This window comes from Phaseolus vulgaris, chromosome 1 (assembly GCF_000499845.2).
Source record: "Phaseolus vulgaris cultivar G19833 chromosome 1, P. vulgaris v2.0, whole genome shotgun sequence".
In the NCBI taxonomy this organism is placed as follows: Eukaryota; Viridiplantae; Streptophyta; class Magnoliopsida; order Fabales; family Fabaceae; genus Phaseolus; species Phaseolus vulgaris.
This window is the reverse complement of record NC_023759.2, coordinates 39004054-39076142: the sequence shown is the minus strand read 5'-3', so window position 1 is coordinate 39076142 and position 72089 is coordinate 39004054. Positions and strand designations below refer to the sequence as shown.

At 34.2% G+C, this 72089-nt stretch overlaps 5 protein-coding genes and 1 long non-coding RNA gene across 6 annotated transcripts; 4 read left to right on the top strand and 2 right to left on the bottom strand.

Moving 5' to 3' along the window:
• The first annotated feature begins 12602 nt into the window (after positions 1–12602).
• LOC137814163 (pterocarpan synthase 1-like) lies at positions 12603–13416 on the top strand. The gene has a single exon (XM_068616754.1). It carries the CDS (start codon positions 12679–12681, stop codon positions 13234–13236), a length of 558 nt encoding a protein of 185 aa, XP_068472855.1. The 5' UTR covers positions 12603–12678; the 3' UTR covers positions 13237–13416.
• A 430-nt stretch (positions 13417–13846) lies between these two features.
• On the top strand, positions 13847–15455 carry LOC137814162 (pterocarpan synthase 1-like). The gene has a single exon (XM_068616753.1). The coding sequence runs from the start codon at positions 14696–14698 to the stop codon at positions 15257–15259; it is 564 nt and encodes a 187-aa protein (XP_068472854.1). The 5' UTR covers positions 13847–14695; the 3' UTR covers positions 15260–15455.
• A 1420-nt stretch (positions 15456–16875) lies between these two features.
• LOC137816024 (uncharacterized) lies at positions 16876–18455 on the bottom strand. Its single transcript, XM_068619126.1, has 5 exons — positions 18331–18455; positions 17916–18042; positions 17551–17829; positions 17396–17470; positions 16876–17292 (listed from the first exon to the last, which is right to left on the bottom strand). The coding sequence occupies exons 1-5, from the start codon at positions 18453–18455 to the stop codon at positions 16876–16878; spliced, it is 1023 nt and encodes a 340-aa protein (XP_068475227.1).
• A 31879-nt stretch (positions 18456–50334) lies between these two features.
• On the bottom strand, positions 50335–51130 carry LOC137816023 (uncharacterized). The gene is made up of 2 exons (XM_068619125.1): positions 50582–51130; positions 50335–50517 (listed from the first exon to the last, which is right to left on the bottom strand). The coding sequence occupies exons 1-2, from the start codon at positions 51128–51130 to the stop codon at positions 50335–50337; spliced, it is 732 nt and encodes a 243-aa protein (XP_068475226.1).
• Positions 51131–55700: 4570 nt separating this feature from the next.
• On the top strand, positions 55701–57482 carry LOC137814161 (uncharacterized). Its single transcript, XR_011081609.1, has 4 exons — positions 55701–56285; positions 56376–56583; positions 56694–57146; positions 57288–57482. It is a non-coding gene; the product is annotated as an uncharacterized lncRNA (long non-coding RNA).
• Positions 57483–66112: 8630 nt separating this feature from the next.
• Positions 66113–67142, top strand: LOC137814160 (dirigent protein 22-like). The gene has a single exon (XM_068616751.1). It carries the CDS (start codon positions 66391–66393, stop codon positions 66958–66960), a length of 570 nt encoding a protein of 189 aa, XP_068472852.1. The 5' UTR covers positions 66113–66390; the 3' UTR covers positions 66961–67142.
• The last annotated feature ends 4947 nt before the right edge of the window (positions 67143–72089 follow it).

Sequence of the window (72089 nt, the reverse complement as noted above, 5' to 3'; positions counted from 1 at the left end):
TACAAGGATTATTAATTCCTTTTACTTAAATGACAGTGTGTCCTTATCTAATCATGCATTTGAAAAATGGAGAAGAAAAGGATAAAACCTAGGTAAGGTTAAATATACTCACCAAAACTAATTTTTGATCGATTGAAAATGTTCTAAACTTTACCAACTTCACATGATCTTACTTTGGTAGAAAATTTACAATCAAAATCTCTTATTTTCTTAGAGAAAATGTAAAGAACGAGAGGTTTGAAAATGTTCTAAACTTTATCAACTTTACAAGACCTTACTTTGGTACAAAATTTACAATCAAAATCTCTTATTTGCTTAGAGAAAATATAAAGAACGAAAGTTTCTAAAATTTGAAGATTTTAGAATAAATTAAGAAATCAACGCCTAACTTCTATTAATAAACTTGATTTCCTATTAACTTTAAAATCTATATAATATTATTTAACCTTATAGATAGAATATGGATATATAGTAATATTCAACTTTCTAGATTGGGTACAATTGTTTTAGCAAGGGTATGACTTGTTGAAAAAAACCAAAATAATAGAGATGACAAAAAAGTTAAAATAATTCTCATCCAACTAAGAAAATGTGGCTCCTCCATCATCTCATACTCAACATGACAAGTGTAAGATGATTCATACTAAACCATTAGTGCAAATTGTTGAAAATGGTTGTTGCCCCTTCAAGACATGTGTTTGATGAAGACTTCTATGTACATTTCAAGTGTATTTTGCTTTGCTTTAAGTGTGTCTTAGGTAGTGTTTAGAGGTTGTTTAAGAGTGGACTTTTTGCTGAGTAACTCACCTCCTAACCACTGGCCATGTGATAAGAACAAGCATAAGGTTTCTTAAACTGTTTTTCACATGTTTTACAAAAAACACGTTTACTGCATAAAAATAAATCTGTTCTTTTCTAAATAAACAGATTCATTTTTAAACTGATGCCTTGGCTAAGTCTTGTGAAAATTAGATTTTGTGCATCATGTATTTTGACTAAGTCTTCTACCTTTCAAAACGACTATGTTTCAAATAGTTAAGCTTTTTCTGTTTTCGTTTTGAAAAATAAATCTGTTCATCTGTAAATGAATAGATTCGGTTTTGACTCTGGTGCCATGGCTATCTTAAACGGTTTTCAGTTTTGTCCCTGCACCAGAATGACTGACTAAGTCTCCTCACATAACAAATTCTCTAACTGCTTTTGAAAATAAATTTGTTCATTTTATTTTCAATCTGTTCATTTTTAAGAGCTTTAACTATTTTTCAAAAATCTGTTATAAGTTGGTTTTCTATAAAATGAAAACTTGTTTTTGAGTTTAAAAATCGATCATACATTTGTAAAAACAAGTTTTGCATCAGAGAATTGAGGATTTACAAGGAATTAGCATCTGTTCTTAGAAGATTTCGAAAATCACAAAGTGCTGGTTCTTGTTTGGTTCCAAAAGCTTGGTGTGAGGTGCTGCTACTGTTCTAGCAATTTGTTCTACTGGTTTAAGGCAGATTTATGCATCCTCAATCAGGTGTAGTCGTTTCACTTTTCATTTCTTGTAAAATTTTGGTTGTACACTCTTCTTGATAGGGTTTCTTGAAGAGTGTGTGTGCTGAAATAGGTTTTTTCAGCAAGTGTACCTAAGTTCTTGTAGGTTTCAAGAACAGTGGGATTTGTGTTTGTTTGAATTATGATTTAGTGAATTTCACCTTGGTTTAGGTGAAGACTGGATGTAGCTCAGTTGAGTGAACCAGTATAATTGTCTTGTGTTCATTCTACCTTAATCTCTGCACTTAAATTTCTGCATAACTGTTAAACTGTTAAGAAATAAATCTGTTCAATCAATAATAAATCTGTTCTTTCTGGGCTCGGTTCATATTGTTCTTAATTTTTGGAAAAACTGGTTAATTCTGAAAAGAACATTTATAATCTGTTAAAAGCCACTGGAACAGGTTGATTGTAATAGGTTACTCAATTAATTGTCAAGCTATCAATTGAACCTTAATCACTTGCTTGAAATTGAAGTTTGTTGTTTTGTGATTCACTGGTTTTTCGTTCTAATATCAGTTTGTGTGTATCTGGAAAATCCATCTGCATAATCTTGTGATTAACCTTGCTGTATAAACGTTTTTTCCAACACAAACAGTGCCAAAATAAATCTGTTCATTTCCAAATAAATCGATTTATTTTGTGTACACTGTGTTAAACACTGTTTCTGCGAGAAGCTTTTAAAAGGTCAGTTCATCCCCCCCCCCCCCCCCCCTTCTTGAACTTTGGCACTATTAAACCCAACAATTGGTATCAAGAGCTAGGACTTGTATTTTAATCAAGTTTGTTTGTAATAATGTCTGAGTTTAAAGTGCTTTTTGCTCAGGGATCTGCTGTTAATAGACCACCTATGTTCAATGGAATGAATTATGCGTTTTGGAAAATTAGAATGCGAATTTTCATGGAATCTATTGATGCATTAATCTGGGAAGCTGTTGTCCATGAACCCTATGTGCCAATGCAGGTTGTCAAGGATGAAGAAGTGGTAAAGCCAAGATCTGAATGGAATGAGACTGAAAGGAGGAAGGCTCAACATGATCTTGTGTCCAAGAACATCATAACCTCTGCATTAACAATGGATGAGTTCTTTAGGATATCCCAATGTAAGTCAGCTAAGGAGATGTGGGAAGTCTTAGAAGTCACTCATGAGGGTACTGAAGATGTGAAGAGGTCAAGAAAACATGCTCTCATAGAAGAATATGAACTGTTCAGAATGCAACCCGAGGAGAGCATTGCTGATGTGCAGAAAAGGTTCACTCATATTGTGAATCACCTTACTGGTTTGGGAAAAGAATTTGACAGAGAGGAACTCAACATAAAGATATTGAAGTGCCTCGACAGAAGCTGGCAACCAAAGGTGACTGCCATATCTGAAAGTCGTGATCTGGCAAAGCTGGGAACTGCTGCACTCTTTGGAAAGCTAATGGAGCATGAGCTAGAGCTCCAGAGACTCAAAGAGTAGGAAACAACAGAGAGAAAACCCAAAGGTCTTGCACTGAAAGCAAGTGAACAGAATGAGATCAAGGAGGAAAAAGAATATCCTGAAGATGATGAAATAATCAGTCTTCTTACAAAAAGATTCAACAAATTCCTGAAGAAGAAAAGCAGAGATAGGAACCAGCAGAAAAGAAGGTATCCTAAACCCAATGATTCAAATTCCTCTAAATATACTTGCTTTGGCTGTGGCAAAACAGGGCACATCAAAACGGATTGTCCAGACAATCAAGCAAAGGACAAATCTGCCAGCAAGAGAGTTTAAAGGAGCAAGGGAAGAAGAGCTTACATTTCATGGAAGGAAAATGAAGTATCTTCAACCAGCAGCTCTTCAACTGAAGATGAGGAAAACAATCTATGCTTCATGATGAAGGATGAGGACTCAATCTCTGATTCAGTAAGTGATTTTTCTGTGGATTCAGATAACTATGATCAATTGCTTGCTGCTTTCAAAGAAACACATGATGAAGCAAATAGGCTAGCTGTAATATGCAATGGCTGCACAATCTCAAGTGACTCATCTGGTAAAGTGTTGTTTACTGGTAAGAGAGTGAATAACATCTATTTGTTGAATATCATGGAAACTAACTCTTCAAATGAGTGTTTGCTGTCTAGAAGTGATGAGTCTTGACTGTGGCACAGGAGTTTAGCTCACATACATACTAATCACTTAAATAAGCTGAAATCTAAAGATTTAGTTTCTGGTTTACCTAACATTAAGTTTCAGGATAACAGGCTTTGTGATGCTTGCGTGAAAGGTAAACAAATCCATTGGATGTGTTACATATGGACTTATTTGGACCATCTAGAGTTGCTAGCTTGGATGGAAATTTGTATGCTTTAGTTGTTGTGGATGATTACTCTAGATTTACATGGACTTTATTTCTTGCACATAAACATTATGCTTACATTACCTTTAAGAAATTAGCATAGATTCTGCAAAATGAAAATGGTTGCTGCATTAAATCAATTCGAAGTGATCATGGGGGAGAGTTTCAGAATGCTAGATTTGAGAGGTTCTGTGAGAAGCATGGGATATCACACACCTTTTCAGCCCCTAGGACACCCCAACAAAATGGTGTAGTTGAAAGGAAAAACAGATCTTTAGAGGAACTAGCTAGAACTATGTTAAATGAATCTAAGCTTCCTAAGTATTTTTGGGCTGATGTAGTCTATACTGCAACTTATGTGTTAAATAGAACCTTAATTAGACTAATTCTTAAGAAAACCCCATATGAATTGTATAAGGGCAGAAAACCTAGTGTGAGCCACCTTAGGGTATTTGGGTGTAAATGCTTTGTATTGAATAATGGCAAAGAAAATCTTGGTAAGTTTGATGCTAAATCTGATGAAGGTGTGCACATTGGTTATGCTTTGAATGGTCATGCATATAGAGTCTTCAATAAAAAGTTGCTCATAGTAGAAGAATCAATGCATGTTGTTTTTGATGAAACTGATCATAGCATATCTCAAACTGCTGTTGATGACCTTGACAGTAATGAATTTAAATATGTTTTAAATGAAAATGAATTGATTCATTTTGATACTGTTGATACACATGCTATGCAAGAATCTACTGTGCCTGCAGGTTTGCCAAAAGAGTGGAAAACCCCTAGAGACCTAACCCTTGATAATGTCATTGGGAACATTGAGAAAGGAGTATCAACTAGGAAATCCTTGAACAACTTCTGTGAAGCAATGGCCTTTGTATCTCAAGTGGAACCCAAGAATCTGAATGAAGCTCTCAAGGACAACAACTGGATTTTAGCCATGCAAGAGGAACTGAATCAATTTGCTCTTAATGAGGTCTGGACTCTTGTTCCTAGAATACCTGAGATGAATATAATTGGAACAAAATGGGTATTTAGAAATAAGATGGATGAGCATGGAGTGATCACCAGAAACAAGGCTAGGCTAGTAGCTAAAGGGTACAATCAAGAAGAAGGAATAGACTATGATGAGACCTATGCACTAGTGGCTCAGTTAGAAGCTGTTAGATTGCTACTTGCCTTCTCCTGCATCAAAGGGTTCAAGCTGTTTCAAATGGATGTGAAGAGTGCCTTTCTAAATGGTTATATAAATGAAGAGGTATTTGTTTCACAGCCACCAGGTTTTGAAGACCATCAACATCCAAAATATGTGTTCAAACTCAAAAGGCTCTCTATGGGCTCAAACAAGCTCCTAGGCAATAGTATGAGAGGCTAAGTGATTTTCTCACCTCTCAAGGCTATGACAGAGGCACATCAGATAAGACCTTGTTCATTAAGAAGAAAGGAGATGACACAATCCTAGTACAAGTATATGTGGATGACATCATTTTTGGATCAAACAATGGAGAATTGTGTGAAACTTTCGTGAAAGTCATGAAGAGTGAGTTTGAAATGTCAATGATGGGTGAGTTAAACTATTTTCTAGGCTTGCAGGTCAAACAACTCAAAGATGGCATTTTCTTAAGTCAAGCTAAGTATTGCAAGGACCTGCTGAAGAAATTTGAAATGGACAAGTGTAAACCAATCAGCACACCCTTCTCAACAAGCTGTCATTTGGATCATGATGAAGCTGGAATTTCTGTTGATGAAACCAAATACAGAGGACTCATAGGATCACTACTGTGTCTCACTGCCAGCAGGCCAGACATAATGTTTGCAGTGTGCATGTGTGTTCGATTTCAATCTGCTCCTAAAGAATCACACTACAATGCTGCCAAAAGGATTTTGAAGTATTTGCAAGGAACTAAAGAAGTTGGCTTGTGGTATCCAGGTAATATTTCACTAAGTTTAACTGGATATTCTAATTCAGATTTTGCAGGTTGCAAAATTGATAGGAAGAGCACAAGTGGAACCTGTCATGTGCTTGGATCAAGCTTGATCTCATGGCAATGCAAAAAACAGGCTTGTGTAGCTCTCTCCACTGCTGAAGCAGAGTACATTGCAGCAGGGAGTTGCTGTGCTCAAACCATATGGCTAAGACAACAATTGAATGATTTTGGTATCTTACTTAACCATATACCTCTGCTGTGTGATAATACAAGTGCAATCAACTTAACCAAAAATCCTGTCATGCATTCAAGAACCAAACACATTGAAATTAGGCATCATTTCCTAAGAGAACACATTTCAAATGGAACATGTGAGATTAAGTTCATTGGTACTGATTTACAACTTGTTGATTTGTTCACAAAACCATTGGCTAAAGATAGGTTTAATTTTCTGCTTAATGAATTGGGAATTATAAATGTCAATTGTGCCTAGCAGTGAAAATTAAATCTGTTTATTCGTAATTGAATGTGTTTATGTTCTGTACTAATATGCATTGATGACTAGGAAAGAGAAATTCTGATCTTTGACTGCTTGACTGACCTAGTGGGTATTAACCTTTGTACCTTTGACGGTTTTGGTCATGGTTATGTAACCGATTTGATGGTTTGGGTGCTCAATGAAGGTATGAGTTGTGTGCATCGTGACCCTAAATATTTGCTACATATTTTCAAAGATTCTCTGCACAAATTCAGAGCATAAAATCTTCATGCATATCCATTCATAACTGTCATATCAACCTATTCATTTCTCAATATAAATCTGTGTGAATATCTGTTACCCACATTGGCTACCCATTTTCTGTTCTCACCATTTGAAACCAAGAGAAAGTTCTGGTTCAACCATGGCTTCTTCTTCAAGACAGAAACAGAAAAATAAGGGCAAGCAAAGCACCTTTCAAGGTGTGCTAGAAGGTTGGTTCGCTGGAAATGAAGAAGCAATCAATGCCTACATCCACGAGACAAGCAGAAAGCAGATTAATATACCCAAGGTGCTGGATTTCAACTGGCTGAAATTAGAAAAATTGGCAGAAACAAGGGCTGTGTTGAAGCACCAGAAACTGAAAAAGCTGCTGGAATTAACGGGTAATGTATATCCTGATTTGCTTAAAGTGTTTTACACTAACCTAACATTGGATGGAAAGAACATTGTCTCTTATGTGAAAGGGATCAAAATGAAGATCACAAGTGATGTTTGGAATTCTGTGGCTGGAATCAAGTATGCTGGACTGAAAGTGGGAAAAGGAAACACCTATGGGATCCAAGAATTCAACAAGCTGCAGTATTATAAAAGCTGTATGAGGAATCCTACAGAGAGCATAAGCAGGTTCCATGCAGGACATTTGAACCTTACACCACATCTTGTTGCCTACATTATAGCATGACAACTCATCCCAAGAGGTACAAATCATGTTGTTCTACATGAAGAGGATTTAATCCTTCTATATTGCATCATGAACCAGATTAAGGTAAACTGAATTTTCATTATCAATGAACACATGCTGAAATCCAAAAGATTGGCTGATTATCGCTTTCCTTATGCTATACTCATTTCAAAATTAATTGATTTCTTTGGTGTTGATGCTACAAGTGAGAGAAACGACCTCATCAAGGCTGTATGTGAGATTGACAATTCAACTCTCACAAAGATGGGATTTCACAAAGTAGAGGACAATTGGGTGGTTCTCAAAGGCAAGAACCCTCAAGCAGAACATGGAGCCTCAAACCTCAACAATGAGGAAGAGGATGAAGCTGTTCCCATGGAGGATGACATAGTTCAAGCTGCAGAACGTCCGCGTTATGTTATCCATCACTCCTATGGACAGGAACAATTTGCTGAACACGCTGAAAATCAAAGCACAAGTTCTCCATCTGCAGAAGCCAGAGGAGACTCACCTGCTCCTCAATCTGTGCATGATGAAGCTGCTGCAACCCATCAGAATGCCATTGTTGCTTATCACACTCCAGAATACCGAGGTGAACCATTATCAATGTTTGAAAGGCAAGTTCTGTATCGCCTTGATGTCCTGAATGCAGAACAGAGGGCATACTTTGAGACTACTCAAGCAAGGTTTCAACACCTTGATGATCAAATTGAAGGGGTTCAAGCGCAGCTTGCAGAGTTATATTACAAATATCAGTAGTATCTTGCTTTTCATGCTTTCTTTATCATTTTCAAATTTCTATAATGCTGAACAATTTGTCTTTATTTTCTGAACTATTATGGTTATGGTTCTGTTTTTTTTCTATGCTTAAATGTTGTTTGATGAATCCAAAGGGGGAGAAAAATAGCTCACCATACTAGGTGAAGCTAGCTGAAATAGGAGTTAAATTCTGCACCTTAAAACCATTTCACATGTTATGCAATGTTTATGTTTTTCTGGTTTAGTATTTGGTGCAGTACAGGTTCTTAAAGCAACAGAACTATGGGGATTTTTCTCCATCAAACAGGGGGAGATTGTTGAAAATGGTTGCTGCCCCTTCAAGACATGTGTTTGATGAAGACTTCTATGTACATTTCATGTGTATTTTGCTTTGCTTTAAGTGTGTCTTAGGTAGTGTTTAGAGGTTTTTAAGAGTGGGCTTTTTGCTGAGTAACTCACCTCCTAACCACTGGCCATGTGATAAGAACAAGCATAAGGTTTCTTAAACTGTTTTTCACATGTTTTACAAAAAACACGTTTACTGCATAAAAATAAATCTGTTCTTTTCTAAATAAACAGATTCATTTTTAAACTGATGCCTTGGCTAAGTCTTGTGAAAATTAGATTTTGTGCATCATGTATTTTGACTAAGTCTTCTACCTTTCAAAACGATTGTGTTTCGAATAGTTAAGCTTTTTCTGTTTTCGTTTTGAAAAATAAGTTTGTTCATCTGTAAATGAATAGATTCGTTTTTGACTCTGGTGCCATGGCTACCTTAAACGGTTTCCAGTTTTGTCCCTGCACCAGAATGGCTGACTAAGTCTCCTCACATAACAAATTCTCTAACTACTTTTGAAAATAAATCTGTTCATTTTATTTTCAATCTGTTCATTTTCTAACAGCTTTAACTGTTTTTCAAAAATCTGTTATAAGTTGGTTTTCTAAAAAATAAAAACTTGTTTCTGAGTTTAAAAATCGATCATACATTTGTAAAAACAAGTTTTGCATCAGAGAATTGAGGATTTACAAGGAATTAGCATCTGTTCTTAGAAGATTTCAAAAATCACAAAGTGCTGGTTCTTGTTTGGTTCCAAAAGCTTGGTGTGAGGTGCTGCTACTGTTCTAGCAATCTGTTCTACTGGTTTAAGGCAGATTTCTACATCCTCAATCAAGTGTAGTCGTTTCACTTTTCATTTCTTGTAAAATTTTGGTTGTACACTCTTCTTGATAGGGTTTCTTGAAGAGTGTGTGTGCTGAAATAGGTTTTTTCAGCAAGTGTACCTAAGTTCTTGTAGGTTTCAAGAACAGTGGGATTTGTGTTTGTTTGAATTGTGATTTAGTGAATTTCACCTTGGTTTAGGTGAAGACTGGATGTAGCTCAGTTGAGTGAACCAGTATAATTGTCTTGTGTTCATTCTACCTTAATCTCTGCACTTAAATTTTTGCATAACTGTTAAACTGTCAAGAAATAAATCTGTTCAATCAATAATAAATCTGTTCTTTCTGGGCTCGATTCATACTGTTCTTAATTTCTGGAAAAACTGGTTAATTCTGAAAAGAACATTTATAATCTGTTAAAAGCCACTGGAACAGGTTGATTGTAATAGGTTACTCAATTAATTGTCAAGCTATCAATTGAACCTTAATCACTTGCTTGAAATTGAAGTTTGTTGTTTTGTGATTCACTGGTTTTTCGTTCTAATATCAGTGTGTGTGTATCTGGAAAATCCATCTGCATAATCTTGTGATTAACCTTGCTGTATAAACGTTTTTTCCAACACAAACAGTGCCAAAATAAATCTGTTCATTTCCAAATAAATCGATTTATTTTCTGTACACTGTGTTAAACACTGTTTCTGCGAGAAGATTAAGGTCAATTCAACCCCCCCCCCCCCTCTTGAACTTTGGCACTATTAAACCCAACACAAATGACATATGAGAAATCAAGAGAAAATATAGATTGTATTGTAAGTTTGTTATCAATTTATTTTTCCAAGTTATATAGCTTTTATTATAGCATTATCACTAATTTCAAACTTTTTTTTTACAAGACACCATCCTTGAGGAGAGCTTGCATGACACTTTTGTTTCTTCTAGTTCTCATGGTATACTTTCCATGACTATTGCATTCCATGTCACCTTAGTCATGTGTCACTACAATGAAAAATAGTTTTAGCAGGGGTTTATTTTTACATTATCCAGGGTTAAAACTTATATTAAGTTATTTACCCAGGGTTGCAGTCTTCCCCGCTAAACCTTCGTTAAATACATTGGGATTCAAAACCTTTATTAAATACCATGGATTTCAAAACCTCCGTTAAATACCATGAGTTTCAAAATTTCCATAAAATGGTTTGCCATTTGAAATAACCTTCAACCCCATTTTCCACCATCTCTAACAATCCTCTTGATTTCTTTCTTCCACCGTAGGCACACTACTCTCCGGCACAAGCTCAATGATCGCAAATAGCAGTCCTAGCAGGGAATCACAATTCAACTTATGTCTATTATATCTAAGGAGAAGAAATACTAAATAAGACATTATCTTCTTCTTACTCCAATATTGCTTCTTCCATCACCTTACTGCTCCAACTTGGGTCACAAGCCATTGATACCTAGCTCGACAACAATTGGTGTTTATCATTACTTTATATATCCTAAATAATTGCATTATCCATCAGATGTGAGCTTCAAAACCATGTGTGTTTTTTGCTAAAGATTGCAAGAACATATTGCGTGGAGAAATAAGTCAGGTTTTGTCAAGTATGAGCTCATAACAAAAAAACTAGGAATTATATAAACCAACTACCATCAATCATAAAAATATGCAAATACTGTTGAAATATTTATTATCAAAGATTAGTTGTTGAAATACTTATTATCCATTATTATTTTGTTGAGTTTTTAAAATAAATTTTTGAAACTTTAGAAAAAATTATTTGTAAATTAAAGTTACACTTTCAAAATTTTAGAGAATTTAGTTATAAAATATATTAAAACTATGTAGTTTTTAATTATTTATTTATAAATAGATTCAATTATATTTATTTATTGAACTTTAAAAAATTTGAAATGTTTTATTGAGATTCTGCAATAAATTTTTGGAATTTAACGAAGATTAAAAATACCTCTCTTATTTTTGTTGATATATTAGAATAACTTTTGAAACTTAATTTGTTGAGATATTGGAATAACCTTCGAAACTTAAGGAAGATTAAAAAAAACTTTATTAATGTTAGTATGCTGAGTTTATAATTTATTCTTGTATATATTATGTTGTGCATGGTAATCTGGTTGGAAAAGGTATCTAGTGTGATGTTTGCAGGTGTAACGCAATAACTCAAGGTGAGAAAACAAGGATGTGATATTGAAGCATGCAGCAATAACTAGTGGTTGGAGTACACTGCTCCATGTTGCTACAGTTACGCCCACTAGGTCAACTTGAATTAGTTTATGAAGCAACATTACAAATGTGTCTCGAGATAATATGTAGTGTTCTCCTCTACAATTAACATACCATGTCGAGTAAGTGATAAAAAAAAACCAAATTACTTGGACAAAACTACATTCCTGGTATTTGCAATATCAGATGCAGCTGCATTCATCTCATTTGCAACTGCAATATGGTTATTCTTGTATATTTTTATCTAACATTATGCTCAATAAAATTATGCTTCTTTATACTGCTATTCTTGTTTTGTGCTTATTGGCTGGAATGGAAAGGTATTATGGTTAGTTATGCAGGGATATATAGTTGTGGAGGCATAGATATGCATATATACTAGTGTAAGATGTGCAATGGAGCAGGGAAGAGGGAGATGCAGGGGCTGTTAGGAGCATGGGAGATGTGCATACTGCTGCCAAAACTTTGAACTGGATCATGTAAACAAGGTTAAGAGGATTGTTGCTTCTTTGTTCTTCTGAAGTGCAGTGGCATAATTCTTTGGAGATTTTAGTAGTGACACACAGGGCATTATCATTTAGTAGGAGTGTTGCTGTTCTTTTTATGTGTAATAGCTTAGTGGGAGTTTTGGAGTAGTGGCAGGGGGGTAATACAAATTTATATTCAGTGTTTTGCATTGGGTTGAAAATTTTGAATAGTAGTTGGTTGGAATGCTGTTATGATGGGTTATATCATTTTGTTAAAACAAAATAGTATCTTAGTGTAAGATTATGTTAGTAGATTTAACATTATTAGGTGAAACTGCTGTATGGTTTCTTTCCATTCGGACTAGGTATGTTATTTAACTTTTTGTTGATAAAAAAATTAATATTATTAATACTAACAAAATATACATATAACATTTAAAATCTTAGTAATTAATTTATAAATCAGTCTATAAATTTTTATTAATAAAAAAATTACTTTACATATTAATAATATTTTTAACATATAAAATAATATCTAATTTAATATATAAATAATTTATTTTTTATTTTTAAAATTAATTTTTAATTAATAATTTTTTTTAATGTTTATCCGATGGCTTCATAATTAAAAAAATTTTAATTAGACGTATAAGATAAGTGTTGTACTTATTAAATTTGGTGACTAGGTCTTTCGTTAATCGTTTTCCTGAAGCGTATGGAAACTATAAATAGCTTATCATAATACATCAAGTGTATGTGTATGTAGCTATTATCTTTTTCCATAGTTTTTATATTTCTGAATCATTACGTGTCCCTGCAATGGCTATTTGGTTCATCACCCTCACCCTACTCTTCTCCTCAGTCGCTGCAGCAGAAAATCCCGATTTCTATGAATACATATCTCCAAGTTCTCTGGGTCTCAAGAAGGAGAAGCTGCTCCACCTTCACTTCTTCTTCCATGACGTTTCGAGCGGGCCCAAACCCACCGCAGTCACGATCGCACAGGCACAGACCACGGCCAACTCATCCTCGTTTTTCGGGCTCCTGATGATAGCGGACGACCCATTGACCGTTGGGCCCGACCCTGGTTCCAAACTCGTGGGAAGGGGACAAGGACTTTACGGGTTTGCAGACCAGAAGGAAGTTGCCCTGGCGATGCTCTTTAACTTTGTGTTCACGGAAGGGAAATTCAATGGGAGCACTCTGAGCTTGTTGGGTAGGAACTTGATATTCCACGACGAGAGGGAATTGCCAATTGTTGGTGGAAGTGGGGTTTTCAAGTTTGCTCGTGGCTTTGCTCATGCCAAGAAGTATAGTCTTGATACCAAGACAGGTGACACTGTTGTGGAGTACAACTTTTACGTATTCCATTATTAGCTTCTGCTGCTTCCTTTTGCACTCTCAAAATAGGAAAATGATACTTTCTACCACACATTTTGAGAGTTATGATAAAAGCAAATGATTTGTGTATCCCTTTCTTGTCTAGTGTGTGTGTCTCCTTTTCTCATTCGCTGTTGATGCTCTATTTGGAATAAAAGAAGTTAGCTATTGTTTTTACATTATTTATATCCTGTAGTTGAATTGATGATAACGACATGGAAACAATAATGACTCGAATAGTTACATTGAGAGTTAATATGATTAACGTCTTGGACATGAAACACTTAAATAGAAGAGCATAAAAAGCCTTCAAGTGAAAACTAAACATGTGAAATGCATAAAGAAACCATAGTACATATTATGAATTACAAGCAACTCCAAGTTCCATCTAGTGACCTTCTACATGTTCAACTTGTAAAATAGCAACTTGAAGGAATGGATATTTTAGTAGGTAGTTTAAGAATGAATCCCCAGTAATTCTTATTATATTTCTAATGATTTCACTCTAACTAGAGGCTTCTAAGAACTATACCTGAACTCCATTCCAATTCCCAACTGTTACTCATTCTCACTGCTATTTCATCATTATTTTACTTAATTATACTTTAAGTAATGATTTATGGACTTTCAATCAACAACTTGTTGATAGGAGTGGAAGGTTAAATCTCCTTAAACAAAGTTATCAATTTAAACTTTGCAAAATAAATAAAAATGTTATTGAGAAGGAAATCTTAATGGGATTATTTTATAAATGCTTTATACAACTAACATAACTAAAAAATATCCTTTTATGACATCCTTTCTTTTAAACATCATTATTTTTTTTTATCTCTTCATCTCTCATCATATTACCTATAATATTTTCTCTCATTATTCCTCTCACTGAGTTGAGTTAAAAGTATGAAATAATCTTATAATTTTATGTAACAATTCAGGTACAAGCTACATGGCAGAAATTCCCCTCCCTTGTGAAAATAGCCTTCTTTTTAGGCACATCAACAAAACTGACAGTCAATCGATATAGCCGGCAACGACTACGATCCTTAAACAACTGAGGTTGAATTCCGTTATCTTAATAATATTTTCATGAACATGACGTTAATATTACTACTAATTTATATTTGATTACGATCGAGTTTAGTACCATTTTCATGCGAAATTTGTTATTTCCATTGTTGCGATTCGCTGTCACCTTCTTCCAAGTCCTATTAGCACCAAGTCAATCCTTCTAACACTTCCTCCACCATAAGAAAATTATCACTAAAATTGTTGTGACGCGTGTTAGACTATTAGTAACAGAAAAATGTTTTTTTTTCCTTAAATTCGACGCTATGTTTTTGGTAGCGTTTCCGTATTTTTTATTTATAGCGTGCCAGTATCTATATATGTTGAGGGCATCTTGAATTCTGCTTTCTCGTAGCTTTTGGATTTCTCAATTATTACGTGTCCACCTTCAATGGCAATGTGGTTCATCACCATCACCCTCACCCTCCTCTTCTCCTCACTCACAGCAGCAGAAAACTCCGATTTCTTTGAATACGTATCTCCGAATTCTCTGGGTCTGAAAAAGGAGAAGCTGCTCCACCTTCACTTCTTCTTGCACGACGTTACAAGCGGGTCCAAGCCCACAGCAGTGCAAATTGCAGAGGCCCAAACGACCAACACTTCCTCCACGTTTTTCGGATTCCTGGCAATAGCCGACGACCCGTTGACCGTTGGGCCGGATCCCGGGTCCAAAGTTGTCGGAAAGGGACAAGGACTGTACGGGTTTTCAGACCAGAACGAGGTTGCCCTGGTGATGCTCTTCAACTTGGTGTTCACGGAAGGGAAGTTCAATGGCAGCACTCTGAGCTTGTTGGGTCGGAACTTGATATTCGAGAACGAAAGAGAATTGACGATTGTTGGCGGAAGTGGGGTTTTCAAGTTGGCACGTGGCTTTGCTGATCTGAAGAAGTATAGTCTCGATAACAAGACAGGGAACGCTATTGTGGAGTACAATATTTACGTCTTCCATTATTGATCACTCCTATGAGTTTGTGCAGCATGCATTTGCATGATTTTTACATTGTATTCACTGTCTATCCTTTCGGCTTCGTTCTTCATGCTTTCCGAAGAAAAAGGTCGTTGTTTTTTATATGATTTATATATCCTGTACTTGGAATTCAAGATAATGACGTGGAAAAATAAAAGAAAGTCAATCCATTTCTTCTAAACAATATATATTTTTAGATATAATATTTTTATTTTAATTAATAATTAAATATAGATTATAAATAAATTAATATCCATATATATATATATATATATATTATTTTTCAATTTGTTAAATTACTTGTCAATAATCATGTGTATTTTTAACGTTATTATGTAAACTATAATTTACCTAACATAATATTTCATTTAAATAAGTTACAACATATATTTCATGAATAACAGGTATTATTTTTTAAATTATTATGTAAAACCACTAGATGGAAATTGAACTAATTATTGTAATATAGTTATTGAGTGAATCTAATTAAATTTAAAATTAAATAAGAATTAATATGTTCACATTACTCTTTACATCAATGTATTTAAAAATTATTCGCAATATTTATTTTAATTAATTTTTAAGGATGAAAAATAAAAATTAGATTCACTCTCGCATATATATATATATATATATATATATATATATATATAAGTTTATTTTATATTTGATTACTTTAAAATATATTTTATGAACAATAATATTTAAAATACAAATATTAATAAAAAATGATAATTATTACTGATTAAAAAATTATAATATATTTATAAAAATTTATCGTATCTTTATTCTAGATTTTACTATCTTACATATTTCATTTTTGTTTATTGTTGTACTTCTTTGCTTTTAGACTGAATTTATTCAATAAAAATTTTATCCAAATTATGTTAATTTTAATTATAGTATTTGAAGAATCTTTTCACCTGTAATTTGCAGTCATTACAAGAAAACAACTATTTTGCGTGGATCAAAAACGGACGCAAAAGTTAAAAAACATATGTTTATGCGTCGGATTATCGTCTGCTCCAGTTTCGACGAAAAAAAACTTGGAAGCAAATGGAAACTAGTGTGGGCCAAAAAGTTGGACGCATCTTGTGTGGGTCAAGCCCACGCAAAATGAACGTAACACGCAGAATCTGGGTGACGCATATTAAAAAAAAAAAAGCTAGCGTGGACTAGTGGCCGACGCATAAAGGGAAGAAAAAAAAATTATTTTGTTTTCTAGCCATTTTACCTATAAATAGCGAGGATACCTGTAAAGAATAAATACCAACCAAATCACATTCAGACAAATTACTATCATTCACAATACATCCACAAACACATCCAAATCCACAAACACATCCAAAGTACAAAAGTAATACAAATAGTTTAACAAAATCTTTGATCAATTCAAATATTCAAAATGATATGAATACTTAAAAAAAATATTACAATTAAAATTGTACTTTACAAATTTAACTAAAAGTACCAAAATGAATCCCATAGTGATGTGATAAACCTGTAAAAAAATATAAACAATATAAATAAATAAATGAAATAATTAAAATACTTAATATATAATAAAAATGTCAAATAGTTAAACTTACAATATAAGATACACTTTAAGGAACAGGTTGATCATCCAGCTCTGGATCATACTCATGATCGAATTGTGTTGTGCTATTGGAAGCAGTTTTGTCACGTTCCATTGAGATAAGTTTATCTTTTATAACCTTCAACTCATCCTCCAAGTGTGCATACTTCTGACTCCACATACTAAGTTCAGCACGAAGCATTTCATTTTCATTCACATGCCCAAATTGTGAAGTGTCGGAAGCAAAGGCTTGAGTGAGAGGAGAAACTCCTTTGCGGAAGTTAGCAGCCAAGTTTGTCGTACCATACACCCGACCTCTACTCTTTCCTCCGGCGGCTTCCTTCCATGTTTGAAGCTTAGTTGTAGGATCAAGTTGGTGGACATCAGTGTTAGAGTCCTGAGAACTATTTGCTTGAAGGATTTTCAAGCGCTCATGATAGTTTTCCTACGCAGATCATTACGAAATGAAAATGTTAGAAAATTAAAATATAAATATAAAAAAAGTTAAAAGAATAACTTACATAAGTTTCTCAAGCATGATTATCAACCCATTCACCCTTCTTATTTGTGTGGGTGGCCATAAATAGTTCATCAGGTTCTGGAGGACGACCATATTGACGTTCCTAATAATGTTGTACAATTAAAAACATTATAGGTTGCAAATGTAAAATGATTTTCATGTAAGGCAGTGACAAGTACTTACCAAGGTAACTGCAATATCTGAATGTGATTTTCGACCTGTGGAGTGCAGTGCTCCACCACGAGATGAACCCCTATTGGCTTTATTTTGAGTTGATTTATCTTTGAATTGTTGTGAATCCCAATAGTTTAGAAGTTCAGCCCATGCTTGCTCACCTATCCAAATAGGTCGGACAACCTTTGCCCTAGCTTTGGTCAACATATCACAAAATCTTTTTTTGACTTTAGACTCGTAGACCTTTTTAATTTGGCATTCATCATGGCGTGCCCAAGTGACTCTAGTCTGTTAAAAAGAAGAAAATAGTTACTTTGAGTCCACAAGAAAAACAAGAAAACAAGTGACTGTAGTTTGTTAAAAATTAAAATTACCTGAAAGTCAGTCCACCATTTCAGTTTGTCCTCCTCAAGCATGGCATCATAATGATGATATGGACCTCTAATTTGAGATCGAATGTAATGTCCAATGGCCTCACTAGCAAAATGATTTGACGTCCAACTACAAATACAAACAAATAAAATTACAAACATAGTAATATAAAGATAAAATTAAATATACATTTAGGATCACTACAAAAAAACGTGTATGTGGTGGCGGTTATAATATGGCGGTTATTAAAAACCGCCACAATTAGCTGTATAATACGACAGTTTCGTAGACGCCATAATGTTCCTTCGAAATGTGGCATTTATAACTGCCATAATTAGCTTCCGAAATAAAATATTCTCCCACTTTTCGTTCCCTCCGTATAATTCCCAAATAATTCCCAAATTTATTTCCTAAAACCTTTGAACTCCCTCTTCTTTTCGAAACCATCTCTTATTCTCTCTGCTACTCACTGTCTTCTCCCTACTGCTCTCTGCCTCCTTTCTTCTCTCTGCCTTCTCTCTTCTCTCTACCACATCCACCATCTTCTCTCTGCAGTTCACCGTCTTCTCTCCACCACTCACCGCATGTGGATCCAAGCCTCTTCTATTTTCTCTTTTGTAACTGCGTTGTTTTTATTTTCGCTTTTTTTTTTCTTCTTCGTCTAATTGAAGTTTTGTTTGTGGATCTTTTTTACAGCGAGTGCTTTTCTAAATCGAAAGGATTTGATTGTTAGGGTATGGTATGGGGAGAGGAAAGATCGTGATAAGGAGGATCACGTTCTCGAAGCCGGAGTTATGATTTTCTCCAGCACCAGAAAACTCTACGATTTCGTCAGGTCCAAGTACACGATTCGTCTATCGATCTATTTTTCTTTCTCTTTTTTTTGTGGATGTTGAATGCTACGCTCTACAATTTCACTGTCAAGTTTATTGCATCGATGTTGAATGTTGCTGAAGATTATAATTAATATTATTATAGTAATAAAAGCGCTTACATAGTTGTGTGTAGTTAAGTAGAGTGGTGTTTTCTTCAAAGATGCAGTGGGTTTTGAAGATTAGAATAGTTGAGTTGGATGAAAAAAATAGGGGTGCCGAGTAATCTTATCAAGTACTGCAAAAGGGGTCCACCGGAAACCTAATTTGTGCTACAAGAAGACTATAAGTTGTTTATCAGTGAGATAAAGAAACCACTTGGATCGTATTGGGAGTTGAATGAGCTCGTGTGTTTTGTAGATTTGAGGTTAGAGTCATTTTGTGTTGTTGAACTTGAGGTAAATGGTGTGATTCTTTCCTCAGAAATTGTCATTCTTATTTTAATCTCCAATGCGTTATTTGGTAAGAGTGATTTATTATTTGTGTGAATTTCTGGGATTGATTTAAGAGAATTTGGGATGATCGTCTGTTAAAAAAAAAGTAGTTAGTTACTAATTATTACTGATTGTTCTTTGCTTCAGTGGCTCTAGTGTAATTGTTTCGATTTCCAAATTTTTATCTTGTGTTTGTTAGATCATGATTCTGTGTGTTGTGGTGGCAGTGTGAAAAATTGAAGGTGAGGTTGGATATGTATTATTCCAGCTTAAAGAAGACCTTTGGGATGATTCGGTGCGCGCAAGTAAAATATATCTTTATTATACGTATGTAGATTGTAATTTTAGGTATGCATCATTTTTTTGTTTTTTTCCTCAACATGGAGTCTGATTTTCATAAACAAATATCTTGGAATAATACTCTGTTTTGTTTGAATATTTTTTTTCTAAAAAAATATGCAGATTTTTACTTGTTTTATATATATGTGTCTAATCTGTTTTATTTTAAAAATAAATAGTTTCATTTTCCTTTTGAACCACTATATACATACGAAGTTTTTAGAGTCCAACAAACTGCAGTATGTTTAATATGGCTTGCTTATTATATGCCATAAATCTATATTTAAATAAAAAAATTACTCTAGAAAAGTTGTCTTTATCCTTTAGATTATTCCAACTTGTTAACTGGAAGGTAATTCTTTTATTTACCATTTCATAGTTCAATATCCAGATTATAATTCAAAGGAAACAGTTATCTAATTAATTTATTTACTAAGAAGTTCATTTACATTAAGATGTACTAAAGTGTGACACAATTTATATCATGGGAAATGGGAGTGTACTTCTTAAAATTAGGAGAGGAAAATATAATTCAAGCATCTCTTAAGGAAGAATGGATGTGTTTGTCGGTTCCTAATCTTTGGTGTTTGTCGGTTCCTAATCTTGTCCAAAATTTCTTGGTTAATGATCAATTTATCTCTGTAACTTGTCGTCTGGAGGATAAGAGTTTTAGCTTTGCAAGTGTTTATGGTGCTACCACATACTTGTCTAGACGATTTTTATGGAGGGATCTTAGTTTCTTCACAGGGCCTTGGTGTATTCTGGGAGATTTTAATGCTGTGCTCTCGGCGGATGACTATAAAGGGGGGGTGGCTCTTAATCAGGTTTCTTGTAATGAATTCCTGGACTGGATTAATACTAATAATCTTTCTTGTATGCCTTTTACTGGATCTTGTTATACTTGGTGTAACGGAAGGAGAGGGTTGCATAGAATTCACAGAAGACTGGATAGGGCTTTATGCAATGGAGTGTGTCTGGATGAATGGGAATCTTGTTCTTATCAGGTTCTTGTTAAAAATTGTTCTGATCATTCCCCTATTCTTGCTAGTCTTGCTAGTAATTCTTTGCGGAAGGTTAGCAATTTTCGTTTCTTTTCGATGTGGCTTCAGGACACTTCGTGTCTAAAGCTTATTCATGATTCTTGGGCTAATCAGGTTGTTGGTTGTCCTATGTTTATCTTGGAACATAAGTTAAAAAGGTTGAAACTTGAGCTCCGAGACTGGAATAAAATTGGTAATGTTCATAATGGAGTTCTTCTTAAGCAAGACATCCTTCTTGGTATTCAAAAAAGCTTAGAGACTGCTAGTTTGTCTGATAGTGACGGACTTCTCTGTCAAGAAAAGATTGCTAAGGAGGAGCTTGATCATGCTCTTCACTGTCAATATTTGTTTTGGAAAGAAAGGACTAGGATGTTATGGTTCAAGGATGGAGATCGAAATACTGCTTTTTTCCATGCGGTGGTCAAAAGGAGATATAATTCTAGTGGGATTCATCGTCTACTGATTGATAATGAGGTTACGGAGGATCCTAAAATCATTGAGGATCATATTTTGGACTTTTATAAAAATCTTTATGCTGAGTCTATTTCTAATGTTCTGGATACTGATAATATGGAAGATTTTATTGGTACTTATATTCCTGCGATGGTTTCCTCTGAGGAGAATATGATGTTGATTAAGTGTCCAGATTTCTCTGAAATTAAAAACGTTGTTTTTAATCTTAACGGTAATAGTGCTCCTGGTCCTGATGGTTTTGGTGGTGTTTTCTATCATTCTTGCTGGGAAATTATTGGGACAGATGTTTGCAATGTTGTTCAACAGTTTTTTAAACAAAACTGGGTTCTCCCTGGAATGAATAGTAATGTGGTATCTCTTATTCCAAAGGTTCAGGGTGCTGATTCCATTAAAGATTATAGGCCAATTGTTGTTGCTAATTTCAAGTTTAAGATTATTTCCAAGATACTGGCAGATAGGCTTGCACTTGTGGCTGCTAGAATCATTTCTCCTAATCAATATGGATTTGTGCAGGGTAGACAGATTCAGGATTGCATTGGTATTGCTTCTGAAGCTATTAACCTGCTTTCTAAAAAGGTTAGAGGAGGTAATGTGGCTTACAAAGTTGATATTCATAAAGCTTTTGACACTCTAAGTTGGAAGTTCTTATTATTAGTTTTAAAACGCTTTGGTTTTCACCCCTCATTTGTCGGTTGGATTAGTACAATTCTCCGTTCAGCTATGCTTTCTATAAGAATAAGTGGTAGTTTGGTGGGTTTTTTTCCTTGCAGTCGAGGGGTAAGACAAGGTGATCCATTGTCTCCTTTACTTTTCTGTCTTGCAGAGGAAGTTCTTAGTAGAGGTCTCTCTAAGCTTGTGAATGATAAGAAGATTTTAAATATGGCCAGTCCGCACGGTTATCTCACTCCCTCTCATATTTTGTATGCTGATGACATATTTATTTTTTGTAGGGGGGATATTAAGTCTCTTAGAAATTTGAGTTCTTTTCTTAAAACATATGGTGATTTTTCTGGTCAATATATTAATAACTCTAAAAGTACTTTCTTCACCATGGATAATTCTCCAAGATTTGTCACCAAAATTCAAAATATTCTTTCCTGTAGTGATGGTTGTTTGCCTTTCCATTATTTAGGAGTGCCTATCTTTGTTGGTGCTCCAAAGTGTCGGTTTCTTCAACCTTTGGCTGATAAAGTTAAATTAAAGCTAGCATCTTGGAAAGGTAAATCTCTTAGCATGATGGGTTGAATTCAGCTGGTCAATACAGTGATTACTGGATCTCTAGCTTATAGTTTTAATATGTATAAGTGGCCTGTTTCACTTATTAAGCAAGTTGAGCAGTGGTGTCGGAATTTTATTTGGACTGGTGATATTCTGAAAAAAGGTATTGCTACCGTTAATTGGGGGAAAATTTGTTCACCTCTTGAGGATGGAGGCTTGAATATCATTAATCTTCATCATGAAAATAATGCATATCTTCTTAAGCTTGCTTGGAACTTTGCTTATAGCGACAAACCTTGGTCTTTACTCTTGAAAGCCAGGGTTCTTAAATCAAAATATGAATTTCGAACGGTTTATAGATCTTCCTCTCTTTGGCCTGGAATTAAGCAATTTTATTCTACCATACTTGACTATACTTATTGGACTGTTGGTACAGGTTCTTTTATTAATTTCTGGAATGATAAATGGTGCTCTACTACTTCAACGTGATTAAGTTTTTCGGTATTAAGACTCGTAGTGATAAAGTTCTTCGTCCTCTTCCTATTAGATGGGAATTTCCTTCACCAGGCTGGGTCAAAATTAATACTGATGGGGCTGCTAGGGGGTATCCTGGTCTTGCTACTTGTGGAGGTATTTTTCATGGGAGTATGGGAGAATTTATTGGTGCTTTTTCAGCGTTTCTTGAAGTTCAAACTGCTTTGGTTGCTGAGTTTTATGGAGTTATACATGCTATGGAGGAAGCTCAAAAAATGGGACTTACTAATGTCTGTCTTGAATGTGATTCTGCCTTGGTTTGTGCTGCGTTTACTGCTAGGACTAATGTTCCGTGGATGCTTTAGAATCGATGGAATACTTGTCTTAATTTTTGTGGGACAATCAGGTTTAGGGTAACTCATATTTTTCGTGAAGGGAATGCGTGTGCTGATAAGTTGGCTAATTTAGGATTTATTCATAGAGAATCTTTTCATTGGTATAATAGACTCCCAGCTAGTCTGTTCTTAGAATTCTTTATGAATAGGTATAATCTACCTATGTATCGTTTGTGTTAACATATGGGTTTTGGTCTAGTCCCCCCATATTTTTGTATTTTCTTTCTTTTTTCTTTTTTTAATAATATTTTTTTTTCATGTGATGGCAGATGATTGTTGTTTCTTGAGGTGTCAGCTTAGTTGAGATGTCAAGTTGCATAGTGATGCCTAACACGAAAACTTTATAAAAAAAAAAGGAAGAATGGATGTGTATTCTCACTCGTTTTTCTCTCTTTTTAAGTTAAGTCATTACTAAATAATGGATACTCTGTTTTACAAAATGACATGAGTTAAGTCATAGTAATAAACTCTATGTTGACTTGATTGTTACATAAATGCACATCTCAATGTCTACTAATGTTTTTAAAATAAGTATTATACAATAGTGGATATGCCTTTCACATGTTTCCTCTTTTTAGCTTCTTTTTTAATTCCTACTCTAAAACTATTAACATTGCTAATTTTTTGTCATTGGTGAATATTACAATTTATTATTCATAAAGTATTTTAGGAGTTGAATCATGATTTGATACATTAATTGTTTCTTCCATGGCATACAAGATTTAGTTTCAGGAACAAAATTAAAAGTGTGGTGTTAAAAGTGTGATGTTCAAACTCTTTCTATTTAAATATCTATATTATTGATCTATTAATTTGGTTATTGTTTTATTATTTAGACAGTTGCAATTCTCATGAATCTAAAGATAAATCCTAAAATTATAATTAATTTATAATTGTTGATTTTTATTAGTTGCCTTAATTTAATTTTATTGCCTTCATATAATTTTTTCTCTCATATTATATCTTGAATTTCATAATATAATATTGTTTTCATTTATTTTTCAAAAATTATTAATTAACTCTAAGCATATTTTAATTTATTCCAGGCACCAGATGTTGGAAGTGCTGCTGCATCATCAAGTCAGAATATTATGGGATCAAGTGGAGGCAATAAGAAAAATTAGGATTGAGAGTTTAGTTGTAATATGTTTAGAAAGTGAAAGAATTTATATTTTGACAATTTAATTTATTTGTTGTTTGGATTAGTTTGACATTATTAACTTTGTTATCAATGAATAAATGAAGTCATCTTTTGATTATTATGCTTAGCAATTTTAATTATATTATGAAATTAGTTTATGTTACAATTTAATTATATTATGAAATTTAATTATAATATGAAATTAAATAATATTATGAAATCAAATTATAAAATAGAATTAAATAAATTATTATAAATATTAAAAATAAAATTAAATATTTAATATTCAAATTATGACAGTTATAAAGTATATTATAAATGTCATACTATATTGTATTAAGTGGCGGTTAAAACTACCACTATTTACGTTAGAATTGGTTTACCCAGTTTTAAAATTACGACATTTATAACTGACATCAATTACACGCTTAAAACCGCCACTTTATACAATGCATAATATGGCGTATGCTACAACGGTTCTCAATTGACCACCACAAACGTATAATGCGGCGGTTAAAAACGCCAGTTTTTGCGAAAATAACTGCCGCATTATACACGCTTTTTTGTAGTGGATGACTTACCCTCTACCAAGAAGTTGGATGATGACCCTACCAATAGGGTCACACTGGACCTCCTTAGGGGGGAGGTCATGCTCTGAAGCAGCAATGGCACCATGGTCAACATGGTCAGAGAGGTCTTGCACAGAGTCAGCCGTAGTCAGGACAGATGGAGAAGATGTGGTGTGGAGAATGGGATAAGGAGTAGTCTACACAAATGTACCAGGTGTTTTCTGTGTCTTTTTTTATTTTGTTTTATTACTTAATGTAATGGGTTGTTCAATTATATATTTTATGGGCAACCAACACTCAATAATCCAAACTAGTAACATATACCAGCAACCACAGCTCAATAATCCAAATAAAAAATCGTTAAAATCTGAACCTGGGGAGGAGGCTACGCAGGCGGAGGCGCAGTGACGGTCGCAGAGGCAGGGCTGAAGAACGCGGAGGCACAGCTGAAGAACACGGAGGCACAGCTAGACACGGAGGTAGAGCTGGACGCGGAGGGAGCTGAAGAATTAGGAAAATTAGGTTTTGTAATTTGAGGGTTTTGAAATTAATTTAATTTCTACAACATAAAATTAATTTAAATTGTAAAAAAAACTTTATTTAATTTATACAACAATAAACAAATTTAATTTATACAAAAACTAAATTAAGTATAATTTCTATGTGACATAACATCTACTACCACAAATATCAATGAACCCTATTATTGAAATTGCTCATGATACCCTCACCATCCCTTCTAACTTATAATCCAAAATCTAATAATCAACTATATTCCATGATTCTAAGTTAATTCTATAACTATCACGAAATGACTCATATTTCTCAAATTGCTTATGATACTCTCTTTCAGCCTTTATAATGCACTTCTTAGTTCAACTCTTACCTTGACAATGGACTAGGGTTATTAAATTGTTCCTGGTAGGGAGATGAGACCTAGAGAACTATTGAAGCCTTCGTCTTCTTCCCTCAGTCGGGCAGGTTGTTGGATGCTTAACTGGAGTCCTTCTCGTCTTCGTGCTTCTCCCTCGGCTCTCAGTCTCGGGCGAAAACCGAATGGGGGGTACCTGCGAAGGAACTCTGACGCTCAAGTCAATGAAGCAGGTGATCAGTATTCTGGTAGGTGAACAATAATAAATGACGTACCTTTCTCCTTGGGATGTGTGCTATTTATATTATTTTAATGGGCTTACCTTATTGGGCATGATTAGCGAAGTGGATCTCGCTTAGGGTTGTATTACCTAATCCTTAATGATGGATTAGTTTCACTGACCTTGGTTTGAGCGTTAACGGTAGTATGGGTCGGCTGGCCAGGCCGACCGTGATGATTCCACTCGTCTCGGTCAAGCTTCCATGGTCTCGGCCAAGTCTCTCAGGTCTCGGCCAGGTTCCCCCTGGTCTCGGTCAGGTACACTAGGTCTCGGACAGCCAAGTGGGTCTCGGTCAAGGAGACCAAGTGTCGGTCTCACCCATACCGGTACATAACTTATAATCCAAAATGTAATCATGAACTCTATTCCATGATTTTAAGTTCATTCTATATCACACCCAGTCGAAACTTACTTATTTATGTTACATTTATTAAGAACTAAGTCTACTAAAATTACTATGTCAAAGACCTATTATTTAGTACATTGGGAAACTATATTAACACACTTGTAAGGAATATTGCATATGTGTCATCTCGTTACTTAAAACTTACTACATTATTATGTGTTTCAGTTGGAAAACATTAATTTCTTTTCGAAATCATACTCAGTAACTATAACAATGACATTTATAGAGTATGTAGTCAACTTTGGAACACTTTGGATATTGTATCAATCTAACAATTAAGAATAAGTTACTTACTCACGTCCTTAGTCTTAATATGTTTGTATCATATACATTTTCGCTAATTCTTTAAAATGATCTTATGCTTCATTTATGAGAAATAACATATTTAAAAATTATAATGGATATCAAAACAAAAATCCTAGTTCATTCATCCAATGCACACATATAACATTTAAATTTATTTAAGTTACTAATCAAAAGTTTTATCTAACTTTTTTTTTCTTAAACCAAATAAAACATTTTTAGATAAAATTTATTCTCTATTTTTAAATACATCCATTACCATTTGCATTAATTAATTACTTCATCTTGAATTTATATTCTTAAATTTATGTATATTTTATATAATATTTACAAAATTTAAATAAGCATTTTTTTTTTTACATTTTTTGTTACTATTTTTTAATTAATTATTATTTTTCTACATGTTTTCAAATCTTTATAAACTTTTTAAGATAACTTCTTTTAAATAATTTCAAAATTAAACACTTCATCAATTTAATAAATTTAATTTAAATAATTTATATCATAATTTCAAAAATAAAATATTTATGAACATAAATAAATAAAATAAATTTAAAATAAATAATCTTTAAAATAATAAAATATTTTATATAACATTTAAATAATTTAAATACATCTTTTCTTTTACTCAATTAATTTTAAATCAAACACTTAATTAATTTAATAAATTTAATTGAACTAATTTATATTAAAAATTGATAAATTAAATAATTTATTATAATATTAAACAAATAATTTTAAAATACAATAAAGAATTAAATAATAAAATATTTGTTATACATTAAATAAATAATTTTAAAATCCTAAAATATAAACATGCGTGGGCCATGGCCGACGCAAGCCGATGCATATGCGTGGGCCGCGGTCGACGCAGGCCGACGCAAACTGGATTTTTTTAAAAAAATAAATAAATCCATAAGTGCATCCGTTTTGCGTCGAATGCCATTTTTGCATGGGTTTTTTGCCATTTTGACCGACGATAGTAGCGTCCGTAAATGGCTCACGCAAGAATTTGGAAGCTAATTGTTTGTTTTCTTGTAGTGAGTAATTCACCTAACAAAATCATAATTGGGTCCCTATGCATATAATCCTTCAATTTGGTACAGTAGGTGTACATCTTCAAGAAAACAATGTAGATCAATGGTTGGATGCTTCAGCGGTTAATCAAAGATAGAGTCACTATCTTGTTAACTAGCATAAACACTACCATGGACAATGGTACGATATGGATATAGAAAAAAATATATATAATTTCTAAGATGTAAGACAGGAGACATGAATCTATATATTATATAATTATGAATTATATAAATTAACAATAAAAAGTTACATGCACAAGTATGTTTCAATTTTTTTTTTGTAGCAGAAAGATGTTTCTCATTGTTGGTTCAAAAGGGTTTGTTCCTTATATTTATAATCATATTAAAAGTTTTATACAATAAATTTGAATTTTTAGAAAATTAATTTTGTTCCTACCAAAATTGGACTGAGATACCTCGGTGAGGACTGCGTGTTCCCCGGGGAACGAGCTTTCAGTTGGTCTTCGATGAGAGAGGGAGGTCCACTAGCAAAAGACTCCCTGATACTTAAGTTAGTAGGAGCACAAAGATGATGATAAATTCTTAACAAAGAGCTAAGAGTAAGAATATAGAATAGAGTTTAGTGTCTCATTTTACTAAGAGAGTCATCACCTATTTATAGGTCTTATTGGACTCAGACCATTAAGAAAGGAATTGAATGATTATCATGAGATATAAATGGATTTTATAATAGTAATTATAACCGCTAGTAACATATAACCAAGTTTTGGTCTAATCTATGTGTCTCAAATATATTGTTAAATGGACAGTTATTTTCTGATTTATATGCCTTAAATATTATATTAAATGAGTGGTTATTGGTCTTAATGTATCCGATCGTAATTGGTAGTATGTACATAAGTCCCCCCAGCTTAGAATATGAGAAGATGTATAGGTGGATCAATTTAAGGGATGAACAAGTTCAGTTTGAACCCGTTTGTATTTGGTTTTTAGCCATGCTCGTGGTTGAATATGCTTCGTTCTTGATTGAACTTTCATTATTTTGCTTTGCTCTTGGTTGAGTATGCTTTCGTGCTCTTGATTGAGTGTTTCTAGTTCTTGATTGAACTTGTATTATTTTTTATTTGCTCTTGGTTGAGCGAATTGGTGTGCTCTTGATTAAGTATTTTTAGTTCTTGACTGAACTTGTATTATTTTTTATGTATTCTTGGTTGAGCGAGTTGTTGTGCGCTTGGTTGAGCATTTTCAGTTCTTGATTGAACTTGATGAAATTGTACCAAGAAAAATAGACTTTATTCTGCCAAGCTTGCCTCGTTAAAACCTTGCTTAGTAAAGCCCTCCTTAGGGAAAAACCTTGAGCAAAGGAAAAAGAGTACAAGTTCTCAGTTTTCAATTATGACTTGGTCTAATGTATGAAGCGGTTTAAGGCCCCTGATTGGACCAACTTCTCCAGAATATCCCTTACCTTAAAGCATTCCTCTGTGTTATGACCTTGATTTTGTTGATAGCTGCAGTGCTTAGTCTAGTCCCCGGAAGGATTTTGGGGCTTGGTGTTGGCAGGCATACGAGTTTTAAGTTACAGCCCTCTCAAGGTATGATCTCCCTCGAGGCATTAAGGGAGTGTATTTCAAACTTCCCTGACCTCTTTCTTTTAATATTTTAGAAGGTCACTAAGGTTGGTGTCTTCATTGCCCTTCTCTAGGCGTCTGCGTTCTCCTTAGTGCTCATATATCTTGTCGCTCTGGCCCATAGTTGATCTATGTCTTTGGGTGATTTCGCATATAGGGTGTCCAAGAATTTCCCTAGACATAGCCCCACCAGGGGCATGTGCATGGAGACCGCCGGGTGCAAGTCGGGTATGTTCATAGTAGCTCGGGTGAATCGGGTCATGAACTGTCTCGAGCCTTATATCTCTCCTTGCACGAAATTGTGCAAGGATCTCGAGATGGCGGCCACGGGCTTGCAATCTACGAACTTGACGAGGAACCTACCACAGAATGAGTCTACCGAGTTTCTCGGGGTAGAGAGTAGTAGCATTCCAAGGCCACCCCGACCTGCACTCAAAGAAAATTAATCAACCAAAATTATGAATAAAAGTACTACAAAAAATTGATGACATTTTTGGAGAAACATGACTCAAACATAAGTAATTTGTACTAAGAAAACAGCAAGAAAGACTTAATTAAAGCAAAAGAACAGAATCAACTAACACAAAATCAGAATTAAAGTGTCAATCAACTCAAAAAAAAAAATTGAACACAACCATAGCTCTAGATACCACAAGATGTGATTTGATTAGGAGATTCATTTAATTTGTGACACTTTAAGAACAAAATAAGGAGGCTTAAGGAAACATCAATGGAGTTCAATGCCTTCCAAATGATGAACCAAACTCATGAACATGAGTGCCATCTCCTTAACACAACAAAATACCGAATAGGAAACTATAATAGAATGCGAAAATGGAAAGGAAAGCAAGAACAACACATTAAATCGAATATAAAAAAAATATAAAGCAAATGAACCGATTGAAATGAAGAATTAAGTGCATAATTAAAAAGGAAACACAAGAACAACAACAATCAGTAAAATTGAAGAACAACACAACACAACACAACATATTTTGGAATTGAATGGAATGGAAAAATGGAATTAGAAGATGAATGATAGGAAGAACTTACGTGAATGAAGCCATGGAAGGGAAGAATACGCCACTTGGATGGTGATTGATCGAAGATAGGTGCAAGATATCGCCACTTAAGAGTTTCCCAAACTCACAAGATAAGACTAGTAGAAGGAGAACAAGTCTCACACAAATCTCTCAATTTGGGTAGAGTAACTTTTCTTCAAATTCCAAATCTGAATTTACATGAGCATGACACCTCTATTTATAGTGTGAGAGGGCTGAAATTAAAGTGGAAAAATTCAAATGAAACACATTTGAATTTGGCGCCTAGCTTCTTCTTCTTCTGATATTGTCTTGATGTTTGGTGAGCCTCAACTTTGTATTTTGAGATGACTGCCCTTTTTGTAATTTGCTTGTAGTGTTTCCAGTCATCTTTGGGTTTGTATCAAGAGTGGTGGGAAACAGCCTGCAGTGCATGTCCATGTCCTTCGAGAATAGCTGAGCCTGAGTCATACAGGCCTTAACATGTGCCTCGAGATCTAAGGTCCCCGAGCATTTCTTCAGATTAGCCAACTCCATCTTTGGGGCAATTAAGACCTCATAACCTCATCCGTGAAGGGATGAAAACCCCCTAGGTTAGTCCTCATTGTGCAGTTGATCAACAGGTCAGGAAGTGCCTTGAAGGGTTGTGCCCACGACTCCCTTGCCTCGTCCTGCATTGTGAGGAGCTCGGTGGGGTTCCCCTCCAGGATGATTTTCTGGTGGGAGTGCGAGATATCGACATCTCCTACTGATTCGAGTTTTCTCGAGGGACCCTTCAGGATTTAGCGGTATGCTTTGAGTGTTGTTGTTGTAGTCCCTACAAGCTATATGATCATGTCATACCCAACAATTCTACCCTATTTTTCTCTCTTAAGGATGCCAAATTTTGTTCCATTTTGTCCTGAATGAAGCTCAGAGCGTCTCTCACAGTTCTAGGTAGGTCTTCCTCATTTGTTCTAGGGGTCCCCTATCGGTTGATTTGTGTTTTCCTATTAGATACTCATAATGAGAGTGTAAGTTCAGATTTCTGTAGTGGTCCTGGGAAAAGTTTTACCAGGCCCCACGGTGGACGCCAAATGTTCCTACCAAAAATGGACTCGGAAGGTACCTCGGTCAGGAGTGCATGTTCCTTGAGTAACGAACTTTCAGTAGGTCTCCGATGAGAGAGGGACGTCCACCTACAAAAGACTCTCTGATGCCTAAGTCAGTAGCAGCATAAAGATGATGATAAATTTTTAACAAAAAGCTAAGAGTAAGAGTATAGAATAAAGTTTAGTGTCTCCTTTTACTGAGAGAGTCATCACCTATTTATAGGTCTTGTTGGACTTAAACCATTAAGAAAGGCATTTAATGATTATCGTGAGATATAAATGGATTTTGTAATAGTAACTATAACCCCTAACCTATAATCGATTTATGGTATGATTTATGTGTCTTAAATATAATATTAAATGGACAATTATTGTCTGATTTATGTGTCTTAAATATTATATTAAATGAGCAGTTATTGGTCTGAATGTACCCGGTCGTAATTGGAGGTATGTACAAATGCATTTCTCCTTTTTAAAATTATGTTAGAACCGTGCTAGAATTGTCCGAAATCCAACAAATATTTTTTGAATTGGATACTTCACTTATACGTGTCCTATGAGTGTCGAATGAGGGTCGGTGTCTCATACGTGTGTTTGACACGAACACACCATTTAAGAGGCATGTCCGAGCTTAATAGTTACTAACCACAGCCTTGAACTGCCTTGTCCCACAGCCTACTGTGTTTTGTCTGATCTGCCTACATTCACCCAATGCAAGTCTACTCATCCATCAATTGCTAAGGATTGTTGTTTGTGATTCTTGTGTCAAGGGTAATAGAAAAAAAAAATTAGCCAAAATACATTACTGAAAGGCTAGATTCTTCCTAAAAAATCATGGCATCGCTACAAGAAAACGCGTGATTAGCTGTTAGAAATTTGCGTCAGCCTAGTGTGGACGCGTTTCCCGTCGAAAAAACCCATGAAAAACTGACGCAAAATTAGTTTTTATGGACAGTCCGACGCATAATCGACGCATGTAAGAGATTTCGAAAACAAAATTAATTTCGCATCGGCCGACGCCTAATTTAAGTTATGCGTTGTCTTGACCAGCGATAAATTTAGAAATAAATATATTGCGTTGGTCGTAGCTGACTCATTATTATATTTTAAAAAATTAATTTTTTAAAGATTATTTATTTTAAATTTATTTAATGTATAATATTGTAATAAATATTTTAATTTTTAATTATTTATTGTATTTAATTTAATTTTTTTTAATATTGTAATAATTTTAAAAAATTTAAATTTTTTTTATATAAGTTAGTTAAATGAAATTTATTAAATTGATTAAGTGTTTGATTTTAAAATATTTAAAGAAATTATTTTAAAAAGTTTAGAAAGAATTGAAAAATGTAGAAAAATAATAATTAAGCAAAAGAAAATATGTATTTAAATTTTGTAAATGCTATATAAAATATTTTAATTTTTTAAAGATAATTTATGATATTGTAATAAATATATTGATTTTGAAAATTTTGATATAAGTTAGTTAAATTAAATTTATTAATTGATTAATGTTTGATTTTAAAATTATTTAAAAAAATTATCTTTAAAAGTTTATAAAGAATTGAAAATGTAGAAAAATAATAATTGAGTAAAAAAAATACGTATTTAAATTTTGTTATATAAAATATACATAAATTTAGGAATATAAATTTAACATGAAGTAATTAATTAATGTAAAACGTAATGGATGTATTTAAAAATAGAGAGTAAATTTTGTCTTAAAATTTGAAAGTAAACTTAAAGAAAATAAAAAGTGAGATAAAACTTTTGATTGGTAACTTAAATAAATTTGAATGTCATATATGTGTAATGGATGAATGAACAGGTGATTTTGCTTTGATATCTATTGTGATTTAAAAGATGTTATTTCTCATAGATGAAGCATAAGATCATCTTAAAGATTTATCAAGAATGTATTTGATACAAACATAAAGTGTGAGTAAGTAACTTATTCTTAATTCTTAGATTGCTACAATACTCAAAGTGTCTCAAACTCGACCATATGTTCTATAAATGCAATTGTTATAGTTATTGAATATGATCTCCAAAAGAATTTGATGTTTTCCAACTGAAACACATGCTAATGTATATAACTGTGTTAATACAATTTCCCAATTCATATATTTAGCTTCTTTTACTATATGTCATTGACCTCGTATTAAGGAACATAAATGTTGTACCATGTAAAATAATTTTCATTGCAAGAACAATAGGTCTTTGACATAATAATTTTAGTAAACATAGTTCTTAATAAATGTAACATATATAACTCCATTTCGACTGGTCCAATATATAACATCTATCCATTTTTTGTTGTATAAATTAAATTAAGTTTTTGTTGTATAAATTACATTATCTTTTTTGAATAAATTAAAATTTTGTTGTTGTATAAATTAAATGAATATTTTGTTGTATAAATTAAACTGTTTTTTTTTTGTTGTATAAATTAAACTAATTTTTTTTTATAAATTAAATTAATTTTTTGTATAAATTAAATTAATTGTTTTGTATAAATTAAAGAAAGTTTTTTTTTATAAATTAAATGATTTTTTATACATTAAATTAATTTATTTGTTGTATAAATTAAAATATTTTTGTTGTTGTATAAATTGAATTAAAAAATTTAAAGTTCTAATTCAGTTTTTAAAGTTTTAAGTCAGTTTTAAATTAAATTAAAATTAAATTTTAAAATTAAATTTTTTGTTTTAATGTTTTTTAGAAATATGTATTGAATTTAATTTTTATAAAAACGGGTTTGGTGTCGGCTGTGTGACGCAAAAAAAGCATCCACCTATGCGTCAGATGTGCCCGACACATACTCTATCCTATTTAAACGAAATTTTAGATGTCCTGCTCAATTCCTACTTTTTCCAAATCAAAAAATCTAATTTCACTTTCACTTTCGTACTTTGCCTCCAATCCGGTTCGCTGCTCCAATCCACCCTTTTTCACTGTTACTATTATAGTTCTGCACCGTATCGTCGTGACTGGTCTGTTATTGTTCACCGGTCTCTTTTCTTCTTGTATTTTGGTCTTCATTTGTTTTCTTCTTCTCAATTTCCGCTCTAAGATTTTTTTCTCTAACCTTCATTGTCGTTGTTGAGCTTCCCTCCTGCTCCACGACGATCAGCTTCCACTTCCTTCACTGTCGTTGCTACAACGTCGAAGGTAAACTTTTAAAATTTTAGAATGTAATGACACACACATTTTAACTTAACTAGAACTTAAATTAACTTAATAAAGTGTTACTCATCATATACGTGTATGAAATTAAAATTTCAAAATTTCTGAATAAGTTAATTCATGGACGTATTAAAATATTTTAAAATCTAAGATAAAATTTAAAATATCTCCTTCATTGTCATTTATAGGTTATTTCAAACTTTTTAAATATTTATTTTTTATTTTTAATGATATAGTAGTTTTAAATTTTAAATAAAATATCAAAAAATTTAGATGTTTTTAATATGGACCGTTGTTAATGTTATTATGTAATCAGAATAAGAATTAAATTTAAGTTTAATAATCGACAGAATGTCGCTGAAAATTTTGGTTTTTTAATTTTTTTATTAAATATCTGGTAATAATGCAGATTTAGAAGTTTTTTTTTGTTTTTTTTATTATGTTAAATTAATAGTTATATTGTAATAATTAAGTGCAGTACAAATTTGGAAGTTTTATTTTTCCCACTGATTATATTTTAATAATTAAATACATTTAGAAGTTTTTTTATTTTTCTATTGTGTTTTTAAAAAATTAAAAGGTGATGGGTGTACAAAATAAATAGGGACTGCATAATGGGAAAAAATATGGGCAGCCGATTGGGCCAACTTTTTGAAGAAAGTATTTTTAGTGTAGAAACTAAATAGGGGATGCAGAGTAAAATATATGGGCTACAGATTGGCCCGACAATTACAAATAGTGGCGTGGGAGTGTATAAATTAAATAAGGGCTGCAGAGAAGCAGATTTGGCTAGAAAATTACAAATAATGATGTGGGGGTGTATATATGAAATAAGGGCTGCAGAGAATAAAATATATGGGCAGCAGATTGGGCCAGAAAATTACAAATACTAACGTGGCAATTGCTTCCTGCACCCGATCAATTGTGACTGGCACCCGACAAACTTTTTAAAATCCCATTATGTCCTTGTCTTGCGCAAAACAACAATAATACTACGGAAAAAATTATCCGCAAGTCAAATGTCTCTTGCGGATAAAAATATCCAGAGGCCATTCTTCCACAACTGCAGATAAAAATATCCAGAGGCCATTCTTCCACAACTGCGGATAAAAAAATCCGGAAGTCAAGTGCTCAATATGGATAAAAATATCCGGAAGCCATTCTTCCACAATTGCGGATAAAAAAATCCAGAAGTCAAGTGCTCAACTGTGGATAAAAATATCCAGAAGCCATTCTTCCACAACTGCGGATAAAAAAATCCGGAAGTCAAGTGCTCAACTGCGGATAAAAATATCCGGAACCCAGTCCTGAACTGCGGATAAAAATATCCAAAATGTAATAGTAAATTACGGATAAAAACGTGCGGAACTCAATAATGAATTACGGATAAAAATATCCGGTAGGCATGACAGAGTACCTTTCTTTGACAATGGTTTTTTCTCCGACTTCAGAAGCTGACAGTGGCGGCTGCTGCTCTGCCTGCGATGATGAAGCTCACTAATGGTGAAGGAAACCAAGGAAGACGACGGTGGATGACGGTGGCTGAGGGTGGCTGAGGGTGCTGCTTCAAACACAAATGAACAAGAAGAAGAATAGGGTTGGGTGCATAAGATTGGGTGCCTATCACATTTTAAGATTCATTAAGGGTAAATTGGACTTTTCCTATAATTCATTAAGGGTAGATTGGATTTTTCTTATGTGTGATTGGGTGCTAGTTAAAAATGATATGGTGCAGGGAGAATCTGCCTACTAACGTTGTGGTGTATAAATGAAATCAGGGCTGCAGAGAGTGAAAATATGGGCAGCAGATTGGACCAGAAAATTACAAATACTGCGAGATTGTGTATAAATGAAATAAGGGCTGCATGGAGTAAAAAATATTGGCAGCAGATTGGGCCAGAAAATTACAAATAGTGACGTCGAGGTGTATAAATGAAATAAGGGCTGGAGAGAGTAAAAATTTGAGCAGCAGGGGCCAGAAAATTACAAATAGTGACGTGAGGGGTGATAAAATGAAATAAGTGCTGCGGATAGTAAAATATATGAGCAGCAGATTGGGCCAGAAAATTACAAATAGTGACGTTGGGGTGTATAAAGGAAATAAGGGCTGCAGAGAGTATAAAATATGGGTTGAGTCAGAAAATTATAAATAGTGACGTCACGGGTGTATAAAGGAAATAAGGGGTACAGAGAGTAAAAAAAAGGGCAGCAGATTAGGCCAACTTTTTTTAAGAAAATTACAAGGCAAATTCTTCCTGCACCATATCAATTTTAATCTCCACCATATCAATTTTTGAAATTTCCAAAACTACCCTTATTTCAAATTAAAAAATCCAAACTAATAATTATAATTGAGAAATAAAAAAATACATGCTGAAAAAAAAATTCTGAACACAACTAAAAATACATTCTGGATAAAAAATTTCAGAATTCAAAAATATGTTCCGAAAATTGAAATCCAAAATATTTCAGATAAAAGTTTCAAAAATATTTTTTCTCATTTTTGTGTAAGGTTATTTTCGTCATTCAGGAGGAGTATTTTTGTCAATTTCTAGAACTGATTGGGTGCATGCTGTAATTGATATGGTGGAGGGAGAAATTGCCAAATTACAAATAGTGACGTGGGAGTGTATAAATTATATTGGACTGCAGAGAGTAAAAAATATGTCCAGCAGATTGGGCTAACTTTTTCAATAAAACTACAAATAGTGACTTGGGGGTGTATATATTACACAGGGGCTGCAGAAAATAAAAAATATGGGTAGCAGATTGGACTAACTTTTTCAAAAATTTACAAATGGTGATGTGGGGGCTGTATAAAATAAATAGGGGCTGCATAGAGTAAACGTGAACTAGTGGGTGTAGAAATCAAATTGGCCCAAGTTTCAAATAACTAAAATATTTTTAAAATTGTGATAGATAAAAATTGAATTAAGTAAATTTATTTAATTATTGCTTTCTTTGTTTGGGCAATCAACTTTTATGTGCCATTGTTCACCACAATCAAAGCAAGTATAATTGTTAGAATTGAAATCACTAGTTTTCCTGTTGCCATACCTTTCTTTGTTGGCTTCTTTGTTGCGATTTCTTTTCAAGAATCTACTAAACTTTTTGGACAGCAAACTAAGGTTTTCTTCTTCACTTTCATCACTTGACTCTTGCTTGCTTTTGTGCTTGGCAGCTTTCAAGGCAATGCTTCTCACATGGTTGTCTTCACTTTCTTAAACATTGAGTCCATTCATTTCTAACTCATGTTCTCTAAGCTTACCAAACAATGAAGCCGTTGTCAAGGATATCAAATATTTTGATTCAAAAATTGTTGTCACCTTAGGTTGCCATGATCTATCAAGACACTTGAGGATCTTGATGTTTAGTTCTTCTTTATCAAAGGTTTTCCCAAGGTTCATAAGGTGGTTGATGATGTGGGTGAACCTCTTTTGTACTTCAACGATTGACTCACCCTTAAGCATTCTAAACATTTCATATTCCCGAATTAGAGTATGCTTTCTAGCTCTCTTCACATCATTGGTTCCTTCATGAGTCACCTCCAAAGTGTCCCACATCTCCTTGGCCGATGAGCATTGAGAAATCCTGAAAAATTCATCTGAATTCAAGGCAGATGTTATGATGTTCTTAGCAATACAATCGAATTTGGCCTTCTTGTTTTCATAATCAGTCCATTGAGACCAAGGTTTTTCAATGGAAGATCCATCTTTTTCAAATTTTGGAATAAAGAAGCCATTTTCAATTGCATCTCAAATTCCCTTGTAAAGAGATTTAACAAAGATTTTCATTCTAACTTTCCAGAATTGATAATTCAAACCACAAAATAGAGGTGGTCTGTTGATTGAAGCACCCTCTCCAAAAGGTAGTTTTTCAGCCATTGAAAAAATATTTTAGGATCAAACTTGAGTATTTTTCAAGTACCAAGCTCTTGATACCAATTGTTAGAATGTATGGCCTTAAACGAGAGGGGGGTGAATTGTTTAAAGGGGGTTTTCACAAACTTTTTATGCTAGAATGAAAGTCTTTGCAAGAAACCAGATTAGGAGTTCAGTTAGCCAAGAAACAAAGCTCAAAACAGCAAAGCACCAAAAAAACAATCGGTTATTTATGCGAAACAATCGGTTGTCTATACCATTAAAACAATAATTACTGAATTTAAAAGAGTTTAAGGGAAGAAAGAGATACACAAACAATTTATATTGGTTCACTCTTAAACCAAGAGCTACATCTAGTCCCCAGAATCCACTGAGCAATCCACTAAGCAATCAATTACAGATTACACACAAACACCACCAAAGAAGTGACCTTGATCCCCTCAAGAAACACACTTCCTTTGGCTTAGCACACCCACCAAGAATGTTGATTTTGACAACCTCAAGAGGACACAACCCTTCTTGGCTTTACAACACCAAAATGTACAAAGTATTCATAACGAATTACACTTGTTATAGAATGAACTGAAATCAATATAGATGTAATCATATTCCACTCTCTCTTCAGAAAACCAAAGCTCAAAGGTGAAAACTCAAATCTTGAAAGCAATCTCTGAAAAACTCAAATCTTTTTTTCTTTTTTTTTTTCTTGTTTGTTATGAAACATTAACAAACTATTTATAGCTTTCAAATATTGGTCAAAGCATTTAAAACGGGAGCGCATTCAGTTTGAAAATCATTTAAAACACACTTAACTAACAAAACAGATTCTTTTAAGATTTTCAAACAAACAATCGATTGATTTCATGAAACAATCGATTGTTTTGGTTTGACAACAAGTCAACCAACCAAAACATTTTTCAACCTTTTCAAAAACACCTAAGTGTAAAACAATCGGTTGTTTCGACAAAACAACAAGTTGTTTTTCACTTAGTTTGAAAAACACTTTAAACTTAAAATATTTGAAAACACTTAAGCTTTAGATTCAATAAAGAGTATATTACAAAGATAAACTACCCAGATCCTACTCTAAAAACACAACAGCAACTCCAAACAACTTCAGCCTTCCATCAAACACTAGGATTTGGATTCTTCAAAGCTTTTGATCACACTTGATTCAACAGTGTTTAGTCCCAATATGTTTTCAGACATTGCCAGAATTTGTGTGGAGTGCCCTTGTGACTTAAGTTGAATCTTTAAAGATTTATGTTCTAATACATTGAGGATGAATGATCTTGTTAGAATGAAAGAAAACATACCAATCATCTTATGTAAGTTAGAACAAATATTTCCACCAGCTTTCTTTGATTCAATGGAACACCTTGTCGTTCATCTTCCTATGAAAGCAATACTTGGCAGTCCTGTTTAGTATCGTTGATGTATCCCTTTGAAATGTAAGCATTATAGTAATTATTTAAGAAGGTGTGCAACTTATAATAATTACTATTTTTCTTTAGAATGATGGGAGATGCAAAGAAATCGGTGGGTAATGTGGCACAAATAGAAGGATCAATATGTGCATTCTACCTACATCGTGAGATAACATATTTTTGCTCTCATTTTCAAACGTGTCAGTTTGTTGTCAAATAGAAGTTTGAGAAATGATCCTCGAACATTTACAAATGAGGAAGACCCATACACATTGTCGGTTTTGAATAAATGTGGACGCCCTAGTGGTTCTAGCAAGGACTATTGGTTCGTTGATAAAGAACACCGTCCTGCCCATGTTCATATCCTCATCAATTACGATGAGGTCAAACAATTTCTTGAGTAAGTTTAATTGTACATAATTTGAATTCAATTATTGTAGACTGCGTAATTCATTAACTAATTTCGATTAGCATTCAAAGATTATTCTTACAAGTGTACTCAATCAATTTTGACAATCATACATGCTAATTTTTCCAAATGGTTCAAGAGCTACGTAAGTGTAACCTAAACCCATACGTGTTTCTTATTAAATCGCAATTTCATAAATAAATGTAATGTTTTCTTATCACTAAAACACAGGTTCATGATGAAAGGAATGTAATCAACCCAAACTTGAAGGGACTTTCTTGGGGACCTAATTCAAAGACAACATCATGGAACATGTACTCCGTTAATGGATATAAGTTTCATACAAAGGCATGGGTTGATGGTAAGAAAACAAAAAATAGTGAGTTGTATGTTAAAGGTGTCACTGGCGAAGGAGAAGATGACTTTTACAGTACAATTCATCATATATATTAATTGGAGTATGTTGCTCTCAATAAGAAGATCCCGCTATTCTACTGTGAATGGTTTGATCGTACAATTAATGTTGGGACTAGATTTCATTCATAATATAATCTAGTTGAAATCATGTTAAGTGGAAGATATGGACCTTATGATCCATTCATTCTTCCACAAAAGGTCAGACAAGTTTATTATGTCAGTTATCCAAACATATGTAAAAACCTTCGTGGATGGTGCCTTCCAATTAAAACAAAATCTTGAGGACATGTGCAAGTTGATAACATCAACGATGAATTGCCATATCAAGCTAATGAGATGTCTAATGTGTTACCAGTTACAAGAATTGAACATTTACAATGTTTAGCTAACACATCTAATGTCGAAGTAGTTGATGACGATGATGATATTGAAGCAAATAATCATGACCATGGTGAAAATTTGACCTCTTAAATGAAGATTATTTGGAACATCACATAGACAATGACGATTCAAAGTTTGATAACAATGATGACTAACATATATTACATTTAATAAATTATAAACAAACATATCATCATTACATAATTATACTAATATTATGAACGAATAATTTTTCAGGAAAAATGGTTAGGACTAGAGGGAGGGATGGTAAGATTGTTAGGCGTGGTCAGCAGAGAGGTAGAGTTTCTACATCGATGCACGATTAGCTAGCTATAAACCTAGGAAACATCCCTTATTCTAGTATTTTACCAACGTTTGATGCTGGTACTCCATATATTTCATCCCATTCCTCAACACCGTCTTTTAGCCCGTCTTCCTCCACCCCCTCATCCTATGGCCATGGAGAATTTCGGTATGCTTATCCACACCCCACTATATCACCTCATCACACACATATTTCATCATCTTCACACTCTCCTAGTATTCCAATACCACCAGGGCCATCATTCTTTATTCCGACTTACCATCAGAGTATCCTTGCACCACTCAACCAGACTTGGAGTTTTCCACTCCAGCCCACCCTTGGTACATTTGTGCAGGACACTCCTTATCCTATTTTCCACACTACATCTTCTCCCCATATCCTAACTATTGTTGGCTTTGTGCAAGGCCTCTCTGACCATGTTGACCATGGCGTCGCTGCTGCTTCACAGCATGACCTCCCGTCTGAGGATGTCCAATGTGACCCTACTTAGATAGGCGAGCAGACATGGGTTGAGCTTTTGAACTATTTGGATTCAAAGAAGTTCAAAGATAAATCAACTCAAAATAAAGTTAATAGAGCTTCTGCTTGTGGTGGAGCACTACACTTCACAGGTTGAAAATCACATACAGATATTGCAGTGACCTTTGTAACTACTTGTCACTGTCTTACATGAAATTCATTTTACATTTGCAAAATATATTGCTTCTAATTGTACAACATTATTAGGAACGTCAATATGGTCGTCCCCTAGAACTTGATGAACTATTTACGGCCACCCACACAAACAAAAAGGGTGATTGAGTTGATACTCGTGCTCGTGAAACTTATGTAAGTTATTCTTCTAAGTTTTTTTATATTTTTATTTTAATTTCCTAACATTTCCATCTCCTAATGACCTATGTAGGAAAACTATCATGAGAGCTTGAGGGCCCTTCAAGTAAATAGTTCTCAAGACTCTAGCACTAATGTCCATCAACTTGACCCAGCAACAAAGCTTCAAACTTGGAAGGAAGATGCCAGAGGAAAGACTAGAGGTCGACTGTATGGTACAACAGACTTGGTTGCTAACTTCCACCAATGAGTCTCTTCCCTTACTAAACCATATGCTTCTAGCACTTCACAATCTGATCAGGTGATTGAAAATCAACTACTTTGTGCTGATCATAGTATGTGGGGTCAAAAGTATGCACACTTATAGGACGAAATAAAGGTAATAAAGGAAAAGCTTGTCTCGTTGGAACGTGACAATGGTTCCACTAACACAACTCAATTCGACCACCAGTATGATCCAGAGCACGATGACCAACTTGTCCCTTAAAGTGCATCCCATACTGTAAGTTTAATTATTTCACATTTTTATTATATACTAAATATTTTAGTTGTTTACATTTATTTATTCACATATCACACCACTGCTTTATCTACTTTACGGGATCCATTTTATATTTTCATTTGCACTCTTTTTATGTAATTGGGTTATCCAACATTTTAAGTTTTAGTACTTTTAGTTAATTTCTAAAGTACAATTTTAACTTTAAGTTATATTTTATGTATTGATATTCACTTTGAACATTTTGATGGATGAAATTATCTGAATGACTTTATTTAACTATTTGAATGGTTTTTGTATTGTAAATGTGGTGTGAATGATAGCAATTTGTTATGTTCCATTCTGAACTTGATTGGTTTGGTATTTGTTGTGTTACAGGATAAAATGGCTAGAACAAAAAATAAATATCTCTTTTCGCTATTATTTATGTGTTGAACTTTACGTCGGCAGGCCGAAGCAAAATCTGATGTCAATTTTTTCCCTCTTTGTTGGCCAAACCGATGCACAGGCATTTTTATACATTTGCGTTGGTTTGGTCAACGCATAAGCCAACGATATTGCGCATTTATGTCGGCATGGCTGACGAAATTTTCATCCGTTTTTCGTCGGCTTGGCCAACACAATGTGCTTCGCATGCGCTGGCCAACAAAAATGTTACTTTGCATCCGCAGGTTTTTCATCGGATGGTTGACTTACGTAAATCCAACGTTTGGGCGTCGATTTTTGCTCATCGCATCCATTTTTTGCTGACAAAAGGTCATGTTTTTCTTATAGTGCATCCTCAAATCTAGTGTTCTTATCAGCTTCACCTGCAAACTTAAACCACATAGAAAAATACCTTATTTTCACTGTTTGTCTGCATAGTGGTCTATAAACAAAACCTATTGTAAGGTCTAATATCTTATGTACTATCACAATGTTTTCAAGTATATTAATAGACACGTACACCAATGATAAAAGAAAAAAAAATTCTTTACAAAATTTGTTTGTTATCTATTTCCATCACTTTAACTGTATGTGCCAAAGTGAAAACCTAGAATCCACTATCCCATTCTTAAATGATGTTGTTTATGTGACTCCACTTAACCCAAATTATTGCTATACATATAATTTTTTCACACGTTATTTTTGTTTAGATCTTAATGACGAATTGTGTGAAATGATACTTGTGCTTACAATGCATAATATTACTAATGCTTATCCACATGGTACACTGATTTCATAACCACTTGCATGACTACACATAAAAAAAAAAACAATTGATAAGCAATTTCGTCTTCCAATTCCTATCGCGATCACCCTAGTTAGTAAAATTTCCCTTGCAAAATATTCTCCTCATGGTAAGGTTTTCACTATTTAAAACTTTATAAAAATCTCTATATATTCTCCTATTAAGAAATGGACTATTACTCTAACTTAATCTTATAAAACCAACCAACTTAAACGGTAAAGTTTGCACCCAGTTATTTATAAAATATTATAATATCTAGTCGATATGAGATCTCCAACACATCCTTTTACACTGAGGCTACCAACTTGTGAGGGAGTATATATATTTATGAGTGGTCACTTAATAGAGGATGACCTTATAAGGTTGACAAACTCTTGCTAAAATACACTATAAATGACTCTTTGATACCATATTAAGGAGTAAATTTTAAACCTAACTCAATATTATGAAAACGACTTGGTGAGATTTGTACCCACCTATGATCATGATAATCCTAGTTAGTAAAATTTTCTATACAAAATATTGTGCTGAGGTTAAGGTTTTCCCTTTTCAAAACTTTCTAAAAATCTCAATATCCTCTCATCCAAACGAATCTTGTAGTACTTTATATGCTGTTAATTATCAAGTTGATCAAGTTAAAGTAAAAAATAATGGATGAAACCAAATTTATTTAAGGGAGAAACTGTAACAGACAAAAGTGATAATTTCAAATTTAACAACTAAAATTAAAACTGAAAATGAAGATAGGGTACAAATTTTCTTTGATTTCCAGATATTTTATAAGTATGTACTTTAATTTATAATAATTAATTAGTAATACTTTATTTAGTTAATAATCAAGGACAAGAATTAGCAATTAATCATTATATACTTTATTTTGAAAAATACCTATTAAAAAATATTTCAAGAATCGTGTGCATTCTTTTCTAAATTATGTGTAAAATAGAGTTAACCTAACAAGCCAAGCTTTACTTAAAATAGTCATTGATCAATTCAAATCAATTACACCATTCTTTTTCTAAATTATTGTGTAAACTAGAGTTCGCCTAGCATCAGCCACTGATTTTGAAATGGTCATTCATCAAATATAATGAAATTTAACATAATAAATAATTAAGTTGTTCGTATTAAACTGATTATATTTAAGACATCCTATTTTGAAAGAGAAAAAGTAATAATAATTAGTGATTACGTAGTTCTGGCAGCTGTAATTGGGTTTTTAAAAAAAGATTTGTTTTGCTTGTTGATATTTTTAATTTTTTATATTTCTATATTTTTATATTTTTTTGGATTTCATATGTTTTATACTTTTTAGAAAATAAGAGTTGGTGGGAGTATAAATAAAAAGGAGTGTGTGATGAATAGTGAAAGTGCTGGGCATCTGAATGCATCCAGACTTATTTGGTAAGGGGATGAGAATCTTAAAAGGCAGATTCTCCCTGCACCATATCATTTTTAACTGGCACCCAATCATACATAGGAAAAGTTCAATTTACTCTTAATGAATCTGAAAATATCTTAAAATGTGATAGACACCTAATCTCATGCACCCAACCCTATTCTTCTTCTTGTTGTTGTTCATTTGTTAGCAGCAGTCGCAGCATCCTCAGCCACCGTCATCAACCGTCGTCTCCCTTGGTTTCCTTCACCATCAGTGAGCTTCATCATCGTAGGTAGAGCAGCAACCGCCATCGTCAACTTCTGAAGTCGGAGAAGGAACCATCGTCGGAGAAAGGTACTCTGTCATGCCTAACGGATATTTTTATCCATAATTCATTATTGAGTTCTGCATTTTTTTATCCGTAGTTGACTATTGCATTCCAGATATTTTTATCCGCAGTTCAGGACTGGATTTCAGATATTTTTATCCGCAGTTGGGCACTTGGCTTCTAGATATTTTTATCTGCAGTTGTGGAAGAATGGCCTCCGGATATTTTTATCCGCAAGAGGCATTTGACTTGCGGATAATTTTTTTCGTAGTGTTGTTGTTGTTGTTCTGCAGATATGGTTATCCGTATTAGTGTTAGGTAGTTTAGGGCACTTGGCTTCTATGAAATTTTTCATTTTTTTATACTATATGTGTTATAATTTTTTATATATGTTGGATTGAATGTTATTTTGTTATATATGTTGTAAGATGGTGCGGACTAGAGGTGGAGGTAGTTCTAGAAGATGGTGCGGACTAAAGCTTCACACAACAATGAACTTCCTCTACCTCACCATATGAAGAAGACAAGGGCATGATGGGATTTTAAAAAGTTCGTCGGGTGCCAGTCACAATTGATCGGGTGCAGGAAGCAATTGCCATCTTAAAAGCGTGGTGGAAACTGAAATTGTTGAGCTAGCGGAAGAGTGCTTCTTCCTGCACCTTCATCCCTTCTTCAGCCACCTCCATACACTTTAAAATTCCAAAATTGTCCTTCAGTAAAAAAGATAAAAATAGAAAATTTGTTTTACCTTTCTTCGCATAGTGAAAACGAAGGTGTTTGGTCTTTGGTGCTTGGTGCTTGCTGTTGTTGTAGTCGTGGTGATAGTGGTGCTTGTGGTGGTAGTGGCAGTGTTAACCATGGTGGTGGTGCCAGCAGTGTTGCTGTGGTGGTGGTCTTCACAACTCGTATTCTCAGGTCGTCATTCTAAGGTAAGTCTTCGGTGCTTTAAACACTTATTTCCCTGGATTGAGTTAATCCGCTAGATCACCGGATTGTATAATCCATAACAATTCAAAGCAATGAACTTCATGTTCTCCATCCTTATAATCCGGAATGTTTTTACAATCCGTAAGACAACATTAAAGTGATCCAAATTAGTTAAACCAGAGGTATACCGAATCCGGAACAAACATACTCACTTTTTTGAATTGTGTAATCCGGTACAAAATGAACTATGGATTACATAATCCAGAAGTCATTTTAGAACTTCAAATATGACTTATGGATTATGTAATCCGGAATGCAATTTGCTGTTTTAATTTGACTTATGGATTACACAATCCAGAAGTCACTTTGAAGTTTTGAAATGCATTACGGATTATCTAATTCGGAATGTACTATTTGACTTATGGATTACACAATCCGGAAGGGTAATTGAATGTTGTTTTTATTTTGCATACTTGTGTGAATTTATTAAAATTAGAATAAAATAGAAATTTGTTTTATGAATGAAGGTGGTAAGTATGGACATGGAGGTTGGATTGATTACAAAAAGATCGGATAAAGTAGAAATGATATATATGGAAGAATTAATGAATTTTGTGCATCAACATGAATTAGTTGAAGAGGATTATGGTACTCATTTTACAACAGATGAGGTGAATAAAATTTCATTCTATTTATGTTTATTGCTTTATAATTTGAAGAAGTGATTTTGTAATATTGTTGGAGTAACTTTGTGTAGGTTTTTCCTTCGCAAGAAGACTTACTTGAATGGGTCCGTAGGGTTGCTTATAGACTTGGTTTTGTTATTGTCATTATTAGGTCTGACATAGCAAATGGAAAGCAAGGGAGAAAAACATATGTCTTGTTAGGCTGTGAAAGGGGGGGTAGTTACAGAAAGTACAAGGATGGTTTGGAGGTTACTGTAACCGGTACTCGAAAATGTCAATGTTCCTTTAAATTGCGAGGTAAACCTATTGGAAAGGGTCAAGGTTGGGTACTTAAGGTAATATGTGATACTCATAATCATGATTTGTATGATACATTAGTTGGTCATTCATATGCAGGCAGATTAAAAGCGAATGAATATTCCATGCTTGTTGATATGACTAAAAGCATGGTTAAACCAAGTAACATACTACGTACTTTGAAGGAGAATAATGAGGATAATATGACAACAATAAAGCAATACAATGCAAGATACTCGTACAAGAGGTCAGTTAGAGGACAACAAACTGAATTACAACAGTTAATGATGTTGTTAGACCGTGACAACTATCTTCACTAGAGCACGTGTCACGAGTCTTCCAATATTGTTAGTGATATTTTTTGGACTCATCCTGATGCTGTGAAACTTTTGAATGCATTTAACATTGTATTCTTGATGGATACGACTTACAAAACAAACAAATATCAATTGTCTTTGCTTGAGATTGTTGGTGTGACTTGTACAGGTTTGTCCTTTTCTACTGGTTTTGCATTCTTATCTAGCGAGAAGGAAAAGAACTTCATATGGGCACTACAAAAATTTAGAGGGTCACTTTTGACATCGCATGTGGGGCCTTAAGTCATTGTTTGTGATAGAGATCTTGCTTTGATGAATGCCATCAATATTGTGTTTCCTAAAGCAATAAATCTTCTTTGTTGGTTGCATATCAATAAGAATGTTAAAGTAAAGTCTAAAATGTTGGTTGATTCTGTCGAGGCTTGGGAAGTTGTGATGGAGTCATGGAGGACTATCATTGACTGTACAAATATTGCTAAATTTGATGAGTTCGTTAAAAGTTTTGAAACTATTTGTTCACCATGGCCATTACTTGTTGAATATGTGAAGAACACATGGATTATTCCACACAAAGAAAAATTTGTAAAGTGTTGGACAGATTTGTTAATGCATTTGGGAAATACAATATCAAACAGGTATATCAATGCCTTTACTTTGTTTAGAACATGTATAACGTCTAATTGTTTTATGTTTTATACTTATACAGGGTTGAATCAGCTCATTGGTCTTTGAAACGAATATTACAAAATAGCATGGGAGACTTGTGCTCATGTTGGGATGTTATCAAGCATGTTATTATACTTCAACATAACGAAATCAAGGCATCCTTTGAAATGAGTCTACATGTGATAGGACACACATCCAATGTGCAGTTGTATAAAATGTTGGTTGGCTTTGTATCTAAACATGCTTTGATTCTCATTGTTGAAGAGTTTGATCGGGTCAATGATGTGGGGTTTGATAGTGAATGTTGTGGATGTGTACTTAGACGGACTCACGGATTACCATGTGCTTGACAATTAGCCAAATATGCTATGGGTGTCATTCCTCTTAATGAAGTTCATGTTATGTGGACGAGACTGAGCTTTTTAGATTTATCTGAATGTGATTCATCATTTGAGTTGTCAATTCAACAAGAATGGGATGTCGTTCTATCCCGGTTCAAACAGGTTCACATGTGTGGCAAAGTGACAATTAAAAACAAATTGCGTGAAATTGCTTACCCAAACATGCCAATATTATGTGCACAACTTAATATAGTTAAGACAAAAGGATCTCAAAAGAGTCAAGCAAACAAATTTCAGAGGTCTACAAAACGCATCCCTTCATATTTTGAGCATGTAGATCGCATCCATCTTGTAAATGATAGCTCATCATCTTTGAAGACTCCTAAGGGAAAGGTTAAGGTGACGACCAACACCAATGCAATTCCCATGCTTAATCAATTTCATCTGAAATGTCACCCTTATATTTTGGATGTAATAGATGTTAAAGCGGATCGACATTGTGGGTTTCGTGCTATTGCCTCCTTGCTGGGGATGGGTGAAGAGTCATGGCCACTTATCATAATGGATTTATTCAAAGAAATATCTCAGTGGCGTGAAGAATACGCAACATTGTTAGGTGGTCATCAACGGGTAGAACATATCAAAAGATCCCTACTAGTGGATGAGTTGTCAGTGGTAACTGTATATTCATAGGAGTCATGTGCATTGATTAATTGAACTTGTATGCTATCTAATTTCATTATTGTATTTTGCAGGCTAGTGTTGACAAATGGATGCCAATATCGGATATGGGATACTTAATAGCAAGCAGATACAATATTATCTTAGTCTGTTTGTCTTTGAAATAAAATATTACTATTTTCCCATTGCGTACTGCACCCCCTACCGATGTTAGTTTACACCGATTACTATGTATTGGCCATGTATATGATTCATAATTTGTGCAGGTGAAAATGGTTGATGATTGTCCCATACCTACCGCTGACATTTTATGGTGTACACATTGTTACCCAAAGGCAAGGTTATGGTCATCATATTACGTTGGTCGGATGCAATCTTTTACCCAATTAATTAGTATTAGTCTGACATATGTGAACCTTGGAGACGATTGATGTAGACATAATTTATTATATGGGGTTCTTATTCATAATTTATTACTTAACTTTTGATTCATAATTTATTACTTCAGTTCCGATTCATAATGAATTTGTGTTTATGTCATATTGTACACATACAAAGTTACTATTATTACAATCATGTAATAAAAAAAATATCAACGACGTCCACGAACATTACGTACTCGTCTAGTGTACACTGCCCCGTCATCTGTCACGCTTCGGGCTAAATGTAGTGCTGCCTTTGTACTCTCATATGTGTCAGTGCCTTCAGTGACCTGACGACAATCTATCATGCGTTGGAGAATACTAACAATGCGCCTAAATATACCATGCACCAACTTCAAAATAAATTAAACTTCTCAAATATATTGTTTAATCACATAACAATAAAAAAAAACTTACCGAATGTGCATGCTCATCTTGAGACGAGAGACTTGCCTTCTCAGCATTTGGACTACGAAGGCGACGACGTGGTACAACACTAGGTCGATCTCCAAGCTCACCTCTACGAATGTATGGGTGTGACACCATCCTGAACCAAGACATGTACTCAGGAACACATGCAGATGGAGTAGAAGCAGCTGTCAAACCTGTCACCAAGTGGTGATCAAATTGCAACCACCTTTGATCAATGACATGTGCACCAGGACTCTCAGTCGGCATCGATGATGGTGGAATGCTCCGCTCATAGCCAAATTGGTGCAACACACGCTCGGGCATATGTCTTTGTGATAAGCTGCCCAATCGTAGGTGACCTGAGAATAAATAAATGGTCTCAAATGGCCTGCTCAATTTGTGGTCCTCATATGGAGTCCAGATGACGTCATCGTGTGTGAGCCCATCCAACTGCACCCGCACATCACCAACCGCACAAATCTGATGGGCAACAATGTATCGTGCTGCCCGCGGATGTACCTCGTCATATGAGAGATTAATATCCCTTCTTCCCATGCCCGAGAAGTGCTCATAAATACATGCCTGCGTAATTCGATCATATTAATTATAAAATATTTAATACAAAAAATTATGGAATGTAACATGTGATTGCTAATTATTTATATGGTTTCATACTTGAACAAGTATCACTTAACTGCCCAACTACTTTGTGTTAAACTAGGAGGCATACATTGTGTGAAATGATACATGTGCCTACAATGCATAATATTACTAATTCTTATCCACATGATACACTGATTTCATACCTCCATGTATAACTACACATAAAAAACAAGTGATCAGCAACGTGTTCCAATGCACAGAAAGGGCACAATCTGTTGTGTATTGGAATACCTCTACAAACTAGCTTATGTATCGTGGTAACCAGTCAGTGAAATTCTCCATGCAAAAAATATTGTGCTGGCAAGGTTTTCACTTTCAAAAACTTTCTAAAAATCTCACTATATATCCTCTCCTCCAACCAATCTTGTAGTACTTTATATGCTGTTACTATCTGTTACCAAGTTGATCAAGTTAAAATAAAAAATAATGGATGAAACCAAATTTATTTAAGGGAGAAACTTTAACAGACAAATGTGATAATTTCAAATTTAACAACTAAAACTGAAAATGAAGATAGGGTACCAAAATTTTATTTTCTTTCCGGAGATTTTATAACTATGTAGTTTAATTTGTAATAATTAATAATACTTTTTTAATTAATAATCAAGGACAATAATTAGTAATTCATCAATATACTTTATTTTCAAAATTAGTTATTAAAAAGTATATATTTCAAGAATCAAGATGTGCATTCTTTTCTAAATTATGTGTAAAATAGAGTTGACCTAACAAACCATTTATAAAGAGCTTTACTTAAAATAGTCATTGATCAATTCAAACTGCAGTTCGCCTAGCATCAGCCACTGATAAAAAAAATTAAACTTTGAAATGGTCGTTCATAAAAAATATAATGAAATTTAACATAATAAATAATTAAGTTGTTCGTAATACAGATTGAGATATTTATAATATTATGTAACACTATAAACAATTAAACATAAAGTTTTTGAGAAAAAATATTATAAAAAATTATAATTATTCTATTTTTGTTTAAGACATCCTATTTTGAAGAGAAGAAGTAAAAATAATTCAAAGATTATAATGTTATTATTGTTGTTTATTATTTTAATATTAATGTAAATTGTGTAAGTTTGACCGACGCTAATGACAATAATGTTAAAAACAATTATCGTAAAATGTCTCATTTTTAACAAAATAAAATATAAATGAAAAAGTGGAAAAAAATAGATGGAGGAGATGAGTGTTGATGAAGGAGATGAATGTGGATAAAATAGATGAGTGTGAATGAAGGAATTAAGAGAATAGTGTGGATGAAGGAGATGTGTGTGAATGAAGGATATGAATGTTGTTGAAGGAGATGAATGCGAGTGAAGGAAATTATTATGGAGGAAAAAGATGAATATGGATGATGAAAATGGGTGTAAGTAGATTTATATAGGAAATAAGAGAGAAAAATTGTGACTGAGGAGATTTATCATCTTTAAATTTATGATCTTTAGATTAAAAACTAAAAATAATTTATTATTTCTATTTGTTGTTACGAAGGCGCACTAATTCATAACATATAAATATAAATACTAAAAATAAATAAAATTAATGTCGGCTAGATCGATGTGAACCTTATCTATTTTTAATATTTATTTTAGTTAGTTTCGACTTAGTCGATGCTAGTATGACACTAACATAAATAATTTTACTTATTGAAAAAAGTTAAAAATATTTAGCATCACCACAGAGTTGACTAAATCGACTCTAGTAACGTCCAACATTAAGTGAACTCAATTAGCGTCAGCTAAACCAAGCTAAGCCAGCATTTATCCTACACTAACACAAATAATTACTCATTAAAAAATTTAAAAATTATTTTATGTTTTTTTAACTTAAAAAAATCTTTTGTGTCGCCGGTTAGAGCCCAACATTAAGTAGACTCTACTAGCGTCAACTCTGCCTATGTTAATTTAACACTAACACAAAGATTTATTTAATTAAAAAGATAAAAATGACTTTAGGATTTTTAAATTGTTTTTAGAAAAACAATCTTTTGTGTCGTGTTAGAGTTTACTTGGCTGATGCTAATAACGTTGCAATTTGACAATCAATAATATTTGGAAGCTAATTTAATATTTTCTTGTAGTGATATAAATCTCAATTTTATCAAATTAAAATCATTTATAGGGTACACATTTGATCATTTATATTCATTTTTAAATATTTTCTTTGTTGTTTATTTGTTCTCACTTGTGAATGAGTATCAACTTGAAATATTCAATTGTGTAAATCCTTGGTTTACTAGGTACCTAAATTTTTTTTCTCTCTTTCATTCTTAGATTCGTTTTATTTGAAGAACACGTATTTCCCTACACAAATCTTGATTCTTTTTCTGAAGCGTTAAACTCATTTAATTTAATATTCACCAAGTTCACTCAAATTCCTGACATACTTTCCTTCTCAACATTTGCAAATGTTATAGTTGTCACGAAATTTAAAATATATGTATTTGTTTACTCTTTTATGTAATTAGTTGAAATTTATGAAATTATTATTTGATATTCTATTTTAAGATTTATGCAATTATAATTTATTTCATGAGATTTGACATTGTGTGTCCTTTTGAAATAAAATTATTGATAACATAATCTTTTGTTGTGATTTTTGTTTTTGTAAGAAAATTAATTAATTAATATGTGAAACAGTGCAGATACAAATGTTTACAAATGTTGATACAAGTATACCTAAACCTATTCAATAAAAATGAGGATGAAACATAAATTTTATACTTAGATAGGGATGAGAATGGGTATGTGTATAATTTTTTTACTTTGAGGAAGAGGAGAAGTATAGTTAAATATACTCACCTCACTTATCACCCCTATATAAGATATATAATATTTATTTATATATAATAAAATAAAGTTTGGTTATGAGGCATGCCAATAATATAACATATCAATCTCTCGCTTAAAATCCTTCCTCACTTATTATTGATCTTCTGCTAACTCACTTATGCTACACACTGCTTATTCCAGTATGCACATTAGTCCCACATCACTTAAGAATCGAGGCTAAGGGATATTTAAATACACCTTCCTTCCTTAACAAAGTTGTGAGCGAGCTCCAAGCTCTAAAATAGATAATGCATTAGATGCAGTGATTAACCCTAATGATGTTATTTTAATAAACTTGAGTTCGGAACATTTCTGTTGTTTATGGGAATGGAAAAATGATTCCGAAGATGAATCCTCGTCCCCTTAGTCCTCGATTGGGAGGCTTGTTCAGGTACACCCAATAGTCCCACATCGCTTAGGAGTTGAGGCCAAAGGCAATATAAATACACCTATATCCATTAACCTTCTGAGATGCCTTTTAAGGACAAAATTGTGATGAAGCTCCAAGCTCTGAAGCACACAATACCCAGTGGTTGAATTTATTGATGTTGTCGTAGTTAAGATGCAGCGACCGGATGATTAACTAAAAATGAAAGTACTTGATAATAATAGAGAATGGAGTCAACAACCATAGTTTGTAGAAAACTACGGAAATATGTGAAACGAGTGTGGTTTTTTCTAAATGTTTATTTTCCCCGAAAATAGAAATAGAAGACATCTGTTAGGGTGTTCTAGGATAAGGGCACAAAGACTGAGAAAAAGAAGGAAAAAGTCTATATAGATGAAATTAAAAATCACTCTCCCCCTTTGTTACATAGAATTTGTCTTATATAGACCACATACATTATTGTAAGCCAATCCCTATAGGACAGTTGTTCCCTTTGCTAACAGAAAGATATAACTATAAGATATTCCCTTAGATATGACAGCTAATGCTTCTAGATGTAATCTTTGAACTTTGTGGGCTTTGTTATTTTCTTGATGGGCCTAGAAGATGTGGGCTTTGTTATTTTCCTGATGGGCCTAGAAGATGTGGGCTTAGTATCAATTGCCTCCTCCTATGAAACAACCTTGTCCTCAAGGTTGGTAGGTATTGGGTAAATTGGGGCAAAAGCAAGTGAAACAAAAGGAATTGAATTGTGGGCTTCAGGGTAGGAGAATTGGGCCGTGGGAATTGAGTGTGGGGCATTTATTGGGCTGGAAGTGGAATTGTAGTCTTTGGGCTCTTTAGGATGATTTGTAAAAGGAAGGTTCTGGAGAGTAGGGGTAGGTCAGGAGGTGGGGCCCGCTGGTGTGATTAATGTAGTAGGTGAAAAATGGTCGGTAGCTGGCGTAATTAATGAAGTAGGTGAGAATTTTGGGTTTGCTAAGGGTAATAATGAATGTGCGTGCGTAGCTGATAAATTAGGCACGGCTGGGGTAGGTGAAAATTTAGAGATAGTGGGTGGTAGTAATGATGATGCGGATCCACGTGATTTAATGTTAATGGCTGGACTGTGCTGTTCAACACGAGTCGTTGATGGTGGACACGTGGTGGGAACTGAAGTGGTTTGAGTGGGGTTTGATATTACAAGTTTGTTTGAAAGTGTAGAGTTAGAAGCAATGTTTTTTGAAGTAGGAAAGAGTGTGGGGATTGTGTGGGAGATGGTCGAGGGGGCAGCATCCTCTTGAGGCATATGAAAGGAAGGAGGTGGTTTGGGTCCGTGATATGGTTTAAGCAAGGAGATGTTGAAGACGGGGTGGATTTTGGAAGAGGGTGGAAGGAAAAGTTCATAGGCAACTTCACCGATGCGGCGTCTGATGGGGCAAGGACTATAGAATTTCCGAGAAAGCTTGTTTTCACCTCTTTCCAAAAGAGACGTTTGACGATAAGCTTGGAGATGGAGGAGAACCTAATTGCCGACGTCGAAGGTGTGATGGCGTCGACTCTTATTTGCTATTAGTGCCATGCATTGTTGCGTTTTCGCGAGGGTGGCTTTCAACTGATGGAACATTTGTGTATGTTCTTGGAGCGTGGTGTCAAGGGTGGGCTCTGTGGTCGTTCCTGGAACGTAGTCGGGGATTGTTGGTGGAGGTCGTCCGTATAGCGCCTGGAAAGGAGTCATGTTGATGGCAGAGTGATGTGATGAGTTGTACCAGAACTCCGTTAGATGTAAAAATTTGTACTAAGTTCGTGGATTGTCATTGGTAAAACATCTCAGGTATATTTCTAAACTCCTATTGATAACTTTTGTTTGACCATCCATTTGTGGATGATAAGCTGTGCTAAATTTTAATTTGGTGTCTTGTAGGTGAAACATTTCTTTACAAAAATGGCTGGGGAATAGAGGATCCCGATCAGAAATGATAGACTTTGGAACTTCATGCAACCTGTATATTTCAATAGAAAAACGGTGAGCTAACTGGGTGGCAATGAAGGAGGTGGGTAGGCAATGAAGTGGGCAGACTTAGATAGTCTATCAAAGACTACCCATATGACAGTGTGGCCAAAAGATTAAGGTGAGTGGGTGATAAAATTTGTGGTTAATTCTTCCCAAAGCTTGGCTTGTATAGGTATTGGTTGGAAGAATCTTAAAGGTTTTTTATTGTTGGGTTTGTTTTGTTGGTAGGGAAGACACTGCTTGATGTATGTTTTTGTATCACGGTACATTCCGGGCCAGTAGAATGAGGTGGCTAGTCGTGCCATGGTCGCTTTGAGACCCGAGTGACATGCGGATGGAGTGGCGTGAAATTCGTGCAACATTGTAGAACGAAGGGCACCCCTAGCAGGCAAATAAAGGCGTTGATGATGGTAAAGGAGACCTCGTTGAAGATTGTATGCAGAGGTAGGTGATCACATTAAATTTTGCACTTCTTTTGTCCCTTCTTCTAATGCATAATAATGGTATAATTCTGTGAGGATGTTGGGAATCGGTGAAGACTCTGCTAAAAAGAAGGATGATGGTGGACTGGATAAAAAATCAGCAGCTTGGTTGTGGCGTCCTGGACGGTATATGATTTCGAAGTTGTACCCTAAGAGCTTGGTGGCCCATTTTTGTTGCTCAGGCATGTGGCAAGCATTGGTAAGTAATGCCTTCAGACTTTGCTGATTTATTATGATTTTGAAATGTGTTCCAATAAGATAGTGACGTCATTTTTTCACTGCCTTTGTAATGGCTAGCATTTCTCGAACATACACTGAGTTGTTTTGCATTTTTTGACAGAGTTTTTTGCTGAAAAACGTAAGAGGATGACCTTCTTAAGATAGGACTGCACCAATGGCAACATTCGACGCATCTGTTTCAACGACAAAGGGCAGAGAAAAATTTGGAAGATTTTAACTACTGGTGTCGTAGTTAAATTTTTTTTCAATTGTACAAAGGCTTCTTGAGCCGCTGTAGTCCATGTAAAATTTGTCAATCTTAGTAAATTCGTGAGTGGAGAGGCGAGAGTGGCATAACCGCGAATGAATTTTCTATAAAATCCCGTAATTCCCAAAAAAGCGCAGAGAGTGGTAAGGGATGTGGGTTTGGGCCAAAGGAGGATGGCCTGTATTTTTTCTGCGTCTGGGTGACGGTGCCTTCTTGAATGAGATGGCCCAGATAAGAAACTTGGGTAGTGGAAAAAAAACATTTAGACTTTTTTGTAGAACTAGAGTCAGGTGTTGGATGTGTTCTGGCATAGACTGGCTATAAATGAGGATGAAATAAAAAAACACTAGGACAAAATGGCATAGATGTGGTCTTAGGAGGTCATTCATGGCTACTTGGAAGGTAGAGGGTGCATTAGAAAGGCCAAAAGGCATAACGAGAAACTCGTAGTGCCCATCAAAAGTTCTAAATGTTGTTTTGTGGCAATCCTTGGGGTCTACTCTTATTTGATAATACCCTGAGCGGAGATTTAGTTTGGTGAACACCTTAGCCACAGTTAATTCATCCAATAACTCATCAATTGTGGGAATAGGAAAACGATCATTCATTGTGATAACATTTAGGGCTCTGTAGTCTACGCAAAAACGCCAAGTGCCATTTTTTTTTTATCAATATGACTGGGGATGAGAAGGGACTGGTGTTGGGACGTATGATGCCTTCAGTTAGCATTTATTGAATGAGGGATGTCATAGTGTGTTTATGGGCGTGTGGATAGCGGTAGGGTTTGATATTGACTGGGGAGGATTGGGGAAGGAGGGGAATGTGATGGTTGTGGGGTCGGTGAGGGGGTAGGCCATGAGGACGTGAAAAAATTGTAGTGTATTTTTGTAACAGTTGGGTAATGTCTGGATGGGGAGAAGGGTTGGGGCAATGGATAGTGGGGTGATGTGGTTGAAAGGTAAGAAGATGTATAGAGGCTACCGCGTTGTTATGTAAGAGTTGGCAAATATGGTTGGGTGAAGCATGGGTGTGGAGAAGTTTGGTGGTTCCATGGAGGGTAATTGGAAAACCCTTATGATTAAAGGAAAGATGAGGTATTGAAAAATCAACTTGTAAAGGACCCAAGGAACGTAGTCAGTCATTCCAAGAACCATATCAGCGCCTTCAATTGGGATAAGGTAGAAGGGAATGGAAAAATTATGGTGTTGCATGAAAACTGAAATATTAGGACAAAGAGACGAACAATGTATTCGTTCTCTGTTTCCCACCATGATTGAAAAGGGTGTTATAGGAATGGTAACCAATTGGAGGTGGTTTGCTAGACGGGGTTGTAGTATGTTATGGGAGCTACCGGTGTCTATAAGGATAGTGATAGAAAGGTGACCAAGGAGATCTTCAAGTTTAAAAGTATTGGATGAAGGGGTTCTAGAGAGGGCTTGGAATGATAGGTTAATATGAGTGGTATCATCGGTTTATGGGTTGGAAAAGTATGGTTTAGGGTTGGAAAAAGTGGGGGATTGTGGGTTGGAAAAAATGTGTGTGGAAGTATTAGTAGGGTGTTCTGTGGTGAGGTCTTCACTCAGCAATAATAGAAAACGATTAGAATTGCATTTGTGACCTGGAAATTTTTTTGCATCACAATTGTAGCAGAGGCTAGCAGCTCTGCGCTCTTGAAGTTGGGCGGAGGTGAGTTTTTTTATGGGTAGTTGAGGGGGTGTAGTGGAGGGTGGCTGGGGTGGAAAAGAGGGACATGGTGGGGGTAATAAATGTGGTGAAGGTTGGGGTAAAAAAGGTACTTGGTGTATAACACGTTTGGAGTCCTGGAACTTAGATTCCAACAAATTTGCGAGGCCCATGGCTTGTGTGATTGAACTGGGTTGGAGAACAGCCATTTCCCTCCGTATGTCAGGGATAAGGCCAGAGATGAAACAATTTAGAATCATTTCAGGTGTAAGGCCCAAAACTCGATTGCAAATTTTTTCAAAAACCTTTTGATATTTAGCTACAATGCCATTTTGTCAGAGTTTAAATAACTCGGCCTGGTGGTTGGCATAAGTGGAGGACCCAAAACGCAACTCCAAAGCCCTACTAAAAAAGATCCAATCAGTGAGTTGGTGATTTTGATACATCCATTTGAACCAACTAAGGGCATCACCCCGCATATAGAAAGCAACCATGTTTAAACGGGATTCCCAGGGAATGGTATAAAACTGGAAAAATTGATCGGCTTGAAATAACCAATCTAACGGATCCGTACCATAAAAAAATGCTGAATTTTAGGGGGGCGTATAGGTGAAGGAGTGATGGTGGAAGGAATGGTGTTGGTAGTGGTGGGATGAACGTTAGGTTGAGAAGTATTTGATAGAGGTGGTGGAGGAGCAGTTGTAGCATCTATGGAGAAATGTCCGATGAAAGTATTTGGATCTATAACAGGGGTAGTGTTGTGGTGTGGAATGGATAGGGTAGTGAAAATGTTGGTGAGGGTATTGGTTAGGGTGTCGTGTTTAGATTCTAATGCCATTTGACGGGCTTCCATGGTTTCTTGGGTGGTATGAAACTGGGTATGCAAATTAGCTAATTTTTCTATGATAGTTTGGAGTGCTTCTTCCATATCTTTGGTGGTTTTGGGAGGCACGGAGGTAGGTCAATGAAGCACCAAGTTGTTACGGTATTCTAGGATAAGGGCACAAAGACTGAGAAAAAGAAGGAAAAAGTCTATATAGATGAAATTAAAAATCACTCTCCCCCTCTGTACATAGAATTTGTCTTATATAGACCACATACATTATTGTATGTCAATCCCTATACGACAGTTGTTCCCTTTGCTAACAGAAAGATATAACTATAAGATATTCCCTTAGATCTGACAACTAATGCTTCTAGATATAATCTTTGAACTTTGTGGGCTTTGTTATTTTCCTGATGGGTCTAGAAGATGTGGGCCTAGTATCAACATGTTTTAAAATATAAAAATATTTTTGAATATTTTATATTTGGGATCGGACAAGGATGAACCATTTTTCACAACCGGGATCGTGAAAGGCAGACAACAAACCAAAAATAAATAAAAAAGTTGATGATAATAGATAATGAAGTCGACACCATAGTTTATTGTGAAAAACTATGAAAAAATCATAAAGATGGTATGTGAACCAAATTTGGAGTTCAGGAGTCGGTTATGTGTAGGAAAGATATTAACACCCCTACTACCACACCCATCTGAAGATGGTACCTTTAATTAAATATGTGAAACGAGTGTGATTTTTTCTAAATGTTTATTTTTTTCCCAAAAACAGAAATAGAAAACATGTTTTAAAATGTAAAAATATTTTTAAACTTTTTATACTTGAGGCCCGACAAAGATAAATGTTCATCTTACATATTTTAAAAATTAAGATTTATGTAGTTCTAGAATTTAACTATTTGAAAAAGGTTTGTGTCGCGAACTGGGATTACGCACTTCTGTAAATTGGAACTGAGCTTTGAAAAAAGATTTTGTTTGATTGTTGATATTTTTTTTATATATTTTCGGATTTTATATTTTTTGAAAATAAGAGTTGGTGGGTGTATTAATACAAAAAAAGGGTGTGGTAAATAGCGAAAATGCCAGCGGAATGGTCTCAGGGTTGTTTGATGAGGGTGTGCGGTATTAAAAGTGCTGTGCAAACAGTGAAATTGGACCCAGGGGTGGTGCTGCATTAAAAATTAGGTGCAAACAGTGAGATTTCTGGGGCAGTAGAATGTGCCGAGACTTGTATGGTAAGGGTAGTGCGATATTAAAAGAGGGTTGCAAAGAGGAAGGTAGTAAAGATATTATAAAAAAACGTGGGCCGAGCAGTTCTCTTTCTTGAATGCTCGGCATGCCAAATTTCATGAGCCAAAATTGTGGGGCCCACCACTTAAATGCAAAACTCATCAATTTAAACCAGGTCGCGGGTCCCACATGAAGCAATGTATTCACACTCATTCAATCCTTGTGTTTTTTTAAAAAAAAATTGACAGCTTTAAGTGAATAGTAGGTAAAAAAAAAAACATACAAAATGACTCCCATAAACATATATGCAGCAGAATTTTTAGAAAAGTTTGTCACCAGCCTACACACAGAATTTACTAAGCTTTGAATGAGATAAAAAGAAGCGCTTCTCCCCTTATAACATGCTACATCCATTACAAAAAAAATTAATACACACTTCCATCATTCCTTCTTATATTTTTGTCATATTTTTCGCTTTTAATTAAAATATACATAGTAATTTTATAAAATATGTATAAAAAAAAACTTAATAAATCGAGTGAAAACAAATATATTCAACAATTATTTAATTTCTTTATTTAAAATGAATTTTGTCAAAGATCAAAATAAGTTTTTTAAAATAAATTCGATCAAATTAAGAAAAAATATTAAAAAATTATTCCTCAAACATAATTATTTGTCTGATAACTTCATATATATATATATGATAGTATTTATACTCTTATAGTAAGTTTACCAAGGAAAATTTATTTGACCGTGATACCAATAATTATAAACATTGTGTTATAAAAGAAATAACAATAAAATTATAAAAAAATTAATCTTTTCGTTGTACAATTAACTTAATGTTAAAAAAATTATAAAATACATGAATTTCTCCATGTGTATTCAATCCTTAAAATAGTATAGTTTACATATAAATATGCGTGTATATATATATATATAAACATAAATATAATATTAAAATATATATAATTTTAAAAGTTGCATATGTTTTTATTGTATTATTGGTTCTTTTGATTAACTCACTTCCTAAACATTATTATTATTATTATTCCTCTTGATGTCAGGTTTTAAACCATTAGGACCATTTGAAGCACCTTCTTGTTTGAGCTTTAAATTTTCTTACTCTTCATTTCATCATCTATTAAAACAAAGAGGGATTCATTAGGATTGTAGTCCCCAACTCTCTACATTCACCTTTAATCTATATTTTAACATGCTAAAATCCATCACCCTTCACCTAGATCTCTGTAATTTCTTCCCCCCAATTTTTCATATTTCTCACAACAACACTATATATCTATATATGTTTTATTAGGAGAGAAATGAAAATAAAAGAAGAAAAAACACTATCAATAAAAAAAATATGATCATATATATACATTGATTTTATAAAATATGTCCATCAAGAAATTTCAAATTAAATTATATATTAGATTAAAAATAAATTGTAAACAGAATACATATTGAGAATAAGACTTTTTTTGACAGAATAAAATAATTTTTTTTTATCATAAATTATATTCCTTAATTACATGAATATTCGTATGTAATGTTATAAATTAACATGTTTTCATTCATAACTTCTTAAATTATAAGTAAATTCATTATGTAATTATCACATACATAGTCTATTTTAAATTTTGATATGTATTTTATTTTCATATAAAACTTGACATTATACTTGTTATTTAATAATTTTATATTAAATATATTAGAGATAGAAGGAGATAATTTTTCTTTTATATATTATTTTATTACTATTCAATATAATGTCAATTTGCTTACCAAGACAACAGTTTGCTAGATCCCAAAGTTCACAAACCATACTACTTTGATCTTTTAAGTTTTTTTTTATTAAATCTGCCCCCCTTAGTGTCTATATCTTCAATAATAAATAAAAATATTTTATTTGAACTAAGTCGACGAGTACTTATTTAATTTGAATGGGACAAGTGATCACTTTCTTATAACTTTTATAAAAAAAATAAAATTCGTTTAAATTTAGTTTTTATTAAATCCATTCAATAAGCATTGGCTTATCCAATAAACTTGGCATATAATTATTTAACATGATAATACGTAACTATCAAATATAAATTTATGTCCAATTCGTGTTTCAAAACCTCAACTCTTATTACTTTTTTAATTTTATCTGAAAAACTTGAGTGATGACTTTGAGTGCGTGAAAAGGACTCTAAATATTTTTTTTATGCACTTTTGTATGCCTATTATATATTGACTGAAACTATACTATAGCAGCTAATTGTGCATACTTGTAGCGCATGAAGACAATAATATTATCTAACATCAGTAAAATGTTGTTTTTTAAAATTATTTATATTTTATTATATAATATATATGTATAGATGCACTTTCATCCATTAACACAAAAAAAAAAAAAACTATAAATGATCTCATTCCTGGAGAGTGGGATGTTAAACAATTAAATTACTTACTAAAAAGTTAACGATATTACATTGTTAGAAAATTATTAAATAAAAAATAATTTTATAAATAAAAAATAATTAATTATTACATTAATTATATTATATATTATTTTAATTTTATTTTAAATTATTAGTATTTAAATTAATTTTTATTATTAATAAATAATTTTTAAATTAATATTTAATTAATTACTAAATTTTTAACTACTAATTTTAGAATTTAAATGATTAATAATTAATTAAATAAAATTTATAAAATATTTATCAATAATAAAAACTAATTTAAATATTAATAATTTTTTTATTCTATAAATTATTATCTAATTTAGTCAATATAATAATTAATTATTTTTTAAAAATTAATTTATATTTAATAATTTTTCTAGTGACGTATATAATATAAAAAATTTCAACTGAAATAATTAAAAAAAAATAGGTCACATAAATGTTATATTCTAAGTATTATGTATCATTTTTTTAATTCTTTTACTTCATAAATAAATATTAAATAAAATTTTAACATTTAAAAATAAAAAAGTGATTTATCTGTTTATCGTTCTTATTTATATTTAAAGAAAATAAATAATAAAGTATTATTAAAAAAAAAATTAATATCTAATTGTTTTATTTTTTTTAATAATTATGATATTAATATAGAGGATCAATTAAGTTGATACACGAATATAGAATATCAAAAATTCAAACGTAACATAACTTTGAAAAGAAAAAGTTGACACCCTTCCCGGTAAAATACATACTTCAAAAATTCAATAAATTTATATTTTAATTTTAATTTTAAATCTTATTTTTTGGGTTGTCAAATGGAAGTCAGTGTTGAGAATGTCAAAGATTTTTTTTTTAAGAAAAATCTCACTTGTGTAACATTCAATTTTATTGCTATGCCTCTCACACTCCACTACTTTTTATTAAAAAAAATTTGATAACTCACTTTTTTTTTCTATACTCATCCTATAATTTTAATATTATTATTTTAATATTTTACATTATTTAATTATAAATTTATTTTTTATTATATTTTTAAACTGTCACATAAAAAATTTATATAATCCAAAAAATTTGTCAAAATATATTTTTTCTTATTGGAATTACATGATGCGTGAAAAGTGGTTGTATTAGTTAAAAAAATACCAATTTTTACACTCCAATATTTATTTGATTAAAAAAAATTAACAAGAGAAGACATGACAAATTTCTACCAACACTACAAGAAAATCATTAAATAAAAATCAATTTTTAGATATAAAAAATAATTAATTGCTATAATGACTAAATTAGAAATTATTTTAGAGACTAAAAAATTTTTTGTTTCTAAATTAGTTTCTATTATTGTTAAATGATTTCTAAATTGATGTCTAATTAGCAACCAAGTTTTTGCTACCAATTATTTATATTCTAAATTTAGTAGCAAAAATTTTGGTGGCTAATTAGACAAACCATTTAACAATAATATAAACTAATTTAAAAACCAAAATTTTGTTAGTTTCTTAAATGGTTATGGTAATTAATTATTTTGTTAGTTTTTATTTCATAATATTTTTTAGTGAAATATGTGTTATCATGCCTACAGTTACAGAATTTTTTAATTTTTATATTACATATTTGTATCATTTTTATTATTCATTTGATTTTTGTTTTTCCTATATAATAGGATTACAATGAATACTTGTAAATCAAAATGCCTGAATTGATTTTAAACCGTAGTAGTGTAGAGATAGATCACCGAACCGATAGAGTATTTAAACTCCTGTCATCTTTAAGAACTATTCATTTCTTGTCTTTCCTTTTCATGTGGTCAAATAACTTTTTCTTATTTAATAATTTATTTCTTTATCTTAAATACTAGCGTCTAGTTTAATTTCATGAAATACGAAAATTAAGAATGATATATTTCGAAAAGAATAAACTAATTGTTTTAGCAAAAAAGAAATAACACTAACTACAATATTAAGTTTGATTAGAAATACATATATTTCTAGCTAAATTGTTTCTCCATCAATCATACATTCTTCCTCTTATACTAAATTTTTTTCTTATTTTATTCTATTCTATATTTTTTTAGCACTAAACATTATCCTGTCATTTATTTCATAATCGGCATTTCATTTACTTATGTCACGTCATCACACCACATTATTTAATATCCTATAAATAAATATTAAAAAACAAAAATAGTCCGCATTAATAAATATTAAAAAATAAAAATATACTCAGTGACACATTTGTAAAAAGTATGAGTTGATACTTGAGAGTAAGATTGACGCTAAAGCTACCAAACGAATCAGATGTGTAGTTGCTTGGTGCCATCCTGGTTGCTGACAAACCACTAAGTCCTTTGGAGATTGCATGCGTGAAAAGCGATGAAAATGACTATGAATTATCGTCAGCCCAGGTCAAGTGTATTTAGGTCTTAGGTTTATTAAGTTTTTGACAGAATTATATTGACATTTTTCTTAGTTTTGTGGAAAATACACTATGTTTTGGAGAAACTGTTTATCAACATTTAAAACCGTGCCAAGTTCACGAAGTTGTTAACCTAATTCTTTCTTTTTAGCAGGTCAATCACTACGACAATGCTTCCATTCACTATTAATACTACATCCATTATTGATGCTTCCATTCACTATTAATACTACATTCATTATTGAGGCACTCCAACAATACTCTCTTTTCTCTTCTCAGTATCAAAATTTTTAGTTTTCCCTAATTGCTACTCACCGACTCTGTCCCTATGGCCAACTCCAAAAACCGTACATCCATTTTCACCATTATTCTCACCCTTCTCTTTTCATTCACCACCGCAAAATCCCCAACTTTCTACCGAACCATGTCTCCAACGTCTTTGGGACTCAAGAAAGAGAAGCTCAGCCACCTTCACTTCTTCTTCCACGACATTCTCAGCGGCCCAAACCCCACCGCCGTCAGAGTGGTCCAACCCCAAAACACTTCCTCCACGTTATTCGGATTCATGTCAATGGCCGACGACCCATTGACCGCGGGCCCCGAACAAGGATCCAAACTCGTCGGAAAGGCCCAGGGAATTTACGGATCTGCCGCCCAAGAAGAAATTGGCCTGTTGATGATCATGAACTTCGTGTTCTGCGAAGGGAAATACAATGGCAGCACACTGAGCTTGTTGGGGCGGAATACGGTGTTCTCCACCGTGAGGGAAATGCCAATCGTAGGAGGAAGCGGGCTTTTTCGGTTCGCACGTGGGTATGCTCAGGCCAAGACTCACACGTTGGATTTTAAGACTGGAGATGCTATTGTGGAGTACAACGTCTACGTGTTCCATTATTAACCATTGTATCCTTTAGCAGCAAAGCATCGTTTTTATTCACTCATTCTTGTCTTTTGTTTCACTTCTTTGCTTTATTGTCGGATGCTTTTAGAATTACAAGTTGAATTTATGCTTCGCCTGGTTTAACCATGTATTGCCTTAGTTGAAGATGTTGACTTAAAAAACTATCGTGACTTGAGAAACCATAATGACTTTGCCCAATCACATTACCATTACCATCCAATGAACGGAAAATAAATTTAGACTTTTGTTCCTTTACGAAGTAGTTTTTTCTTTTTTTTGTTTAGAGCAATTTTGCACCAAATTTTCCGGAATAAGTATATTTGAAAAAAATTATGTAAATGGAACACAATTTTAATATTTAAGAAGTCGCTATTCTCAAACTCAATTTCAATTCAGTGCAAAAATTTTCATAAAAAATCATTAAGGCACAACATAATTTTGATTCAGCGAAGAAGACTATAGAAGTCATGTTCACTTAATACAACTTTATTTAACACTAGTTAGTATTGTTAATTTTACATTGAAGTAATGTGGAGTTGATTTAAGCTTAGGCCCGCTGAGATATGTCTGTTGAAACTTTTTTCTTCACAAACTTTCCAAATAAGTTTAAGGAAAGAGATTTATGGAGAATCTTTTAGAGGTGGGGAAGAGTCGAAGATGTTTTTATTCTTGGTAGGGTTGACACAAGAAAGCAATGTTTTGGGTTCGTTAGGTTTCAAGGGGTGGTGGATGCCAATGTTTTGGAGAGAAAGTTGGATTCAATTTGGATTTACACTTGGAAATTGCAGGTGAATAGACCCAAGTACAACAAAAGAGTGGTTCCTAAGGTGGTTGGAAATTCTGTTCAGAGGCAAGAGCCCATGAAGATTTGAAAACCTATTAGTTGTTCTTTCGCACAGGTTGTTAAGAACGAATGAGCAGATTCTTTTCAACAGACTTCAGAAGACAAAACAGTTTATGTTAGGGTCAAGGTGGATTTTACTAGGTGGCTAAAGGACTGTTTTGTTGGAAGATTTTGGGAGGTTTTAATTTTGTAAGATTAAGATATTTAGGAGAAAAGTACGTGCTCTTATCTTGTGAAGAAGAGAGTGTCATTCAGAAGTCAATTGCGAAAAACAAGGACCGGTTGGAAGGAGTTTTTAATTCTTTAGCTTCGTGGTGAAAGACAAGATTGTTTGGGTTAGGTGCAGAGGTATTCTGTACCTGTGTGGACGTCAGGGCCAGAGTGATGTTGTTCCACGTCAGTACCTAGTTGTTGTTGTCCAGCAGTTGCTTAATTCTTCTAGTCCTTTCTCCTATGCGCGTATGCACGTCCGGTCGGCGGGGGTACCTGCGATTGTACTCCGACGCTCAAGTCAGTGCTCTTCCTTTCTCAGTGTTTTAGATAGATTACAAACGTACCTTTTCCCCCTCTAGAGATCCTTCTCTTATCCCCCTTCTTGGGCCTTGGTTCGTGTAGGTCCAGTAGGCAGTTGCTGAAGACATGCATAGTGGTCTGCATAGTGGTCTCTGGGTCGTGGGTAGTGGCTTCCTGATATTAAGGGATTGCTGGTGAAAATGTCTTTGACCCATTCAAATACAGCCACGTAATTTATTTCATTTATATTGTTTAATGTGCATATTCGGTCGTACGGCGCCTACCGGTACACTTGCCCCCAGGCTCGAGGGTATCATTGGCCGAAGAGTCGTGCAAAATGGATGGGGATTTCGAGATAGTGCTTAATAGCTGGTTTTTCTTAAATGCGTTGCAAAGATGTGACGTTTGGCAGAGCCGCCGTTTGGGCGCGTATTGTCACATCTGATGGTCTCAACGGTTGCGATTTGGTGTCGTTTCGAATGTCGAGTGAGTTCAACCGTTGGATTAAGGACAATCCAACGGTGTTGGGCGTTTGCTGGGGAAATTTCGTGCCTATAAATAGTTTTTCGCTTGAAAAATGAAGGGCTTACATCTACTCTCTGAACCTTGTGCTATCTGTTCCGAGCGCCGAGTCTGTCGTTGAGTTTTGCTGCCCAGCGTCGTCTGCCTAGGTTAGTAATGCCGTCCTCTGTAGAGTCTTCTAATAGCGTAGATTCGTCTTTGACTCGCACCGCTTCTGGTGGCGCGAGTGAGTCTTCGGAAGGCCCGAGTTACGATTGGGTCGATCCGTCTATCCTTAATATTTCCACGAAAATTAAAACGGCTGATGACTTAGATAAGTTCTTTTCTGCCAACCCTGGTTTTGTAGAGTCTGATTGTCCGAGTGAAGCGTTAACTGCAGACGTTTGCGGTGTGACCGACCGTGTCTGTCACTGTCGGGAGAACGCGCCGCATGATTTCTTTTTTGTATATAGTACCTTCTTTTCTAGTTTACACGTGACCTTTCCTTTTGATGACTTTACCATGGGAGTCCTTCGGACTCTCAATGTTGCGCCTACACAGTTGCATCCCAACTCGTGGGCGATTCTCCAAGCTTTTCGAATTATATGTCGAGTCTTTAGGCTTAATCCTACCCCGCAGTCGTTTTTGTATTATTATAATACGTATCCGGGCACCCCTGTGAGTTGGTTGTCGTTGATCAGTCAGTCGGGTAATGTTCGGTTTGCTCCATACACCACGTCGTATAAATTTTTTAAAGATAATTACTTCAAGATTTTTGTGGAGCCTGATGGCCGTGATCTCTTTTATAATGTTGATGGGACAACTAAGTTTCCTTTCCATTGGACCGAGAAACCTTTCCAGCTCGATAACCAATTGTTGCATTCATTAACACCTTTTGATAAGGAGATTATATTAGTTATCGACCGGTTACCTTGTAGGCTGCCCACCCGAGAGCTGATAGCCTTGTATGGGTCGTCCAAAAAGTGGGCAAATTTAACTGGTATGTGTATTTAATTGCTGTCGGTCGCTTTGCTGTGGGGTTGCGTTTTAATGGTTTGTTTTATGTAGGCATTATTTTAAGGATGGATCCGAGTCTGAGCAAGCTCATGAAGAATCTGAAGAAGCAGGCCGAGGATCGTAAGATTTCTCCTGCCACTGGTATTGTACCGAAGCCAGCTGCTATAGAGGTGGTGCCGCCCGAGACTGCTGTTGCGCCACCTGCGAACAAGAAGAGAGGACGTTCGTCCAAGGTTCAAAAATTGGAGGTGGGTACCTCATCTGGTGGCAAGCCGGTTAGCATGCTCGGACTAGGCCTTAGGGTTGCTCCGACCATGCAGTTTGATCTTCTACCCGAGGATGAAGGTATACTGGCTGTTGTACCTACATTACACCTGATCGAAGAGATGGTGGAACTCCAGTGTCGGGCGGCTGTGGTGAGACGAGCCATTGGGGATGAGCTGAAGAGAGCTGAGTCGGTCGTGATTCCGAGATTGAGGACCAAACTAAACGAATCATCCCAGGCTTTAAAAAAGGCGTTGCAGGATGTTGATGCCTGTCAGAAGGAGAAAGAGAGGGAGGCGCAGATGATTAAAGAAGAACAAGAAACGTTGAAGGCCATGGTTACTAAGCTGACGGCCGAACGGGATGAGCTTGTTCAAGAGAAAGCTGATCTAACGACTGAGAAGGAGTCTCTCAATGTTGAAATCGAGAAGTATCAAGGTTTCATGCTGCGCATTAACGAAGAAAGCTTCAATCAAGGTCTTCGCCAGGCGGCCTTTTTTCATGGTATATCGGCCGATGACTCACGATACGATCTTGGCAAGGATGTTGTGAACGGTCGCCTTGTGCCGCTTGGGGAAGATGCTGATGACACCGGTCAGGTCATGGAGGAACCTCCGACTGACATTGCACAACCGGACGAGACCATCGACATTATCTAATTCGGAACATGTCTGGACCCGGGCTGTGGGTTAAAAACAATTTGTCTTTTTATGTTTTAGTACTTGAACTTACGCTTGAACAGTTGTCTGTATACTCTCGACCATATGTATGTATGCGTTCGCGTTTGATTTTATATGCATGCTTGTTTATATCTGCTTCCAAACGAATAAAGTTCTACGGTTGAGTCATAGATCGTCGTTTATGAAAATCATTCTGACCGAGCGTTCAATTTTCTCGACATCTGGCTACCAACTGACCGAACGAATGGTTTATTAACATCATTGATTCTAACCGACGTAAGATTATTAATACGATAGGTGAACAACGTTTAGGTTGTCAATGTGACTCTGACCGAACGATCGGTTAATTAATAACGTAAGATTATTAATTTCTGATCAACGATAGGTGAACAACGTGTAGGTTATCAAAACGATTCTGACTGAACGAACGGTTAATTAATAACTTAAGATTATTAATTTCTGACCAATGATAGGTGAACAACGTTTAGGTTGTAAATATGATTCTGACCGAACGAACGGTTTATTGATAACTTAAGATTATTAATCTCTGACCAACGATAGGTGAACATCGTTTAGGTTGTAAATATGATTCTGACCGAACGAACGGTTTAAAAAGATGTTAAGTAGAGACAAAGATGTTTAGTTTTTAAAGTGCCTCGTTAAAACCTTCTCGGTCGAAAACCCTCCTTAGGGATAAAACGACCGAGCGAGGAAAAAGTACACTGATTTTCATTTATCAACTGTAATAGAATTTGAGATGCGTGGCATTCCATGTTCTCGGTACAGATTTTCCTGATAAATGTTCTAAGTGATATGCTCCTCCGACTGCTGTGTCGGCGATGCGGAATGGTCCTTCCCAGTTACTTGCAAACTTCCCTCCTTCCTTCCAGGCATCACTGTGCATGCGTCAAACTAAATCTCCTTTCTGAAAATTTCGTGGCTTCACCTTTGAGTTATATCGTCGTGCCGCACGTAGCTTGCATGCCTCTTCTCGTATCCTGCACTTGTCTCTTAATTCATTAATGAGGTCGAGGCCGACCAGTAGACTTTCTTTGTTCAAGTCCAGATCTAATGTCTGTCGACGTAGGGAAGGCTCGCCTATCTCGACCGGAATCATAGCTTCGGTGTCATACGTCAGGCTATAAGGTGTTTCCTGAGTTGTTGATTGCGGTGTACAACGATAGGCCCAGAGGACTTCCAAAAGTTCTTCAGTCCAATTTCCCTTAGCTGGACCGAGTCTCTTTTTAAGTTCGTTAAGAATGACTTTGTTGGCGGCCTCGGCTTGACCGTTGGTTTGCGGATGCTCC

What these genes read in the sequence shown, in the direction of transcription:
- LOC137814163 (XM_068616754.1), top strand. Translation starts at nt 12,679, where the DNA reads ATGGCTATTTGGTTCATCACCCTCACCCTACTCTTCTCCTCAGTCGCT.
- LOC137814162 (XM_068616753.1), top strand. Translation starts at nt 14,696, where the DNA reads ATGGCAATGTGGTTCATCACCATCACCCTCACCCTCCTCTTCTCCTCA.
- LOC137816024 (XM_068619126.1), bottom strand. Translation starts at nt 18,455, where the DNA reads ATGGTGGATGTGGTAGAGAGAAGAGAGAAGGCAGAGAGAAGAAAGGAG. An exon ending in AATGGTGGACTGACTTTCAG is followed by an intron (nt 17,830 to 17,915) that starts GTAATTTTAATT and finishes TCTTTTTAACAG; the next exon opens with ACTAGAGTCACTTGGGCACG. An exon ending in CAGATATTGCAGTTACCTTG is followed by an intron (nt 17,471 to 17,550) that starts GTAAGTACTTGT and finishes CAACATTATTAG; the next exon opens with GAACGTCAATATGGTCGTCC.
- LOC137816023 (XM_068619125.1), bottom strand. Translation starts at nt 51,130, where the DNA reads ATGGGAAGAAGGGATATTAATCTCTCATATGACGAGGTACATCCGCGG. An exon ending in AAGATGAGCATGCACATTCG is followed by an intron (nt 50,518 to 50,581) that starts GTAAGTTTTTTT and finishes TTTATTTTGAAG; the next exon opens with TTGGTGCATGGTATATTTAG.
- LOC137814160 (XM_068616751.1), top strand. Translation starts at nt 66,391, where the DNA reads ATGGCCAACTCCAAAAACCGTACATCCATTTTCACCATTATTCTCACC.